This window comes from Helianthus annuus, chromosome 5 (genome assembly GCF_002127325.2).
Source record: "Helianthus annuus cultivar XRQ/B chromosome 5, HanXRQr2.0-SUNRISE, whole genome shotgun sequence".
In the NCBI taxonomy this organism is placed as follows: Eukaryota; Viridiplantae; Streptophyta; class Magnoliopsida; order Asterales; family Asteraceae; genus Helianthus; species Helianthus annuus.
In genome coordinates, this window is record NC_035437.2 from 87,513,282 (window position 1) to 87,585,370 (window position 72,089).

Sequence of the window (72,089 nt, forward strand, 5' to 3'; positions counted from 1 at the left end):
CGATTCGAATTATCAAGGATCTTGAAGCTAAAATGAGAAACTTTTTATGGTCTCAAGAGTTTGCGTTCAGTAAAGGTAAATCTAAAGTCTCTTGGAAATTGGTTTGTACGCCTAAATATGAAGGGGGCTTGGGTATTAGACGCGTGGGGGATATGAATAAAGCGTTGATGACGTCTCACATTTGGAGCATTGTTTCTAAACGGGATTCCTTATGGGTTGATTGGGTGCACTCATATCGGTTGAAGGGTAAGAGCTTTTGGGTATGTAAAACGCCCGCAAATAGCTGTTGGTCGTGGCGAAAGCTTTCTCAGTTACGGCCGCTGGTTAGAAAACATATTTGGTCGGATGTTGGTAATGGTGATTCTACTTCAGCTTGGTATGATACGTGGACCGAGTTGGGGCCTCTGGCCGATTTTCTTTCGTCTAGAGTTATTACCGACGTTGATTTTAGGTTGGAGGATTCGGTGGCTGATGTGTATTCGAATGGTGGTTGGAGATGGCCTATGGCGTGGAGGGACTTATTCCCTGTTCTTATTCAGATTGATCAAGTCCGATTGGACCCGTTGCGTCATGATAGGCTTCTTTGGAAGGATGGTAATGATCTTAATGGGTTTTCTTCGTCTGGGGTTTGGCACTCGTTGCGTCATAGGGAGCCGGATATTGATTGGTGCAATATTGTGTGGTTCGCCCAGTGCATTCCGAGGCACGCTTTCATGATGTGGTTGATTATGAAACGTAAGCTCCTTACGCAAGATAAAATTCTGCAATGGGATATGTCTCGTAGGAAAAACATGAATATGATGTGTTGCTTAATGTGCTTTGAGAATTTTGATTCCCACCCACATTTGTTCTTTGAGTGCAAGTATTCTTCTCGGGTATGGACGCTAATTCGGGATCGAGGGGGGATGAGTTCGGTCAGCCCGATTTGGTCGGAGATTGTTCACTGGCTTAGTGCTCGTGTCCATCATAAGAGGGCTGATACTTATGTTGCTAAGCTTCTCGTTGCGGCTGCTGCATATAACATTTGGCAAGAGAGGAATGCTAGGTTGTTTAAAAATCAACTGAGACCTCCTGAGACGGTTAGTGGATGTTATTATCAAAACAGTGCGATACAAATTGATGGGAGCAAAGTTGAAGGATACCGTCAGGGTGCGAAAGATTCTTGAAGAATGGGAGATCTATGCGGATGTCAAAGGCGACGATGGGGGCTGATTAGTTGTGTTTGGTTGTTCTTTTTCTAGATGTTAGTCTAGTAGTCGTTTCCTATTTTGGTTGTTTTGTTTTGGTTTGGTTTTTGGCTTGACTTTCATGGGGTGTGTCTCATGATTGAACTAGTGTAGACTCACTACACTACTTGTATGTTTTTGGTTGTGCATATATAGAATCACCGGGGTAACCCTTTACCCAAAAAAAAACGGGCTTCGGAGAATTATCGGGCCGCTCAAAACACGTTACCGGGCCCTGGGCCCAACCCATTTGAGAAAACCTAAGTATAAAAGCCCTTTTATGATTTTGAAACCCTAAACAAATTCACGCACACAACTACAGTCTTCATTTCTCCTCTGCATCTCCTTCTTCTTCACTCTATGCAACAAAACCCTAGATGAAACCAGTGCCCTCACCCTCTCTCTCTCTCTCTCGCGACACCTGCTCCGGCGACGGAGCCGGAGGTGCCGGCTGTTGCCGGCTATTCTTGTTCCAACCACACCCGACGAGACACCCGACCCCCACTTCATCTTACACACCACTCACCCCTGTTCTTGTTCCTTCAAAGACACACCCAGCCACACCTTTCTCCTCTCCCTCTCCGATTCGAGCTCCGACGACCTCTCTGGCTTCACCCCCATGTCCCGTTTTTCCGATGATGGTGACGGCGGTTGCTTGAGGCTGCTCTCCGGACGATGATGACGAAGACGGAGGTGATGGTGCGATGGTAAAAAGGCTGCTCCGACTAAAACTCCGGTAAGCTTTGTGATCTAGTTCTTCTACATCTTGGTTTCTTGTAGATCTCCATTTTTTTTTTGGCAGTTTTGTGTTGTATCAGGAGGTTGGGGGTGTTGATGATGATGGTGGTGTCTGGTCATTGACGACGACCGTCGGAAGAGCACACGACACCGCCACGCGGTGGCGGCAATTATGGTGAGGTTCTGGTTCAGGTTTTGGTCACAGGCTCGGGTTCAACTTCGAGTTCTGGTACGGGTTAACTTCGGGTCAGATTTGGGTTTGGGTTGTTTCGGGTGTTTCAAGTGAGTTTCCGGATTGGTTCGGGTTCACGGCACAGCGGGTCTCGATCAAAGCTGGTCAACCGCGGTTCGGGTGCGGTTCGATGGGTCAGATTGTGGTTCGTGACAATTTGGGTCAACAAGTCAAACCCGGTCAACTCGGTTCGATGTCGGGTCAACTCAGTCAACGCTAGTCAAAGACTCCGTCAAACCCGAGTCAACTCGGGTCCACAGCGGTCAACTCGAAGAATCGGTAACAAACTAGAAGTAGCGAGTTAATATACGTTAGTTTAGATTTTTAATAGTAATACGCGACCGAGCTCGACCCGATTCGATTATTTACTAGTTTAGGTTTTGATACTTTGGCGAAAATTACATTTTGATTACACTGCGTTGATTATTGTTGAATTTTGATAAAATACGACGACTTTTATTGTCGGGTTATTCGAAAAAACAGAGGAAACTCTGTCCGTTTTTTCGTAAAATTCGTAATACGAAACGTATTCATAACACAAAAACGATATCTAACGAGATTGAGGTATTTTTATAAAACAAATATAAGAATATATTTATTTTGGCGACGCTTTACGACTTACAAAACGAGTTTATAACATTTCCACAAAAGCGAATACAAGATTACAAAACACCGAAACTTATTTCGTATAAACAAAATTTCTTGTGTTTAATCCAAACGTCTATTATTCGACGATTGTTTATAATAAATACTATATTTATTGACAACGTTTACGACTCGAAATTTTATAAAATAGATATAATTATTTATATTTATTTCAGACGTCGATAATTCGAATACTTTCGATTACTTTTATAAAATAAACGTAAGTGTTTACATTTATCTCAAACGCCGATAATTTTGAATAATTTTATAAAGTAAATATAATTATTTATATTAATTTTTGAACGCCTAAACGGCATACAATATTTTACCGTAAGACTATAACAAACGGTATATATCTACGTCTTACAAAAACTACGAAGAGTCGTACTACTATTTCATCTACGCCTTCTATTCGCGACTACTAGCACGACTTCGTAAATATTTATTTCTACACATACACACACACACACACACACACATATATATATATATATATCCTAAATCCTTCGGAAAACTAAGTCGCTTCCGAGACTTAGTTTTATCCCGATTACAAATGCGATCAAATAACCATAGATTGGTTATTCTAAGCCAAGATAACACTACCTAGGAATCGTATGATTAACGATTCGGTAGAGCTCGGACACGTAGTTTAACTACGTCGTTATACTAGAAACTTATAAGTATTCCTTCGTAGGAATGTCATAGTTGCACGCTAGCCAAATACACGTTCTTGGAACGACACTACGGAATCACGCTAAGCTAGCATTGCCCAGGAATGTCAAGTTGAGTTCATAACCCCCACTTTTTACTGTTTTACATTTTTATAAATGTTTTCAGTGTCACACCCTGACTTTTGCGGAAGCGTATGATGTGTGACTGGTTTAATATCATTGCATTCAATCATAATAAACAACTACATGATCAAAACGATGTTCATCCATTCATAAAATTTAAAGTATTACAAACACCAGTTACTTAAGTTTTAAAACACAACCTTCGACTAAGTCACAAACCAACAAAAGTGGATGACATCTAAACTTGAAATTCACTTCTAGAAACAACACCTGCGCCCAAGATCCAATATGTTACCTGAAATACATGTAATTTTGGAAAACATCAACAAAAGTTGAGCGAGTTCATGCATTTTGTGTGAGTACTGGCAAACTTGTAAACCTTTGAGAGACTCCTTTGAAAACAGGTATGAATAGCATTTATGAACACGTCAGATAAATGTTTTACAAGGACATTAAAGCATGTGAGGACATAGGGAGCACTCGAAATGAGTAGGCTTATACCCTTGTCGATTTCCCTCGACTATGTCGATTTCCCTCGACTATGTCAATTTACCTTGACTATGTCAATTTCCCTTGACTATGTCGATTCACCTCGACTATGTCGATTTCCCTCGACTGGGACACCGAAGCACTCAAGTGGTCACAAGTACCATGAGTGGGGTTCGGCCGTACCCGTTAGATCTAACCTTCGTCCCTAATTATGAATTAATGGAATTTCATTATTTAGTCTACGCTCACATGATCTAATAGTGCATTTCATAGTCAATTCATATCGTTTAAGCATTCGTAACATGTATTCCACCCCCGAGAGTTATAAAACCAAAAACAGTTAAGAGAAAGGGGGACATGAACTCACTGTTTTGCGTCTTCGGTACTCGTAACTCAAATCTCGTCAGCAAACACGACTACCTACAATGTACTGGGTCTATTAGACGAACAGGCCGTGCCTTGCCTTAGTATTTACGTTTTTGAGTTACGTTTCTTTTATGCCTTCAATATTATTCCAAGTTATAATTTCTTGTTAAAACAATATTTATTTTAACTTTAAATTATATTTAATTTTGGAATAATTGTTAAACAATATTTTTGTGACAATACTTCTCAAGTATTTATTTTCGTATTTCCTTCCCAAGGATGGGGGTATCTCATACATGCATATTCGTATTCTTGTATTTGTTACGTATACTCTTACTAAATTTTTAATTGATTATTCTGGAATATTGAATAAATATCCAATATTTATTTCTAAAAATAATGTATTCCAAGAAAACATATATTTTTCTCAAAAATCATATATCTTCTAAATATTCAAGAAAATATATTTTTACTTCCAAAAATAATATATTTTCTACTTGTCGAAAAAATAGTATAACTTTTGTAATATTTACAAAAATCATATTTTCATTTCTTGTATCCAAAATATTATTTACCAAAAATATATTTATGACGGTATTTTTCGGAATATTTTGTAAGTTACGTTCTTGCGTTCGGTTTCATAATATTAAGTGGGTAACTTATATATTTATTCCTTGTGATTTTTGCTAATATTTTTTGATTGTAAATTCTTTGTATTTTGTTAAGTTATATTACTTTAAATCCTAAAATAATATAACTAATACACAAAGTATACAAATAATCACACACAATGTGTTTTTGATGTAAATATATACTCTAAATACATATTTATCCATTTTTATTTATAAAAACCAACCTCCAATACTTGTATTTTTGTAACAAAATCTATGGCAAAGTTTATATTGAAAACCATAGTTAAAACACTCTTGTAAGTATTTGTTTAGAAAATATTTTTCTAAGTGTTTATATTTTTAGAAAATTTTGCCATAGTTTGCCCTAAAAATGGAGGTGTCCATGCTATCAAATTATATCATTTTCTTTTCAAGATCATCACAAACAATCAACAATCAACCCTAAGCAACTTTCACTTACCAAGTGCTAAAACTATGCTATTTACATAATAATTATGAACTTGATCTTTCATAAAAACTTGTAGTAACTTGGAAGTGTGTTTAGTAGGTTTAGTTACCCTTTAAAGTGTGTTTATTTCTTTAAAAATCTCATTCTTGGAAGATTTAGGTGTTTACAACTTACTAGATGATTTTTCCAAAAATCATTCTCTTGGATTTTTCTTGTAAACAATGTATTCTTATACTTGTTTCACCACTAGAAACATGGTTAGTTTCTTTGAAAACAGTATTTATGTATATCTTGTGATTTAACTTAGTTTCTTTGGAATACTATTTTTGAAATCACCCAAGTTTATATCTAGTAACATATTACATACTCCATTGATCACAAAATCATTTTCATTTTTCAAGTTCATGAAAACATAAAGCATGATGATCTTGGTCTTTCACAAGATCACCACCTTAACTTACTAGATCATGTGTTTAATCACAATCTAGAAGGTTCCATATGATGTCTAACATCGCTAACACAAATAATCAATCATCAAGAAGCAAAACAACACAAATCAACAAGTATTCATATGTTTTTTAGCTAATGCTAAAGTTTCATGATTATATTCTTTAGTGTTCATCAAGATCAACAATGTATATCATCTTTTAACCATCCAAATATGAAGTAACAAGAGATCGTGAGAGCCTTACTACTAGCTCTATGGCTAGGGATGAACACAAGATGTTGGAGATGACAAATGTGGAGGATAAAAGCAAGTAAGAGAGGTCCTTCAAGATCCACAAGCTCCACACTTCCTTAAACACCTTCTTACACCTTAGGATGATCTTGGAATGTATGGACAATGGATGAAAGGTGGTGGGGGTGTGGCCCTTGTTCTCGGCCGAGAGGAGAGGAGAAGGTGGGAGAGAGATGGTGGTGATTAAGTGTGGGTGAGAATGAGAGATCATGACATCTGATAACCATCTAACTCTTTTAACCAATGGGTCTTGTGTTCCATAAGTACAAGACACAATCTCTAACAAATCTTAGGAAGATTAAGCAAGATCAAATAAGATCAAAAGAAGATTTGGGGTGGGGGCCACATGGTGACCGTCCCAACCAAGGGGGGGGGTATTAGTTGTGATTAAATGGTAAGTTAGAGATCTAGTTTGAAGTTAAGTATAATGTTTAGTGTTTATGTGTAACATGTGTTATATAGTGTGTTAGGGTGTTCGGGGATCACAACTAGCTCAGAAACATTCAAACAATGTTTCTAGTATAATTTTGGTGTTTCGGGTAGTGTCCGGTTGTTCGGTTAGATACCGGTTCGTTAAAGTGTCAAACTATACCGTTTAGTGTTCTTTAAGTACCCTTTTGTGACACTTTTAATTCCCGACAATTAGGAAAGCATTCAGGATCATTTATTCATATTTTTGCATGATACAAACTTGTTAAAATGCTGAATTTTGCTGAAATATGCTGAATTCAGCACTTTAAGTGGGTTTTAGGCACTTTCCAGCACTTTAACTATCACCTAGTGAAGCAATTTTGTGATCCTTACTTTCCTACACACTATACTAGTGTAGTACGTAGTCTCTGGCTCATACGGGGCCTCAAAACACTGTCTGTCTATGTACTGAACTCCCGTCAGTGCTTTTAGTTTGTCTGATAATGGTGCCAATTATGTTCTGTGCATTATTAGAACTATATCGTGTTGCGTGTAGTAATGATAAAAGTCTTGCCACATGAAATGTCATTGTATGTATATAACAGTAATCAGAAATCCATTTGTCTTGTAAGCTATACCATGCACAGTTCTTAAACACAGATTACTGTCTAATTATTGTACGGAATGTACGGAAAAGTGACAGTTGTCACATTCTCCCCCCGTTAAAAGAAGTTCGTCCCGAAATTCAAGCGATGCCATCGGTCGCAGGGGAGTTGTGAATCAAATGTGGTCACTTAGGTTTAAAATTGGTCTTCATGTTCCCAAGTAACTCTGGGCCATGATATGAATTCCAACGTACTCAAATAAATCAATTACGTCTTCTCTGTATTTGTGGACTTTCAGTCCACAACCTTAACAACCCGCACCTTGTTTGTGGGAATAACGACTGTTCCTTGAGTCAGACTCCTCTAAAGGCTAGACACGTGGAATGTGTCGTGATTACTACTGATCTTTTCTGAAAGTTTCAGCTTGTGAGCAATGGTCCCGATCCCTATGTAACAACCCGCACCTTCGTGCGCTGTTACTACTCGATACACTCGTTACGCCTAGCACTAGAGATTCGGATCATAATGTAACTATATCAGATATATCGCTAAATCGAAGTATAATCGAATAATTACGCATATTCTATCGCTATTACAAACCTATTTTCATAAATTATAACACTCACGATGATGTTGAGTGAGGGCTTAATCTACCCTCCTCGATAACCGTGAGGTGTCAAAACGTAAACAAGCAACGCTAACAAAGACTATCGGGTGAGTACCATGTCTCCAGCCGTCGTGACGATGACGGCAACACGAGCAAGTAATGCCCCGATAATCATTATGGCACATCACATCGAAGAACGCACTCGAAGGCACGCGTAACTCGATCATAGCACCGAATATTGGTTATATAGATACGTATATACGACCCTTTTGTGAGTATTTATGATAAGTAATTAAATGGTAATATTAATATATGAAAATATGGCCCAAACATTCGAAAACGCACCAAAAACGAGGACTAAAGGCTTCCATACGGACGGGCCAGCCAAACGGCTGGGCCAGTCGATCCCAGCCGATCGGCTGGGCCGGCCGATCGAACGGGCCAGCCGATCGGCTGGGCCGGCCGATCGGACAGGACAACCAACCGGCTGGGCCACCCAATCGAACGGACTAGCCGATCGGCTGGGCCGCCCGATCGGACAGGCCAGCCGATCGGTTGGGCCGGCCGACCGAACAGGCCAACCGATCCGGCCCACCCTTCCTCCTTTTCCCTCCTTCCTTGCCTATAAATACCCCCCTTTTCACCCCAAACACTTGTTGTTGCTGTTGCTACTCGACCAAGACGTTCCAGCCCCTTAATCTCTCGATTTCTCGCGATTCTTGTAAGTTTTTAACTCGAATCTTGTACTTCCTTGATCTATATGCATTTCTTCACCTTTCTACCTTTCAAATCTCAACTTTTAACCGTGAAATCAACGGATTTGGAGTGTTCTAGGGTGATGTCACCATGGAGTTCCTCAAAGGTGATGTCATCCCATGAAGAGCAACCCAGATCCGAATTGTTTCCATACGATTTTTACATAAATCTCGTCTAAATCCATGTTTTCTAACCAAGAAGTTACGGGGTTGAGATGTTCTAGAGTGATGTCATCATGAAGTTCTTATGAACTTCAAGTGTTGACCTCATTCCACCAAGAACAACGCAGATCTAAGAAACTCCATAAGGATAATCAAGGTTTTCACATCAGATCTATACATAAAAACGGTAGAACCAGAGCTTAGACCGACCTTCTACTCATTCCTAGTGACGTGTTGGTCAAAGATCTGATTCCTAGCAATGTAACCACCAAGTACGGGTTAAACAAAGGAAAACTGTCAAGAACGACAAGTCCTAATGGAACGGGGTGATTCCCGGCCGTTAGAACAGGTCGGAAATTGATGGGATTCCAGTTGTTCAACACGTCACAACAACGTCCCGACCAAACCACCGAAAACACGCGAAAATCATCGAAAAACAGCTGGACAGGCTGGCCGATCGAGCGGCCCAGTCGATCGAGCGGCCCAGCCAATCGAGCGGCCCAGTCGACCGAGCGGTCCAGCCGATCGGCCAGGCGAGCCGATCGGACGGGCTGGCCGATCGAGCAGCCCACTCGATCGAGCTGACCATCCGATCGAACAGCCTATCCGATCGGACGGCCTATCCGAATGGGCCAACTTTCGATCTAACTTCGTCCAATTTCGTGTATTCCGATACCATTTAACGCGTAATCCAATACTCATGTAATCAGTCTGAAATCAGGGCATTCTCAGGCATCATCCCGTCAATCCAACCAAATACGCACTGGGAGTATACTTAACCCCTTTTTATCGAATTTTGGTGTAACATACGTTCCTTATAAACCGAACTTATCAAACGAATGATTCAAATTGTCAATTTATCACTTGCGAATAACTGTTTGCATAGATATACGTGATGCTAGTTGCATGTATGCTAGGACTTATACTCGTGACGTCCCACCACGACTAGTATAGTACTATTGCGCCCGACGGGGTCTAGTTATGCCATCGAAGAATCGAGCATCGAGGACTTAGCTAGTAGTATCAGTTTTGTGAGTATATATATCGTGTATTACGTTTATGCATGTGGAAATTCGCAGCATTTTAATCTATTATACTATTACATATCAAACCTGTATACTCGCCAATACTTTTGTATTGACAATATTTTAATGTATGTTGCAGGTTTAGTCGAAGTCTACATCAAATCAAGCTAGGAAGTCTAGAAACTCACCTAAAATCTAGGTTGTCGGATTTGAATTGTTCGAGAGGACAAGAAATCTGTGATAACTTATGTGATTGTATTGTTTGTTAGTATGGGATAACAAATGTAATGAATATTATGGCAATATAGTCGTTATGGATTCTCTTGAGCAATCTGATTCGCCTAGTGCCGCGCCCCGATGATTCCGCCACCGGTTGGGGTGTGACAGATTGGTATCAGAGCCATAATTATAGGGAATTAGGCAAGACTCGACCTAGTCCGGGTCGACGTCTTAGAGAACGACCTAGTCTATAGTCTAAGCACCCACAGGCTGCCTCGTACGAACCCAGTAAGGTTTGTATTGCGCCTACCTGATGCTTCTGATCGAAATTGCAAAAACTATGACTTTGTATGAACCCCGCATACTACAATTTCACACGAAGAAGCCTTTCCTAAGGCTGGAATACTACTTAGCCTTTCCTAAGGCGGACATAATACACATGTTTTCGAAAATACTCGCATCTCACAACCGAGTGATCCAGTCGAGACCAGGTGTGAAAACCAGTAACTCTCGATAGGATTGCTCACTCAGCGCATTTTTCTAGCATGAGAATCTTTCGTTGAGTCAGGAGTGACATCCATACATCGACGAAAGCCTCCCTTTCGAAATTCTAGTGGAGCTCTCAGATTCATTCGATGAGCGTAACCACAAATTGGGAACGAAACTGTTAAGTCAGGGGTGAAACCCATACCTTAATGAACCGTTCCACTCCCTAAAATATTTTTCAAAAAGCTCTCACCAGGGACTCGACCATCACAATAACTCGAGCCACGCGATGACTTGGAGGATGAATGCCATGAGCTGCATCCCAGTGGAAGCATAAACCTCTAGAGTCAACGCGTGTGCACGAACTTGTTGGGTGTGATTGAGTTACCTTGGGTAGTCGATGCCTAAACACCCGAGGCACTCCGAGTATTTTACTAAGCCTACAACTCGCCGGATTTACGATTTGATGAACCCAGTTACGTTTATGTGTTTAATTGCGATTATCAATCTTCGCTCACAGTTTTACCAAGCACACAACTCGCACAGCCATCGTAATCCAAAACAAAGACCGAATGATCGCAACAAAACTAATGTCCAAATTGTCCGATTTCTCTCGCAATCACTCTCTCAACGCGTCCTCGCGCATTCTAAACCATAATATATGTGTGTAAGTACGAACTACAACTATCTATGTCTAAGTAGTAAGTACAATCAAAACATTGTGTGAGAATCTAGGAAGTTTTGTGTCTCCTATGTGGTTCCTATGTGAAGTCTATATATATATATATATATTGCACATTACAAGCTTCGATCGCACTCAATCGCATCGTAAACCCAAAATCATTATGATCGAATCTTATTCCAAATCTCTCTCTCTGTCTAGATGCCTTCCAACAACTCTATCTCGAAACGAATAGCTAGGAGAAGAGCCAAACGAAGCGCCGATAAGAGGATTGCCTCGCTTGTGACCAAGGAAGTGGTCAAGCTCATTCCTCAAATTGTCGCTCAAGTGCACTCTCTCAGCAACGCTCGAGCCGCGAAGGACTCTACGACGGAAGCGCCGCAATCTACTTTTCTCTACAAACACTTCAAAGCCTGTGACCCGATGGAATTCACAGGTGAAGGAGGTGTTCCCCAACTACTCCAGTGGTTCGATTCTATCGAAGTCACCCTTCGACAAAGTGGGTGTCCCGATAGTTTCCGTACTACTTGTGCTACCGGGGTATTTCAATCACGAGCACTCAACTGGTGGACCGCCGAACGCAACAAACGTGGGATCTCCGCAGCTTACGCCCTCTCATGGGACGAGCTGAAGGAACTCATGAAAGAAGAATATTGTCCTCCTCACGAAGTCCAAAAGCTAGAAAATGAATTTTGGGAAACCAAGCAAACCGAAGGTGACAATGCTGGCTATACCGCAAGGTTCAAGCAACTTAGTGCAATCTGCCCAAGTCAAGTTGACACTCCAAGGAAAGCCATCGCAAAATACATTCGCGGCTTGCCCGAGTGTGTGGGTGATTTTGTCGAAGCTGCAAGACCTGCTACCATCGAAGAAGCCTACCGTTTAGCCGCAGAGATTAACAGCAAACGAGTCTTGGATGGGTTCTTCTCCAAGAAGCCTGTCAAACAAGCTCATCAAGCAATCATCATCAACTCATCCGACGATTCCTCTAGAGAATCGGTCCATGGTTCATCTAACAGCTCCTCTGAAGGTTCTTTTAAGGATTGCTCCGACAATGTCTCCGCCAAATCATCAGGCGAATCCGACAACGACACTGCATCATGTCAGGAAGTACAACCTAGCCGCAAATGAAAGACCGTGAGCCCAGACTCTTCAACAACTTGACTGCCGCAACCCGAACCTCTCCGATCAGTCCTAGTTCAACCGAAACGTGCTTACAATGGGCCTCATCCCCTGTGTTTCACGTGCACGTATCATCACCCGCCAGAAGCAAATTGTCACTATTGCACAAATTGCAACTGGTATGGTCATCATACACAGCGCTGCCGTGCAGGACCGCAACCTTGAAGGGAGTCAGCAACAACCGCAGTCTCCGCAGGTGCCCTCCGCAGCAACGTTAGTTTGCTTCTAATATTGTTGTAATAATACGACTTATCGCTATCGATTTCTTTATGTGTGGAGCTTATTTCATCTATCGTCGCATGTGGACTCTATTTCTCTTATATTCGAGCACCGTCTAAACGCTAGCACTATGCACTATATAACGTATTTTACCCTTACAACACTCTTAGAATGAGGTACGATAGACGTTCAAGGAACAACTAATCGCGGGTGCACACGGGATTACCTTGGTCAGTGCACGGAGAATGTAGTGAAATTCTAATGGTGCCATAACGTTAAAAGCCTGATCAAGCGTGGTGGTCGCGTCTTGATCATGTCAACAAAGCATGACACCGAATCACGGGACATAAGTAGTAGGGGTAACGCAAGGTGTGCTTTACCATACTACCAAAGTTTCGTGAAGAAAGTGTCATATGGAGTTGAACGTTATTAGACCTATTTACATTATTATGGTTATTTTCAACACACTACAATCGATCGCAAGGCGTAACAAAACAAAATCGCATCACTGCGAGACTTCTCGTAAGTCTGCGTACGCAACACAATTGCCACATCGATGGACTTAGGTAAGTTCACCCCGAAGAGCAATTGGAGCAACGCAAGACTGGTCGTAAGTCTACATCGTAACTCAATCGCAGTTTTGTCAGATCTATCTCGCAATCAATATCACTCGATGTGTGGCTCGAAATCGCAATCGCATCATGTGTTTATCTCACAATCTCTAACGCTGGTTATCGACTATTGTGGGGACTTCTACTGCCTGGTGTGGATCGCTTATTGTGGATCGCTAGACGAGTATCGCAAATCACTCGTCGCTTTTTCGCTTTTTCGCTTTGACGCATCTCACGCCTCCCCCATCACCGCGATACCCTTATCGCGCTTCGTTATTACTTATCGATGTACGTAATTTAGGTGTTATGTTAGCGCGCACGACCTCGCTTCACGAGACAAAACTAATAGGGCTGAAACATGGTGATGTTTTAACCATATTAGCAGACTTTCGTGGAAAAAGGCCATACGGGCTAATGATTAGTTAATAGTTGTGGTGTATTCAACTCAATCGAATCGCATATCGCTCGCAACGCAATAATCGCTACTTATTATCTATCAGGGTCTATTGCCTATCGATATTCGGTTATCGCTTGGAAGTCATCGCAGTTTGCGTGGTATTAGAGTACATGACATCGCTTCACGAGATGGAACTAATATGGGAAACGTGGCGTTTGCCATATTAGCACCTCTTGTGGAAACATGCCATGTGGGTTTTATGTGGAAACAAATCGAAATCGTATCTAGTCGAACCAAATCGCGTCATTCGCTATCGCTTATCAATCGCCATCTAACCTGGTGTGCCATATCAATGTTTCGTATGATCGAACTACTCGCACTCGCTATCAACGCTTTGTCTGCACCCAATTCGCTTCAATTCAAGACTCGGTCTGGCATCCTATCGCCTGGACCGAGGGATCGAAATTCTATCTGTCTTATCAGCGCGCGTTACACCGCCTCGCGAAACAGAAGTAATATGGGCAAAACATGGTGGATACGCCGCTGGTACTTCCTATATATAAGTGTCTTAATCATATTAACAAACTTTCGCGGGAAAGTACCACGTGGGGCTCGATGTAAATTAATTATCTGTGCTGTTAAAGAAAAGCAATTTTTATAAAATTTTATCAAACCTGTTGGACAAGTGAAATCTCCTTACAACATGGAGAAAACACCAAATCAGGTTAGCTCCATGCCCAATGGAAGTTTCATAAGTCCCAGATTTCCTTAAAACTTTTGCAATAACTAAAAGAAACCTTCCCGAAAACGATGGTTCGACAATCGAGTTTCCGCTCGAACCTACGTTGAAGGAGAGTTTTTCTTAAAACTAAATTTTTACCATCGAATTCTTTTAAGATGTGTAACTCAAAATCTTTTATTAAACTAACAAAAAAATAAAAAACCCTTCCCCTAGTGCTGGTATGGACCTCGATGCAGTCAACGCCGCGCCATGAGAAGATTTTTCTTAACTTCGAAGATTAATCGGTTATCGGTAAATTTAAAACGTTGTGGAATCGTTTTTGTGTTGGATATTCAAGTCGTATCTTCTCATCCCTCTCGCTCGTCGAATCTTAATCGATCGCTCACCTATCTAGACGTTTTTAATCGCTACTCTCATTCGCATCAACTTGTACGACCCTACTAATGGATTAATTTCGGGACGAAATTTCCTAAAGCAGGGGAGACTGTAACAACCCGCACCTTCGTGCGTTGTTACTACTCGATACACTCGTTACGCCTAGCACTAGAGATTCGGATCATAATGTAACTATATCAGATATATCGCTAAATCGAAGTATAATCGAATAATTACGCATATTCTATCGCTATTACAAAACTATTTTCATAAATTATAACACTCACGATGATATTGAGTGAGGGCTTAATCTACCCTCCTCGATAACCGTGAGGTGTCAAAACGTAAACAAGCAACGCTAACAAAGACTATCGGGTGAGTACCATGTCTCCAGCCATCGTGACGATGACGGCAACACGAGCAAGTAGTGCCCCGATAATCATTGTGGCACATCACATCGAAGAACGCGCTCGAAGGCACGCGTAACTCGATCATAGCACCGAATATTGGTTATATAGATACGTATATACGACCCTTTTGTGAGTATTTATGATAAGTAATTAAATGGTAATATGAATATATGAAAATATGGCCCAAACAGTCAAAAACGCACCAAAAACGAGGACTAAAGGCTTCCGTACGGACGGGCCAGCCAAACGGCTGGGCCAGCCGATCGGCTGGGCCGGCCGATCGAACGGGCCAGCCGATCGGCTGGGCCGGCCGATCGGACAGGACAACCGGATTCCCTTCTTTGTTTGTCTGATTTGAGGGAGAAGGTCCCGTTGAGTTCTTAATAACTAGAATATTTTTTTATAAGTTCATTGAATCTATTTACTCAACAAATTTTCCCCTCCTCTTTTGTTTGTCCACCACTTTTGGGACCTGATAGTCGGCTGACAAGTCATCGGTTCTCGGTAAGGGGTACCTATTCTTGTTGGTTAGTTGTCTATCTCCCTGTAATCCATGCGTAATACTTTTCTCCCTCATTATTCCCTCTGAGTTACTCTCAGATTAGGCTATGTATGCGTGTAAAAACTATTGTCCTGTTTCCTAACGAATAACACTAGGGCTTCCCAAGGTGAGAAACTCGGCCTGGTATATTTCCTCTGTCTAGCAGCTCTCACAGCTGCAGCAGAGGCTCTTGTATCTCGGACGAAACTAGTTGGTAAGGCGTTATCTTGTCGCTGGTGCCGCTCCTGGCACGAGGTTCATCCTAACCTTCTCTCGTCGTTGAGGGAGGTATTCCTGGCAAGTCTTCAGGAAAGGCTTCTGGAAATTCCTCCACCACAGGGTTGTCTTCTAGCTCCAGCTCCTTGGTCTCCTTATCGACAATATGAGCAGGGAAAGCCATGCAGTCTATTCGGAGGTGCTTCCGTGTCTCTACGACCACTGTGAAATGTCGCAACTTTACTGCCTTATGGGGCCTAGTACCCTTGCACCTATTGTAAGAAGGTTGTATACTATAAGTGTTTCATCATTCGCAAGAGGGATGCGACTGATTTTTCTGAACAACTTCAGCTCTATACTTGGATATCCAATCCATGCTGATTACCACAACATGGTAATAGAAGGCTCCGGCCTTCTAGGCTCCAAAATACAATCCTTAATCATCTCTTTCGCTTACTAACCTTCCATCCGCCAATACTAAAGAATACGGAACGTCTATTCTACTCGAAACTAGGCCAAGCAGTTTCTTATGTTCTAAGCATACAAGGTTATAGTTGGTGTCAGTATTTAATCAGAAATAGATGCATAAGGTTGGTTAATGGGGAACGTACCCGTAACCGCATCTGGATCCTGGCGTGCTTCACGAGCTCCGATCGTGAAGACCCTTCCTTGCTTGGTTCTTCCTAGGGCAATCTTTCTTAAAGTGCCCTGCTTCACCACACCTGTAACAACCTGGAATTTTCCCATTATCTTTTCCATCTGGGTCCTTCGCCCAATAAGCATCCTTGTTGTGCCCTTCCTTTCCACACTTTCCACACTTAGGCCTTAGACATCGACTTTCATGGTAAAAATTGCATTCCTCGCATCTCGGCTTATTTCCCAAATAAACCTTACCACCGGCCTATTTAGCGGCTCCATAAGCTTTCTTGCCATGGGGCGGGTTCACTTCCCTTCTTTTGTTTGCTTTAGAGCTTCCACAGCTGACTTGGGTGCCTATCTTTAGGTTTGAAGACTTCCTTTTCTTGTTGCCTGATGACTCTACATGGGTCTCTTTCTTGTTATCCTCAGATTCCGAAAATTTTCCCATGCGTAGAGCTTCTTCAGTAAGAGTGACACTCAAATCGATAGCCTCTGCGATGGTTGGGGGCTTTGAGGTAGTAATCATGCTCCTAATTTGAGGTGCAAGTCCCCAAATGAATCGCTCAATCCTCTTGAATTCCGGCTTGACTAAGTAGGGAACGACCCTAGACAAGTCGTGAAATCGCTGGACATATTCAAAAAAACTTCGGCCCGTCCATTTTCAAATTCCAGAACTCTACCTCAAGCTTCTGGATTTCAGCCCTAGAACAATATTTCTTCTCCATCATTTCCTTGAGCTCGTCCCAGCTTAGTGCATAAGCAGCTTCGTCACCGAGGGTCTGAACCTGAAGGTTCCACCAGGAGAGTGCGCCATCTAAAAACAACCCTGAGATAAAGGTAACACTCCGCTGGGGCGAACAGTTACTCATTCTTAGAACGGAGTCAGTCTTTTCTGCCCAACGGACAAATGCAACGGCACCCCCTGTGCCATCAAAATTCAATAAACAAGTATGTTACTTAGCATAGGCAGGAGAATAAATGCATCATATCACATATAACTCTCGTTTATCCCTTGGGGGGGGGTCATTTTGTCTATGGCAAGTCTATCCCACATAGACTATGCCTTAATTGGCACCTTTGTTTGGGGTATTCTCCTCCCTACTAATGTCCTTGCCTTGTCCTTTCTTTGAAAAATGTTTGACTCATGGATCTTGACGCTTACGTGAATGCAATGAAAAACCTTTTTGTAAAAATGTTTTTGTGAGAGAACTCTAGTGATTGTAGTCTAGACTCGAGAAGGAATCCTAGGTCACTACAATCGAAGCTCTGATACCAAACTATCACACCCTGACTTTTGCGGAATTGTATGATGTGTGACTGGTTTAATATCATTGCATTCAATCATAATAAACAACTACATGATCAAATCGATGTTCATCCATTCATAAAATTTAAAGTATTACAAACACCAGTTACTTAAGTTTTAAAACACAACCTTCGACTAAGTCACAAACCAACAAAAGTGGATGACATCTAAACTTGAATTCACTTCTAGAAACAACACCCGCGCCCAAGATCCAATCTGTTACCTGAAATACATATAATTTTGGAAAACATCAACAAAAGTTGAGCGAGTTCATGCGTTTTGTGTGAGTACTGGCAAACTTGTAAACCTTTGAGAGACTCCTTTGAAAACAGGTATGAATAGCATTTATGAACACATCAGATAAATGTTTTACAAGGACATTAAAGCATGTGAGGACATAGGGAGCACTCAAAATGAGTAGGCTTATACCCTTGTCGATTTCCCTCGACTATGTCGATTTCCCTCGACTATGTCGATTTCCCTCGACTATGTCAATTTCCCTTGACTATGTCAATTTCCCTTGACTATGTCGATTCACCTCGACTATGTCGATTTCCCTCGACTGGGACACCGAAGCACTCAAGTGGTCACAAGTACCATGAGTGGGGTTCGGTCGTACCCGTTAGATCTAACCTTCGTCCCTAATTATGAATTAATGGCATTTCATTATTTAGTCTATGCTCACATGATCTAATAGTGCATTTCATAGTCAATTCATAACGTTTAAGCATTCGTAACATGTATTCCGCCCCCGAGAGTTATAAAACCAAAAACAGTTAAGAGAAAAGGGGGACATGAACTCACTGTTTTGCGTTTTCGGTACTCGTAACTCAAATCTCGTCAGCAAACACGACTATCTACAATGTACTGGGGTCTATTAGACGAATAGGCCATGCCTTGCCTTAGTATTTACGTTTTTGAGTTACGTTTCTTTTATGCCTTCAATATTATTCCAAGTTATAATTTCTTGTTAAAATAATAATTATTTTAACTTTAAATTATATTTAATTTTGGAATAATTGTTAAATAATATTTTTGTAACAATACTTCTCAAGTATTTATTTTCGTATTTCCTTCCCAAGGATGGGGGTATCTCATACATCATATTCGTATTCTTGTATTAGTTACGTATACTCTTACTAAATTTTTAATTGATTATTCCGGAATATTGAATAAATATCCAATATTTATTTCCAAAAATAATGTATTCCAAGAAAACATATATTTTTCTCAAAAATCATATATCTTCTAAATATTCAAGAAAATATATTTTTACTTCCAAAAATAATATATTTTCTCCTTGTCGACAATATAATATAACTTTTGTAATATTTACAAAAATCATATTTTCATTTCTTGTATCCAAAATATTATTTACCAAAAATATATTTATGACGGTATTTTCCGGAATATTTTGTAAGTTACGTTCTTGCGTTCGGTTTCATAATATTAAGTGGGTAACTTATATATTTATTCCTTATGATTTTTGGTAATATTTTTGGATTGTAAATTCTTGGTATTTTATTAAGTTATATTACTTTAAATCCTAAAATAATATAACTAATACACAAAGTATACAAATAATCACACACAATGTGTCTTTAATGTAAATATATACTCTAAATACATATTTATCCATTTTTATTTATAAAAACCAACCTCCAATACTTGTATTTTTGTAACAAAATCTATGGCAAAGTTTATATTGAAAACCATAGTTAAAACACTCTTGTAAGTATTTGTTTAGAAAATATTTTTCTAAGTGTTTATATTTTTAGAAAATTTTGCTATAGTTTCCCCTAAAAATGGAGGTGTCCATGCTATCAAAGCATATCATTTTCTTTTCAAAATCATCACAAACAATCAATAATCAACCCTAAGCAACTTTCACTTACCAAGTGCCAAAACTATGTTATTTATATAATAATCATGAACTTGATCTTTCATAAAAACTTGTAGTAACTTGGTAGTGTGTTTAGTAAGTTTAGTTACCCTTTAAAGTGTATTTATTTCTTTAAAAATCTCATTCTTGGAAGATTTAGGTGTTTACAACTTACTAGATGATTTTTCCAAAAATCATTGTCTTGGATTTTTCTTGTAAACAATGTATTCTTATACTTGTTTCACCACTAGAAACATGGTTAGTTTCTTTAAAAACAATGTTTATGTAAATTTTGTGATTTAACCTAGTTTCTTTGGAATACTATTTTTGAAATCACCCAAGTTTATATCTAGTAACATATTACATACTCCATTGATCACAAAATCACTTTCATTTTTCAAGTTCATGAAAACATAAAGCATGATGATCTTGGTCTTTCACAAGATCACCATCTTAACTTACTAGATCATGTGTTTAATCACAATCTAGTTGGTTCCATATGATGTCTAACATCACTAACACAAATAATCAATCATCAAGAAGCAAAACAACACAAATCAACAAGTATTCATATGTTTATAAGCTTATGTTAAAGTTTCATGATTATATTCTTTAGTGTTCATCAAGATCAACAATGTATATCATTTTTTAACCATCCAAATATGAAGTAACAAGAGATCATGAGAGCCTTACTACTAGCTCTATGGATAGGGATGGACACAAGATGTTGGAGATGACAAATGTGGAAGATAAAAGCAAGTAAGAGAGGTCCTTCAACATCCACAAGCTCCACACTTCCTTAAACACCTTCTTACACCTTAGGATGATCTTGGAATGGATGGACAATGGATGAAAGGTGGTGGTGGTGTGGCCCTTGTTCTCGGCCGAGAGGAGAGGAGAAGGTGGGAGAGAGAAGGTGGTGATTAAGTGTGGGTAAGAATGAGAGATCATGACATCTTATAACCATCTAACTCTTTTAACCAATGGGTCTTGTGTTCCATAAGTACAAGACACAATCTCTAACAAATCTTAGGTAGATTAAGCAAGATCAAATAAGATCAAGAGAAGATTTGGGGTGGGGGCCACATGGTGACCGTCCCAACCAAGGGGGGGGGGTATTAGTTGTGATTAAATGGTAAGTTAGAGATCTAGTTTGAAGTTAAGTATAATGTTGAGTGTTTATGTGTAACATGTGTTATATAGTGTGTTAGGGTGTTCGGGGATCATAAATAGCTCAGAAACATTAAAACAATGTTTCTAGTATAATTTTAGTGTTTCGGGTAGTGTCCGGTAAGATACCGGTTCGTTAAAGTGTCAAACTATACCGTTTAGTGTTCTTTAAGTACCCTTTTGTGACACTTTTAATTCCCGACAATTAGGAAAGCATTCAGGATCATTTAGTCATATTTTTGCATGATACAAACTTGTTAAAATGCTGAATTTTGCTGAAATATGCTGAATTCAGCACTTTAAGTGGGTTTTAGGCACTTTCCGGCACTTTAACTATCACCTAGTGAAGCAATTTTGTGATCCTTACTTTCCTACACACTATACTAGTGTAGTACGTAGTCTCTGGCTCATATTGGGCCTCAAAACACTGTCTGTCTATGTACTGAACTTCCGTCAGTGCTTTTAGTTTGTCTGATAATGGTGTCAATTCTGTTCTGTGCATTATTAGAACTATATCGTGTTGCATGTAGTAATGATAAAAGTCTTGCAACATGAAATGCCATTGTATGTATATAACAGTAATCAAAAATTCATTTGTCTTGTAAGCTATACCATGCACAGTTCTTAAACACAGATTACTGTCTAATTATTGTACGGAATGTACAGAAAAGTGTCAGTTGTCACATTCGGGGGTGGAAAGACATGCAAGTTTTGCAAAACCACAATGTTTTGATAAACAAAAATCATATGTTTCTAAACCATTTCGCAACAGGATTTCAACGAACTCAAATGGTTTACGAAAAGGTTTAAGCTAAACTTATCGGTTCTTACAACAATACAAGGTTTTTGAAACATGCATGAGTTTCAATTAAGTGGGCAAAGGCCCAATGACATAGGCAAGGGCCCAATGACATGGACAAGGGCCCAATGACATGGGCAAAGGCCCAATGACACGGGCAAGGCTCAATAACACACATATTTTAATACTAGGTATGTAGCTATGGAATTAGATGATAACAGATCACTGTGCGTAAGTTGGAGGATGACATTAGTAACCATTAATCATGTAGTGACCAAGGTGCAAAAGGTATAGATCTATCGAGTTTGAGGCGCACTCCACTCCAGGTTTGGTAACCCTTTATGAGTGCTTTTGCGATCCCAATTGATAACAAAGTTGTCTCGGTTTGGTTACTTACTTATGGCATAGGTCAGTGTATTAGCTACACACTGATTGATCCTTAGATTCCATAAGTATCCTACATACTATCATTTCAATACCAGTTTACAGATACGACAGAAAACATTTCATTATTGGTTTACAAACTCAACAGTTACATATATCGGTTTATAGACATAACAGAAAACATTTCGTTACCGATATACAAAGACGACATTTCAAATGCTTTGAGATATTAAGATCTCACAAACCGGTTTTTCAAATGCAAGATTACAAGTGTTTTAAAACGCATTTGATACAAAACAAACAAACTATGAACTCGCTCAACTTTATGTTGTTTTTTCGCATGTTTCTTTCCAGGTTGCATTTTACAAACTATGGAACGGTTGGAATAGGAGAACCCATGGGGATTCGAGTACTTAGCGGGCGTTCAACTGTTTAGAAGTCTTAGCTCAAATACTTCCGCTGTGCACTGAAGATACCAGTCCAGTCACGCCAGCTCTGATATTTCGGGGTGTGACAAAAATAAGCAGTGAGTGGTGGTGGTCGGTGGTAGTGATTATGGGTGGTTATAGGTGGCGATGGTGGGTGGTGGCGGAGGCGGCGAGTTGCGGTGGAGGCGGCGAACGAGGGGGGAGGGTCGGTGGTGGTTAGTGGCGGCGGAGGTGGCGGTGGGCGGCAGCTGTTGGTGGTGGTGGGTGGCAACGGTGGCGGCGGTGGGTGGCAATGGTGGCGGGTGATGGCGGCGACTATGGTGGCTGTCGGGGTGGCGGAGGAGGCGATGACGGGTTGCGGGTGGAGGCGGCGATGGCGTCGGTGGCGTCGGTGTGGGTGGTGGTGGTGACGAAGGTGGTGGGTTTTTGGTGTTTTTGATGAATGATGCAAGAGAGAATGGAATGAAAAAAAAAAACATGAGGTGAATGTAATGATTTTGAGGGAATGAAATGCCTTAAGGAATAAGTAATTTCATTCCATTGACTAACCAAACACCCTTTTCTTCATTCCCTTATAATGATCCATTCAATTCCGCTTTTTATTCGTGCGTACCAAACACTAGATAAAGAAGAATTTGTTAGTTAAAATGTGCAAACCTCCACTAAAACACTTAGCGGCTGTTTGACAATATCTGAATGGTTAAGTGCTGAACCATTAAGAGCATGTATAATGCTTAACCGTTCAGAGGCAAATGTCTGACCAATTCAGGTTAGAGGTCTTAACCATTCAGAGACAAATGTCTGAACCATTCAGATACCTGCTCATAAAACAAAAAGTCTAAATCATTAAGTGCTGAACCAATAAAAGCTGAACCATTAAAATACTCATTAAGAGTTAAACAAACGCCCCTTGATTTGGGTCAATTTAATACCAACAACCCACTTTGAATTTGGGTGTGAAGAAATTGCCGGCCTTGGACATAAGACACTTGCTATGAACATTGATGATACAGCCACCAATTTAATTTGGTACAGTCGATATAGTTGTACCAACCACCTCCTCCTCTATCATCAAATCATCATATCCACGATTGAAGATTGAAGTAAAATGGAGGTAACAGCGGATAACAAGCAAATCCTACTTAAATCCTACATCAATGGATCTCCATCGGAGTCAGACATGGAACTGAAGCTCGGAAATCACATAAAACTGGAAGCCCCGACAGGATCGAATGGAGTTTTAGTGAAAAACTTGTATCTGTCGTGTGATCCTTACATGCGTGGTCGTATGCAGAACTTCCAAGCCTCGTATGTCCCTCCTTTTTCCCCTAATTCTGTAAGTATTTTTATTAATCAAACCAAAGAACCTGTTTGTTTGTGATGGTGCGTCTTGTACTGTACCACTTTGTACTGTACCACTTTATACTGCATGGTTGGACAGGGCCTCTCTACACTTTAACTTGTTCCAGGCTCATAGGTTTATCCATCTACTTAAGATATAAAATGTGAGATACTTGTCCAATAGACTATAACCCTCACATATTTCGTGAAATTTGTTATTTATAGCTTTTGTAAAAGATTTGACCAAAACTATTGTTGATTTGTTGGCTGTATGAGTATTAAAATTTACCTAGCTTGACTCCTTTCGACCTCTAAATAATTTATTTTTCGACTGTTCAATGACATATTTTCCTATGAGTGTGAATTTCCGACACTACCTTACGAACCTTACCAATTCATGGCTCTGGGTCAAGCTGAAGGGTTTTCTGGTTGACCTGTTTTACAATTTTATAGTTCAAGTACATTTTTTTAGTTTAAGCGAAACTTTATTATACACATTTGTAAACTAGTGTTTTAACCCTGCGTTGCGGGGTCCTAAAATTGTGCTAAGTAGTTAGTAAACGACAACCAAAAACAGGAAAAACCGTAAAACAAAAAAACAAACTTATACTGCACCTGATGTAAAACGTAGGCAACGCAAACTTATACCAAGAAAAATTTAACTTAAAGACAAAACTTGAAGGGTCAAAAGTGAAACATACGAACCTAAACACAAAAATGTTTCACCACAAGACATAAACAAAACCAAAAAAAAAAAAAACCTTCAAGGGCCAAAACTGACCACCGGTGAAAGCAAAAAGTGACTGTAACAAATGAGGCAATTGTTATATAGTAATAATTTGTACTTAGAGTTAAATGTCATTTTAGTCCCTGTGGTTTGGGTCATTTTGCCAGTTTAGTCCAAAGGTTTCATTTTTCACCTGTGGGTCCAAAACGGTTTCACCGTTGCCATTTTAGTCCACTTAGTTAACTTCATCCATTTTTTCTGTTAACGAGAAGGCCAATTCGGTCATTTTATATGTAATTCTGTTAACTAGAAGGGCAATTCGGCCCATATAACATGACCGAATTGGCCTTCTCGTTAACAGAAAAATGGATGAAATTAACCCAGTGGACTGAAATGGCAACGGTGAAACCTTTTTGGACCCATAGGTAAAAAATGAAACCTTTGGACTAAACTAGCAAAAATACCCAAACCACAAGGACTAAAATGACATTCAACTGTTTGTAATTATTTATGACTGTTAACGTGAGCAAGAAATAAAACAAGTGTTCGTGTTAACTTTCGAATACACACTTTGGTGTTGATGTTGGACCCAACCAACCCACAATGTATGTATGATAAGATTGTTTTTGTAGGTAATAGAGGGATTTGGGGTGTCAAAGGTTGTGGATTCTGATGACCCTAATTTCAAAAAAGGGGAGATTGTAACAGGGCTTACAAATTGGGAAGAATACAGTTTAATCCTCAACACTAATCAATTGAGGAAAATTCAACAAGATGATGACATCCCTCTCTCTTACCATGTTGGCCTACTGGGTGTGTGCCATGCCATCTCTCTTTTCACACTATTTAAATTTTAACATAGTTTAGAATCAAATTTTTTTTCCAAATCTTTCAACACTGTTTACAAATATTTTATTAGTTATAATAAAATTCTGAGTGCAGGCATGCCAGGATTTACAGCATATGCTGGTTTTTTTGAGGTCTGTGCTCCTAAGAAAGGAGACTATGTTTATGTATCTGCAGCCTCTGGAGCGGTTGGTCAACTTGTTGGTCAACTAGCCAAGTTACATGGATGCTATGTTGTTGGAAGTGCTGGCACCAGCCACAAAGTATTTTGTTTCATTAGTCATATAACAGTTGCTTGTTTTGAACCCATGCGTAAAGGTGGCAAAATGGGGGAATCTTACAATTATTTAATATATAAAATAAAATTTATAAAAAGCTTACTTATGTAGTAATATCCGAGTTCAAGCATTTGATAATCCTTTTTATGACCAATTTCTTTCTAGCTATGTTCAAAAATTTTACATTGGTGATCAAAACAAAAAACCACCCTAACTTGACCCAGTTGAATTGCCACCTCGTTCTGACATACGAGTTATGACCTGGCTAATTTTTACTTTTTTTTTTTAAATGGTCCCTTAACTAGGTACAACTTTTAAAGAATAAGCTTGGATTTGATGAAGCCTTCAACTACAAAGAAGAATCAGATCTTGAAGCAGCCTTGGCCAGGTACTATTAGCCTATGTAAGGAAGGGTGTGAATTTATCACACAACATCAACAATTTGCGGGTTTGGGTTTAGTCTAAACCAGTAGTGGATCGAAATACCAAAGATTAAAATTAGAGGAGAAACTGACATCAACTTTTATAGTTTAAACGTGAAACATTTGTATTTCTTGTTTTCAATTTGTAATTATAGCGTTCATTAACACACAAAGAAAGCCATTAAAAGAGTCATGTTCTTGTCAATCTGTGAATGTCTGCGGGTTTATGTGTCTCGCACGATTTTTGGGTTCAATTTTATAATTTTCATAATTCAGAAAATAATTTTCATATTATAGACATGTAAACCCTTTGATCATAGCTTCGTGACATTTAACCTATTTATCTAAATGATTTAGATAGATATTGTTTTTGTTTTAATTTCTGGTATCCGTATCACATCGCCACATTGTAGTTAAAACTGGCTGTTATGTTATGCGAGTTACAAAGGGTTTTGTGGTAATTTCACCATAACAGGTACTTTCCTCATGGAATTGATATCTATTTTGATAACGTGGGTGGATCGATGCTTGATGCAGCACTTGCAAACATGAGGGTCCAAGGTCGTGTAGCCATTTGTGGGATGGTTTCTCAAAACAGTCGAACTGATAAACAAAGTTTTAGGAACATGTTTAGTGTTATATCAAAGCGTATAACAATTAAGGGTTTCCTTCAAAGTGATTTTATGCAGCTATACCCTCGTTTTTTGGAAGATATTACGCATTACTACAAGCAGGGAAAGATTGTGTATATTGAAAACATGAATGATGGTCTTGAAAGTGCGCCCGCTGCCTTTGTCGGATTATTTTCCGGCAAGAATGTTGGTAAGCAAGTGATCCGTGTGGCCAGCGAGTAAGTCAGGTACATTTGTCTTTGTTTCTAGTAATTTGATATATATTTTCTTTCCAAATAATGTAGGAGATTCATATCCTGTTTTAACTCTGTACACAAAGAAATATATATATAACATTTAAACTCAAACCCTTTGAATTATAAATACATTCGGTTTACTAATATATTTGGATTATAACTAAATCGTTTAGAGATTATCATTTTTCATGAGTTAGTTAGCTTCATCATTATTTGTTCATTCTAATATCTCGAGATCTAGCTATCATTCTTTGATATGCAAAAACTACGAGCATATAAACCGAGTTACATGACACCGACACCATTATTGTATTCAGAAGCTCTATCATCTATCCGATCCAAACCATGTCTCCCACACACGTCATCATTGGATACATTAGCTTTGATGATGTTTGGAGTAAATCCCATACTCGATCTAACAACACCGCCAGTGGCGAAGCTTGACATTTCCGACGGGGGTCGAAAACTTATATACCCAAAAGTTTCTATAGAATCAGGGGGTCGAAAACGTATATACCCAAAAATTTCTATACGAAAACCACATATATTACACTACTGAGCGAAAAGTTCGGGGGGTCGGGCGCCCCCTGCCCCTTAATAGTTGCGCCCCTGTTACACCGCCACCCCTGATTCCGAGTTGAACGCGACCTCCTCACTGAGTCAAGCTGCTATTTTTGTGTTTTTGCCAGTTTTGATCTATTACATTACAAAGAGCATATTGTATCTTCACCGCTATATGTTTTTGAGATATTATGACAAGTGCTCTGTTTTGATCTGAGTTTTAGTGAGTCAACAAGTCTTAGGTGCTTTTTGTTTTTTAAGAGATAAAATGTTTGTAGTCAGCGGACCTCATTTGCAGACATCTATAGATAAAGAGATGGACCAAACCTCTGCAGTCTGCAAGAAGAAGACTGTTTGTTTTTTAACGTATGTAGACTTCTAAAAAAAATTGGTGGTGGTGGTGCTGGAAGGTGGTGGACGTGGACGGTGGTGTTGGGTGGCGGTGGACAGTACCCCCTCTGATAACAATCCCAAGGATCCTTGGTCCTTGAAAATCTCGTTAGATAGAGCCATTGCTAACATCCCAAAGGTCTTTTCATCAATATCCAGTCTCTTCGGAATACGAAGGCCATTCTCCAATATCCTCCTCCATTCCATTCTACCTTCGCTGAAATAATATCTATCTATCCTTTGATAGTTCCTTGCTTCTGTAAAAACTCGAGATGAAGAGTAAGTTGCATTTTAGTAGCAACTTCCATTGGTAGTGACTTCACATTTTCCCTTTATCAACCAAGATCAACATGCTTCAGTAATAGCATATTATAACATTTTCCCTTTAAATACCCAATACTGATTTTTCTTATAAATACGAGTATGCATACCATTCAAAGTCCATATTCCAACACAATTCAAGGATAATCTTTGAATTTTCTTTATTTCCCAACACAACGCTAGCATGTGCTTTTGGAGTTCAAGTTGGAATTACATTTGATCGCAAGCCGATAACCAAGACGGCTCCATTTGTAGTCTTTGTAATTTTAATTTTCTATCTTTTTAATTTATGCTAGTGTATTTTTTTTACATTTAGCAATGCATATTTAGTAATATTAAAAAAAAACCCCGAAAATAAGGAATTAAAAAACCCAAAAACAGGGTATATTAATACCAGCATTTTAAAGAACTGGTTTTAGTGTGAGGTTCATTGGGGAACACTAAAAAAGTGGGGAACAGCGGGGAACCGACTCAAACGAACTCCGATTTGACTCATTCCAGCGGCGTTGGAACCGGCTCGTCGAACCCTAACTAGGATCTTTTAACCCCGAACCCTAAATCATAACCCCTAAACCCTAAATATATTAGGGTTTGGCTCTTAGGGTTTTTCTTTACGGTTTAGCTTTAGGGTTTAGATTTAGGGTTTAGGGTTTAGTTTTAGGGTTTAGCTTGCACGACCAAACGAGTCGTTCAGAAGAGTTTTTGATCAATACGAAAGGCGAAAACAAACGTATTGTTGTTGAATCAGCTTGATATACACTGTAAATGTCTTGTTTATTGATATAACAACGTTTTACAGGCTGAAGACACTTCGGCAGCACCTCGGCACCGGAATCAGAAAAGTTCTACAAATGAAATGACAAGTCCTCTATTTATAGAAGGACCATTTCGCATGGAATGGGCATGCTCACTTCGTGCGAAATGGAGAATGTCCATTTCGTACGAAATGGCCTTTCCATTTCGTGCGAAATGGCCACATATCTCATGATTCTCATTTTTCTCATACTTCGTGACTTGATCTATCATTCTAGTTACAAGACTCGATACAAGACGAAGTCGACAGACATATGCACCAACAGATTCCCCCTTGGATGTTGACGAAGTCTTCAGTGTCGAGTCTTCTGTATGTCACATCTTCAGTCTTGATCAGTCTTCATGTTCTCCCCAAAGTATCTGACAGTGTAAGCATCCTATCTCTTTCTTCTTCTCTCTCTTTTTTCAGCATCAGCAGCTAAATTCCCCTTGGATGTTAATCTAATAATCTTCAATCTCCTCTTTCTCTCACTTATGAGCAATATCAGCTTCTGTCTTGATCACAGTTCCAGGATCAGAAACTGGCTCTTACATCTTTAGACTCTCTCTTGTTGTTTTCAGACTCCCCCTTTCAATAAGCTGGGATCGCAGTCTGGAATTCACTATCTGCACAAATCTCTACCTCAAAATAAATTTCACAAATTTAACAATTTGACAAATTTAGAAATCACAGATAGATATTTATTTAATCATTTCAACAGACCACCCCCCCCCCCAACCAGTTGTTCATCATGATTAGCATTCGGAATTTTGAAAATCAGCTCTCCAACATCAGTTGTCGAAAATCTTTTTGAAATTTCAAATATTTATGCTAAAAACACAATATTTTTGGATTTTTGTTTTTTAATGAACTGCAGTAAAGAAATATTTACAGACAATATTTTTGTGAGTTTGTGTAAGAGGATTATATCAGTTTTTGAGACATATCATCAACACCGTTAAGCTTTAAACATCTTAAGTTTTAAACGATTCACTTAGATTGTCAGTATACTGATCCACTTAAATTTTCACACAAAGTTCAATTGTTTCGAGATACGAGATTAGTGTTTTAAGAACTTGACTTATTCGCGTGTCCCACCTCAGAATATACTCCTGTATCTAGACTTCTATGTCCAGTCTTACAGATGAATGTACTCTAATGATATCTGTAAACGGGTAATGCGAGACCATGAGAGCTCAGGTTAAAACTTTCGTTCAGACAAAGAGATGATGGCTCGTCTTTCGGTGTGTCCCGTTTGGGGATCTTTTCTTCAACAGCACATGATTAGCATTTTTCAATGTTTCATCATTTTTTATGCTGAGGGTGGGCTTAAAAATTTAAGCAGTGCAAAGTATTATACGAGGACTAGGCTATTGCTCCCGCAAAATCAGAAGTCCTGGTATAATACCCCAGATATCATCACGCACAAAGACCTAGTATGTCAGAAATAGAAAGCCCTTCAAACAAGATTTCGGGGGTTACCCATATATCTGAGAGATGTTCCCCACGAGATAAGTAAGTATTTGAGATTTAGATTTATATCTCGAAAACAATCTACTGAATGTGTAAAAACCTACTGGCATATCCTCAGCATGGTTGCAAAAGTCGCTAGGCGCTCCCTAGTCGGATTCGGGAGTACTCGGGAGGTACTCGGGAGTATTCGGGAGTACTCGGGGAGTAATTGGCCTGGGAGAAGAGTACTCGTGCCTCGGCAACCTAACTTGTAGCGAGTACTCGGGGAGTACTCGGAGCCTAGTCGGGACTTTTACAACCATGATCCTCAGTGAGATCGTTTATCACATTTGACTTTCCAATTCTTTAGCATGTTGTGATAGTCCACTGATGTACTATCATTTCCTCTTTTTCACAACAAAACTCGTTTTTGATTTTTTCAATGTTTTTGACTTTTTAGATTTTATCATGTTTTTGGATTTTTCAAATTTTCGAAATTTCTAAATTTTTACTCCCCCTAAAATCAAAAATATGTTTCAATTTTTGATTTTCAAGGAAAATTTGAAAACAAACTGTACAAATAAAGTGACACACTGATTTTCAAGCTTCAATTCTCCATCCACTTGGCATAAACAATCAGAACTCCCCCTGACAACAAACTATTTTCCCATTATGATTTCAAAACACTTAAGTTTGTTTTAATCAAAATGGTTTTTTCGTAAAATAAGTTTTGTTGATTTCACTTGCAAGATCGGGGATCGATTCATCACTTTGTTCTTTTAACCACTTTGCATGAAAGTTAAATCAAGTTCAACTTAATGATCTTGATTAACCACTTGTAAGTGAAAATCCATTTTTCAACCAATTGTTGGTTCACTTAACAACACAACCATTTGTAAATTGAAATATGACAATTTCAAGAATACTATCACTTGTAGGTTTTTCAAACAAACATTTTAAAGAATGAGGCCGATTCCTGCTCCACGATTACCAACTTGGGAGCTCCGGCAAGTCAGGATTTTTACATATGGAATACAGACACCCAAGCCTGACCAGCTTTGGGTGTGACCTTTTCAGATTCACTTGGGGTTTGAACATTTGTTTTTGTTTAATAAAATTCTTTTACCCCTTTTACCTTTCCCTCAACCATCTTTCCAAAGATATTTTTAACTTTCCCATTAAACGCCTTTTCGACATCAAATTCTTTCTTTTCAGAATAGAATTGATTCGAAATTTCCACTTTACCAACTTTTAATTTTAAATTTTCAGCCCGCAATGGTGGAAAGTTGACATCATCCATTGGTGGAACTGAGTTTTCTCCTTTTATCTCAACTTGTGGCTCCTCTGACTTTGACGAGTCAGATTCATCGCCAAATTTCACATCTGTTTTCTTAGCAACCCATGTTTGGTTGTTAAGATTCACCCTTCTTTTGTAAAATCTTTTCGAACATTCACCAAATTCATATGTTGAATTTTTAAACACTTTGAATTTTTCAGTTGGTGGTTCGGTTTTATCAACAATCTTTTCTTTGAGTTTAGAAACAACTTCCTGTTTGATGTTGATTGCCTTTGGACAATTCCAGGCGATGTGACCAACTTCTTGACATCTATAACAGGTTCTTGTCTCCTTTCTCTGATGAACTCCATTCTTCTCATGCTTCTGTTTTTCTGCAAAGAACGCTTTGTTCGATTGCTTCCAGAATGAGCTCTTTTCTTCTTCTTCTTCAGAACTTGACCCTAAAAAAAATATTGTTTTTGTTTTAGAAATTTTCTCATTTTTATGATTTTCTGGTGGAATAAAACCTAAACCTTTCTTTTTGAAATTATTGTTATGGTTTGGTTTCTTTTGAAAACCAGAACCAGAACTGTAACCCTTTTTCTTGTTCAATCTTTGTTGAACTCTTGAAGTGTGTTTTTTAGGTTTTTCAGTAAGATTTACACCTTTTATTTCAGAAATATTAATTTCTGTTAATTTGAAAACCTTTTTAATCTTTTCAATTTGAACACTTCTTATTGGAAATTCTTCATCAGAATATAATTTGTCTGAATTATTCAAAGTATATGCCACTTTGATTGGTTCGTCATTCAAATTAGATTTTGATAACGGAAATTCTTTATTGTAAACCCGTTTGACCGACGACTTTGGACTGTCAACTGATGAACTCGAACTCTCAGATTCGGATTTTGACTCTGACTCCTCATCTCTATCCAACACCTGATCGACCACTTTCTTTATTAACTCAGACTCATGATCAGTGTCAGACGATGTGAACGCGACGTCAATGTTTTCTGGTAACTCATCAGTTGTTTCAGAATTTAATTTTATATTAACTGCCTTTTTGACTTGCCCCTCATTTGGTTTTCTGGGAGAATAACCTTCCCAGATCGGAGGCGGACACTTGTTATAATTTGCACTTTGTTTCTTACCAGTATCCTTCTCTTCAGTCTTCTTATCTTGAAATGCTTCAAAACCTGCAACAGTTGGAAAAATTCTATCAATAAAATAATCAGAACTTGAATAACTTTGCAGCAATCGTCTAATTCTTTCATTTTCTATCTTTTCTGTCTCCAACTCCTGCTTCAACTTTGCACATTCTTCAATATAGTGGTATAGCCTTCTGCTTAGACATCATCACTGCATTCATCATGGTTAAGGCATCTTCTATTTCTGAGTTTGTCTTTTGCAAACTATTCACCGTTCTGTTCAACACATCATACGATTCTTTCACATATTTTACATCGAAGAATAATTTTCTTTCATCTCATCGAGTTCACTATACTTCTTGTCTTTTTCTTCACAATGTTTGCAAGGTTTTAAACATTTTATACAAGGTTTTGTGACTTCAACAATCTTTTCAATTTCAACCACCTTCTCAATTTCAACCACCTTCTCAGCAACTTTAACTTCTTCATTCTGTTCATGCTTCTCTTCCTGAGCAACATTCTCACATTTTAACTTTTTTTGTTCTTTTCCTGCTGGCTTCTCCTTTAGTTTCTCTCTATCTGCAAAATAAAATTTAAAACTTTCAGGAGATAATTGAGTTTTTCCAATGTTTATTTGTATTTCTTCTTCATCATCATCACTGCTATCAGTTGATGATTGATCAAACACTTGTGTCTGTTCTGAACTGTCACCTGAAGAAACAGACTCTTCATCTTGTCTTTTTTCATCATCTGCAAACACATCCATCCATTCTTTTATCAACTCTGGCTCTTGAAAAATTTGTGCAATAAATGCTCTAAACTTTGAATCAGCCGGAATATATTTGTCCCAGCTAAAACCTTCTGCCACTCTTTCATCATCTTGATTAACTAGATAAGCTTTCTTCTTTCCATTTTCAATAGCATGGGATGATGACGGTTGTTGAGCAACTTGTTGATATATAGCTTTCTGATAATAATTATTATTCCCGAACGGATTCTGAGCTCCACCTGCTTCTCGATTGGTACATTCCCTCTTGAAATGTCCTTTTTCCCTGCATCGAAAACAAGTAACTTTAGATTTATCAAAACCTAAAGTAGAAACATTAGCATCACGGAAGTCATCTCTTCCTGTAATCAGCTTAAATTTCTCAGCTATCCTCAACACACTCGCTAAACACCACTTAATATCCATAAGCTCCATTTCCTCAGCATCGATCTGATCGTAATCCTCTTTTGTCAACATAGGATTTCCGATCCTTCCTGCAACCAAACCCCCATATGATTCTAATACTGTAGCTAGTAAATCCATATGACCTTTAGCAACTTCTTCAGAGAAATTTTGACCGTTCTGAAGATGCAACGCGATGTTGCAGTGTAACACATGACCATTACCATTGTTTGAGCTTTGAGACTGATAACTTGAGGTTGAAACATTCGGAATAACATTCGAGTATGAAGAAACTCCACTGTTGCTGATTGGACTTTGATTAACTGATCCGGATGAGTTTTCTGCGCTGAAAGCGGTTTGGACCTTCGGACTTGCTTCAACATTCTGAACATTCCCTTTGTAATACATCTCGATGTCTTGTTGACCACTTGGATTGTTCATTCTAGCAATCTTTTGTTGTTCAAGATCTTGTCCTTCAAGTTTTTCAATGAACTGAGAAATTGTCAATTTATCATATTCTCTAGTGTTCTTTAAGATCATCAGATATGTACCCCATTCTTTTTTAGGTAAAGCATCAGCTAATCTGTCAACCCATTCTCCTCGATCTTTGTTTATATCTAACAGTGACATTGAACGCACTAAACGACAATATCTTTCAATCAGTTTCTTTGTAGTTTCACCCTGCAAACTTGTAAACAAATCAAATTCTTTCTTTAATAATGATTTCTTACTCCTGATCATCTCCGTACTTCCTTCAAACTTAATTCGAAGTGCTTCCCAAATCGAACGTGAAGTACCATCGTGTTGAAGTAATACAAAAAATATCTTCTTTCACAGCTTGGTGAAGTAGACTGATCATCATTTTTTCTGCCTTGTACATGTCTCTCTCTTTATCCGATAATTCAGAAATAGTTTTGATAACTCCCACATCTGTACGAGGTTTAACATATTTTTTTCAATACACTCCCATGACCTTAAATGATTTGCTTGAACTCAATTTTCGAACCGGTCTTTCCAACAATAGTATTCTTCAATGCCCATCAACTTTGGAGGTTTTTGTAACGTTCCTGTTTCATTTTCCATATTCACACTCTGAGCAATGGTAACAGGAGTACCCGGGGCAGTAGCAAACGCGTTGTAAAACTCTTCTTCCATGTTTCAGTAAAATGTTTCACAAAATCACAAGATTCAATTGAGCTGGAGGTTCAAACGAACTGGAGTCTTTCACACAACCTAAAAACAAATCTCAAACGAACTGGATAAGTTCAAACGACCTGGACAAGGTTCAATTCATGCGAACTGGATCACAAATGTTCAATACGTGCGAACTGAGCCACTAATGCCCAATCCGTACGAAATGGATGTATTTTTCACACGAATTGGAGTTTTCAAGCGAATTGGATCAACCAATGCTCAATTCGTACGAAATGGATGTATTTTTCACACGAATTGGATTACTTGGTGCGAAATGGTGCAATTTCAAGCGAGATGGAAGATCTGGTGCGAAATGGAGTCCCACTTCGTGCGAATTGGGCTGAAAACTTATCAAACCGTGCGAATTGGAATTTACTATATCCAATTCGTGCGAATTGGATCTCAAATTCAAACGAAATGATGCTGATGTCACCCAATCGGCCAGATTTTTGACAAATTGATCAGGTTTTAGGTTGATTTTAAGTCTGATTCTTTCAAGGGTTTGTTAAAACAGTGTTACGCGTGTTATGTGAGAAAATCAAGCCATTTTACCCGTGAAATCTTGTTTAATTTTGAAAAATCTTGTTAAAGAAGGTGTAGAAATCAGAATTTTGATGAAATCAAGCTGAATCGGTAAGAACTCTTCCTCCTGAGCTCTGATACCATTTGTAGGATCGTTTGCACGACCAAACGAGTCGTTCAGAAGAGTTTTTAATCAATACGAAAGGTGGAAACAAACATATTGATGTTGAATCAGCTTGATATACACTTTAAATGTCTTGTTTATTGATATAACCACGTTTTACAAGCTGAAGACACTTCGACAGCACCTCGGCACCGGAATCAGAAAAATTCTACAAATGAAATGACAAGTCCTCTATTTATAGAAGGACCTTTCGCATGGAATGGGCATGCTCACTTCGTGCGAAATGGACAATGTCCATTTCGTACGAAATGGCCTTTCCATTTCGTGCGAAATGGCCACATCTCTCATGATTCTCATTTTTCTCATACTTCGTGACTTGATCTATCATTCTAGTTACAAGACTCGATACAAGACGAAGTCGACAGACATATGCACCAACAATATATATATATATATATATATATATATATATATAGGGGAAGGTTCATTTGAGAAGAAAATTAAATTAAGAAGAAAAAGAACAAAGGGTACAAATGTAGAACATTAAATAGTTTTTTCTCTCAACTCATTTATTATTATCTTTGACTAATTAATTAGTCATAAACACTATCATCCTTCACACTTAAATTTTTGGTTACACACATCAAAATTTATCATACACGTTTTGAAATTTATCCTACACATATTGAAATTTTTCCTACACAGCTCGTAATTCATCCTACACACCTCGTAATTTATGTTACACTTTAAATTATATATTTTTTCTTTTTTTGAAAAAATATGTCTTATTGAAAATAAGTTACAAATTTAATGTAGTTAGCTATTAAAAAGAAAGACTACCAATTAATGATCCATCTAATTTTACCAATATACCTTTACACTAATATTAAATACAAAAATTAAATGAAGTAAAATGAAGTATTCTTATTGGTTGAAATTTCTTCTTTTTTATTCTTACATAAAATTCTTCTCATTTGAACTCTCCACTATATATATATATATATATATATATATATATATATATATATATATAGGAGGGTTTAAATGAGAACGCTAAATATTGTGAGAACCGTGAGAACAAATGAAAAAATCGCGAGAACTTGGTCAAAAACAATTCAAATTCAAAATTTTTTTCTACGCTCATCATTATTATTCGAATACAATATTAGAAATTTAATTTACACGTTTAAATTTATGTGAATTCGTAAAAAAAGAAAATTTACACATGTGTAAGTTTGTCATTTACACATGTGTAAATCTGTTATATTTACACATGTGTAAAAAATCTAAAAAGAGTGATTTTGAAAAAAGAAATGAATTATTTGATGTTGTAAATTATTTTTTTTATGTTGTATCTTAATTACAATCAAGTTTGTATCAAAAAAATTGGTTTTGATTGGTTTTTTCGTTCGTTCTCACGGTTCTCGCAATATTTAGCGTTCTCAAGATAACCCTCCCCTATATATATATATATATATATATATATATATATATATATATATATATATATAAACCATACAAAGTTTTCTTTTAAATCGATTACTTACATGGTTTTACAAAAGAAACACTTTTGTCAAGATTCATGGCTACAAGGTTTTCTTATTTATACAAACTTTTATAGTTGGTTAAACATGTTGCAATACCAAACACATTTAATACAAGTTTGGTTACAAGGTTTTCACTCATCGACTTTCGTAATCGGATGAGGTTTTGCAATACAAATTCAAAGACATGAACTTGACCACAAAACATATGTTACTCACCAGCATTCATTGTTGACTTTATTTTCACATATGTTTCAGGTACGAATGTATGATCATAATGAAAGCATGTTACACATAGGAAGGACTTGGGCCTTAGTTTTACCTTAAAAATCTAAAGACAATTGTTTATGTTTTGTTTATGTTCCAAGGCAATGTAATTTAACTAATCAATGAAATAAAACTTTAAGTACCATGTGTTTGAAACAATTTGTAACGTAACTCTCCGACGTTTCCGTTGTGGGTTGTTATACGCGGTCAGAGTGTTATAAACATGTCTGCAATCAATTTATCTATATAAAATTATGAGTTAATTACATAGTTAGTCCTTGTGGTTTGCACAAAATAATATACTTAGGTACTAATAGTTTAAAATCACCTTCTAGGGTATTAACTTTTCATTTTGTAACGTTTGAAGGTATTAACTTCTAGGGTATTAACATAGTTAGTCCCTGTGGTTTGCACAAAATAACATACTTAGGTACTAATAGATAGGGATGGCAATCAAACCCGAACCCGATGGGTAAACCCGAAACCCGACACATTTGGGACGGGTTTGGGGTCAGTTAATCGGGTTTGGGACGGGTTTGGGAATGGTTATTATTTTTTTCACGGGTTTGGGATTTAGTGATATACCCGTTTACCCGATTGTATACCCAATATAATTTCTTTTATATTATTAATATGTATATATATGATACATCCATTTTTTACACATATAGGTATTCTATTCCATATACATTATAGTTATCTGATATATATTTTTATAATAACAATACAAAATGTAATCGGTTAGTAGTTACCCGATAGATACCCAATGGGTTTTGAGATGAGTATACCCAACGAGTAATCTTTTTAAATTAACGGGTTTACCCGAAACCCGCGGGTATACCCGATGGGTATTTACCCGCTAGAAACCCGACGGGTTTTGGAACGGGTTTGGGACAAGCTTATCTAATCGGGTTTGGGTTTGGGATTACCTAAACCCGTCCCAAACCCAACCCGTTGCCATCCCTACTAATAGAATGTGATTTTAAACCTAAAAAAACGTTAATACCTCCAAACGTTACAAAATGAAAAGTTAATACCCTAAAATGTGATTTTAAACTATTAGTACCTAAGTATGTTACTTTATGCAAATCGCAGGAACTAACTATGTAATTAACTCTAAAATTATTATACGATGAATAGTAATTTTATTTTATAATAATATATAGCATCTTAATATTTTATTATTTAATATTATAATAGTTTATTATTATATTTACTTTTAAGTTTTAATATATGTATATTTTTATTTTACTTTTTCTAAATCATATTTCTTTTTCATTTATTATTTGTTATTATTATTATTTTTATTTTTTTCTTAAATCATATTTTCTATACTAGTTAGTTTGATATTTCTTTAATAACTTATGTTATTATTAATTTCTAAGGATTATTCATGATTTTTATTTTATAACAACATATAGCTTTTAAATATTTTATTATTATAATAGGTTATTATTATATTTACCTATAAGTTTTAATGTATTTATATTATTATATTACTTTTTTAAAACCATATTTCTTTTATCATTTACTTTTTGCTTTTAATAATTTCTAAAAACAAAGTTTTATTTAAAATAGATTATTTATTTGGAGTCATATAGCAGTATAATGACAAACTAAACCAATTCTGACTGTTTGGCTTCCTAAACAACATGCTTCATTTTCAAATAACATTTGTTTTTACATTATTATTTTCCCCGTTTCGTCGCAACATACAACGTTAACAAACCTACTATATATTATTGGTGACCATTCATGAATAGTGGCTTGGTGTTAACATGAGCCGCCACCCCTCTCTGATTAGTTCAGAGGAGCGGTCAGCCTTTTTTTTTTGTTTCCTTTTAGTAGTTTTTTAAGTTGAATAAATTTAGATGCTACATTAAACATAAAAGCAACGAGTTAGCGGTTAGACGCGTGTCCCATTAAAGGGTAGCCGCATGTTCTGGACTTGGTTAGGGGCGAGTTTTAGTCAATTATTTTTGGAACCCAATTAGACCCGATATTTAGCTTGGTTGTTAATTTGTTAAAAAAAATGGTAATTGCACGGTACCCTTGACCGCGGAAGGGATCCCCCTTCCCAAGCTAGCGTCCCGGCAACGCTGCCTTGCGATGACTAACCAACCGGAACGTGTGGTGCGAAGAGCCTGCAAGCAGGGTTCGAACCCGCGTCTGTCAGACCACGGACCGGTTTTAGGTGGGTGCCGGTGGCCACTGGGTTTGGTTGTTAATTTGTTAGTATTATATGTACATATATGCTATTGTTTCATACACCAAATTAAATGGTTAAACCTTAAACAAAGAATTGAGGCTTTGGACAGATGGTTTTTTTATAAGCTGAAATTGTCATAACATGTATAATGTTTATTTTTTGTTTATTACACCAGTTATAAAATTAAATAATAATAATGCTTAGGATAATATAATTTATTTATTTATTTTTTACAATCAGTTTATGTACATTTTTACCTTTGTATTAATAAATCATATATTTATTTAATTACAGAAAACATGGAGTATGACGGTGTTGCGGTAAAGTGTGTTTTTATTTTTGTTTTGATGAGCAAAATCGAGTGGTCATACAAACCGAAAACATGTGGATATCGTTTTTTTATCATACGAAGACTTTATATTTTGGGTTTCTCTTTAGGTTACTACTAGTGGGAAACCTGCGCGTTGCTGCGGAGTCGATAATACGGGACGAGAATATAATTCAAACCTTAAAACAATAAAAATTATAAAATATTAGGTGCAGTTCTCATTATCCGCCTATGCAAACAAATAACTTTGGCATCTCTACCATATTACAACTTTTGTAATGTGTTGTCTTAGTCAATTTATCTTTTATACAAGTTTCTTATTGATTGTTCGTCTACCATTTTTTCCTTTAAACGTAAAACTCCGTTATCGATTTCGGTTTTCAGCCTTTCTGTTTCTTCTTGTGCACATACAAGTCGAAGTTCCAGACTCGCAATGGGCTCCATGCATTTCTGGTATAAAACCGTTTGCGCGTCTTTCTCTTCGGTTAAATCGCAATCGCTAGCTTTAACGTTTCGATTTCCGTCTCTGCTTCTTGTAACTTATTTTCCAAATCCGATATCGAATTCAACGATTGTTTATACTGATCATACGCCGCATCCCGTTCCGTTTTCTGTATATCGATTTCTTCCTTCAAATTTTGCTCGTTAATTTCCTCGATTTTCTTTTGCGCCTGACGATAATGCTCAGGACTTTCCTCTTTTGCTGCTTCTAACTTTTGCAACACGTCTTTCAATTCCCGCGATTCAACCTCGGCTTTACTCGCACGATCGGCGAGTTTGCTAGATTCTTCTTGCGATTTTAAAATCTCGTTCTCGGGTTTCGCTAATTTATCCAAACTCTCGATGTACTGCTTTAATCCTGCTTCTTTTTCGTCTTCTAATTTAGCCAAGGCCTCTTTTAATAACAAGATCTCTTTATCATCCACACCGCACTCTCTAGGTTTCGATCGTGGGTCCCGTTTTTATTGTTGCTAGCTTATTCCGAATCTCTGAAGTTAAGCGCTTTTCTTGCAGTTCCTGTTGACCCGTCTTTCTGTAACTCATCCGGGTCAACAGGAACTGCAAGAAGCTTGTACAAACCTACGACCATCACGCGGCCTCATTCCAAGAACCTGCGACTACGGCTATAGCTACGGCTACGATTGCGGTTCCTAGAGCGACTTGAATCATACTCCTTCACCTGTAGGTAGTTTTTAAGTGAAGAGTAAAACACACCCGGAAAAACAGTGTTCAAAACACAAATAACCATCATCATATTAATTTATGACATACGCGTATAAATCCACGAGAGAATGCATTCCGGAACTCGGAGTCATCTAATTTCCGTATCTGTGAGCAAAAATGGTGAGCATTACATAACCATAGATGGCCACATCTTTTCGTTATAACTTAAAAGAAATGACAACACAACGCGGACAATTTAAAAAAAAAATTACAGCATATTTCATGTTGTCATAGTTTGTATAGTCCACAATCCCTGTGGTACCTGAAATATAATCAACATCACCACATCAAATATCTACATAAAGTTCAATAATCAGGGTTATTCAAGAGCTCTTAAGCTGATTAAAGCTTACCGCCGCCTACCTTGAAAACTTGCGAAAAACAAACATCTCCAGCTCGACGCATGTGATCCTGAAAAACATAAAGTGAGACAAAATTAGATTATAAATACATATATACACATACTTGAACAGTGCAAGTGTACAATATAAAGTCCATACTGACCTTTAAGGTCTTGCTATGAAGCAGAAGAGGGTAACCCAGTGACCAAAACTGCATTACAAATATACACACTTGAGAACAACGTATTTCAAAATACGCATGACAAAACAGAAACTTTCAAGCTGAAACTCGCACCTCGGTAATCGGATCTTTTTAGAAACTCCATAAGCACCCCGACCACCACCACCTCCACCACCATAAGTACCATGACGGTCAGTAGAAGATGAGTTACCACGGCCACCATGAGCAAGTTCCACCTATTGATACAATAAAAGCATTGTTTTGTGAACCGTCGGTAACATTACCAACCTAACAACTTATAAATTATATGGCCCTTGTATGTATGACCTACCCTTAATTTATCCCCATCAAAATCATAGCCATCACGGCCCCGGATAGCATCCTCAGCATCACGAGCCTCTTCAAACTATAGAAAAAGACAAAATGTGAAATCAGAAAGAAGAAACACAAGGGGATTAGCAGTGTTAACTGTCAACACTAAAAAAGACGAAGATCACCTCAACAAAAGCATAACCAGGGGGTCTTGGTGGGACTTTCAGATCAATGCGAGCGATTGGACCATACTACAAAATTCGAAAAAGCTATATACATAAAACAAAACTTCCACATCTTCGATGTCAAACATGAATACTTTGGCATTCCTTGGTGACTTTGTGTTACCCTTTGATCCATCCACAAATCTCTTACTTAAGTAAAAAAGAATAAGGGGTCCCCACAATTTTTAATGTACTGGTGAACAAAGATTCTTTCCTACTAAAAAACAAGAGTCTAATATAGTTTTTCATCACCAAGAATGATATCCCAAGAACTATAATATAAATACACTAAATTTTTTCTAGTGGGAATGTCCGCGCGTTGTGGCGGGTGGTCCGAGTAAAATAAAAAATCAACGGCGATGGTTTTCTTCCAAGCTACTTATCCAATCGATGCCTGGCCTCATTCACCTTAGATGCACATCCAACATATAATACTGTACAATCAAAGAAAAAAGCAAACTTTTTGGCTTAGCCCAACAACATAGGGTAAAAACCATAAAAAAGGTCAAAGTTTTATGACAGACAAAAATGCCCATCACATGTGATCATTGGTTTTTCTTACTGGTACATGAATTAGCCAGCTCTGTTAAGCACGGTTTTGGCTACGATGAGCAATGAGTAATTGAAGCATCAAATTTCTCTCCACTTTTCAACAGGCCCCGAATTTCTTCTTAAAACAGGTCATATCAAAACATTTAGCTACAAAATGAAACGGGTCAAAAGGGCCAAACAAATCAAATGGTTTTATTCGACGATCCTGATTATTATTGATTTATTGTAATAATTTTGCTTTTGCAAGTATAATATAGTTTATATACAAAAAATGGGCAAAAAGCGTTTCTGGGTGAATTCAACCCGGCACAGCAATATGGCAATGCCACTTCTAAGCAAAAGTGAATCGGTGATGCATACCTGAACAATATCCTGAAGACCTTTGTTCCATAATAACCTGAACAGAGTTGTGTTCTATATTCATATTTCCAAATAAAGTGTCAAGCTTTTTTGGATTTTTCATAATAGTAATGGTTTATTTGCAAAAAAAAATGTGGTGTGATCAGTCTATCAATAACTTAAATAAACAATCAGAAGCTTCAAAATCAGCAAAAAGAAAAGAAGGCCATACCAGCTTCATAGCAACTTCTTCACCACTTAGAATATTAACACCTGCACATCAGCAAACAAAATCCAATCAACTAACTATTAAAAATAAATAAATAAATAAAAAGATATGACAACAATAATTCAAAAGACGAAGAAGGCGAACTACACTTCATTTCTATGTACAGATCCAATTGAGTTACCCTGAAACGAAGAAGACGAAGTCGTAACCCTAACCCTAGATGAGTGATCAGTCGCTCACACCGATTCTTTCCATCAACACGAATCGAAATCAAACAAGAAACGACCTCACTAAATGGATTTGATGCATTTATACCAATCAGATAGGAGTATAGTGAAGGAGAAGACCATCCAAATTCTCCATTTATGATGAGGGAGGCGACCGGTTGTATACTCGAACAGACAATGACAATGAAAGATGCAATTATATTTCATGGGTAAAATTACTATATTGCCCTTTGAGCGTCTTAAAAAATTGTTTCATTTCCTATTCTACCTGCTTGGATTTATTTGTACATACTGGTTCAAAACTTGTACATATGGCAAAATTACATTTTTGTACATCACTTCTCCTTTTTATAGTATTATAGATAATCTGATGGAATACGCGTTGTGTCTCCACCGCAACGTGCGAGTTGATTTCCACTAGTATAAAAAGAATGTCACATTTAGTTTATACTCTTTTCTGCAATTTCATAGATAAATTTTTTTCTATAGCTGGTTGGGTTCCAATTCTGGGTATTGGAAAAAAAAAAAAACCGTAATCTATGTACTTGGGTTGAGATAGGGTATAAAACCAGTGGGGAAGGTTCATTGGGGAACACTAAAAAAGTAAGGAACAGCGGGGAACCGATTTAAACGAACTCCGATTGGACTCATTCCAGCGGCGTTGGAACTGGCTCGTCAAAACCTAACTATGGTCTCTTAACCCTAAACCCTAAATCCTAACTCCTAAACTCTAAACCCTAAAGCTAAAAAATAAGGCTCAAACCTAAGCTAAACCGTAAAATCTAAACTATAACCCCTAAAAGCTAAACCCTAAAGGCTAAACCATAAGCTAAACCATAAGCTAAACCTTAAAGCTAAACCCTAAAGCTAAACCCTAAACCCTAAAGCTAAACCCTAAACCCTAAATCTAAACCCTAAAACTAAACCCTAAAGAAAAACCCTAAAAGCCAAACCCTAATATATTTAGGGTTTAGGGGTTATGATTTAGGGTTTAGGGTTAAAAGATCCTAGTTAGGGTTCGACGAGCCGGTTCCAACGCCGCTGGAATGAGTCAAATCGGAGTTCGTTTGAGTCGGTTCCCCGCTGTTCCCCACTTTTTTAGTGTTCCCCAATGAACCTCACACTATATATATATATATATAGGGAGGGGCTTATGCGAGAACCACCCTTATTGTTAGAACCTTGAGAACCAATGTGAACACAACCTAAAATAGCTAAAAAAACCTAACCCCCCCCCCCAAAAAAAAGAACCTAACCCCCCCAAGCTAAATGCTAAAAAAAACCTAACCCCCCCCCCAAAACCTAAACCCCCCTCCCCCCCCCCCCCCAAGCTAAAATGCTAAAAACTAAACCCCCAAAAAACCTAAAAAAATCTAAAAAAAATCTAAAAAAATCAAAAAAAAAATCTAAATTTTTTTTTTGAATTTTTTAATATTTTTTATGTTAAAATCGCTACTTTTAGAAGCAAAAAAATTTTTTTTTTTTTTAAAAAAAAATTAAATTTTTTTTTTGCTTCGAAAAGTAGCGATTTTTTTTATAAAAAATATTAAGAAATTAAAAAAAAAAATTTGTGTGATTTTTAGCTATTTTTAGGCATTTTTTGTGTGTTCACATTGGTTCTCGCGGTTCTCACAATAAGAGGTGGTTCTCGCATGATCTTCTCCATATATATATATATATATATATATATATATATATATATATATAGTGTAAGTATCTATGGAAAACTCATTTAATCTAGAAAACTTAGGAAACCTGAATTGTGTGGTCAAGATTGATCCACATCATATCTTTAAACACATGTTTAAAGGGCAAATTAGTCATTTGTTCAAGCCATCATTTCACTCTCTCCCCCATCCCATCAAGTCATTTATTACCCATCATTTCATTCTCCCTCTTTCTTCTTTCTTCTTCTTTTAGAATTCAAAATATATCATTCTATCTCTTTCTTCTTCTTCTGTAAATTCACCATCATCATCATCATCATTCATTCTCTCTCTCTCCATGTTTCAAAATAAACACCAAGAACACACACAAGTGTGTGTGAGAGAGTTCAGGAGGTAGAGAGAGAGATTTAAGAGAGAGAAAAAGACGACGATGGACGACGGACAAGCCGTCGTCTACAGCGGTGGAGGTTCTCCGACGAACCGTCGGTGCCGACGACGGTGTTACAGGCAACCGGAGTGGGGATTCTGATTACAAGCCTTCGTCTACAGCGATGGAGGTTCTCCGACGAACCGTCGGTGCCGACGACGGTCTTACAGGCAACCGGAGTGGGGATTCTGATTTTAGCTCAGTTCAGATTCGAGTCAGCCGCAGATCGGGACTCGGTTCAGGTTTTCGGTTAGTGATCCAGTCCAAGTATGGTTCAGTCTTTTTGGATTCTCTTGTTTTATTTTGGTTTGGATTCTCTGGTTTTATACTCGGTTAGGTGTCATTTGGTTTGGATTCTTTGGTTTTTTTTTCAGTCTTTTTTAATTTGTGATTATTGTTTGTTTAGGACTGTTCAAATGTTATTTTTTCTCTGTTTAAGCGGTTTGGTTTAGTAATGTTGTTAGATTTAGTATTGAGATTGTGTTTTTAGTGTCGGATTAGCTGAATGTGGGCATTTTTTGTTAAAATGTGAAGGCGTAGGGTGGAAAGGTGTGTGCAGAAAAAATGCAACGTCCCGAGTGCATCAGAGAGTGTGATTGTGTAGTTTCGGTGCAGAATACAGTTTCAGGTAACACTTTGTAGTGAGGGCGTTGCTTGACGAAAAGAAGATAGTTGTTGATGATTGTGTAGTTTCGGTGCAAAATACAGTTTCAGGTAACATGTGTTACCTATCTCGTACCTGTTTGTTGTGTTAAATAACTCCGGAAATATTACTTGTGTTATTATGTATTTACTATGGCTGTTGTATTTGCAAGAGTGAGGAGAATGACCAGGTCCGTGACGGGTAGGCTGGCTAATAAGCGAAAACAGAACGATAAAGAAACAGAACGATAACGAAAGAAGGTAGATGGAGAAACCGATGAAGAATGGGAACAAGAAGTCGATGAAGGGCAAGTGGTGGGTACCTTTGATGTTGTACAGAAGTTACCCTCCAGTGTAACACATGTTACAAACATGTGTTACATATGTTCAACCTCTTTGTTACAAAAAATCGGGGCTGCACATATGTAACACGTGTTACAACAGGTTTTTACCTACTTGCACGTCTCTATTACAAATGGATGAAAACAGTTTTTTTAAAACATCCACGGTGTAACACTTGTTTATTTGAAAGTTCTTAAAACAACCGTTGTAACACGTGTTACATCTTTTTACTCAGCTGTGCATTTTCCTTTTTATAATCCCATCCTCAACGTAAAGATACATCCAATGTAACACGTGTTACAAAAGAAAATTACCTACTTACACATCTCTATTATGTTGATTTAAACAGTTATTTAAAAACATCCACTTTGCAACACTTGTTTATTTGAAAATTCTTAAAACAACCGTTGTAACACGTGTTACAACTTTTTTAGTGTTGTGCATTTTCCTTTTATATTCCCATCTTCAGCTTGAAGATACATCCAATGCAACACGTGTTAGGTTTTTTACGTGTTACAAAAGGTTTTTACTTAATGTAATAGTAAGTTTAAATGTTAAAACGTTTTTTTAAGATTGGTTGTTAAATGTTAAAATGTATAAACTTCATAATTTATTCGGAATACCTCGTTTATTTTACAAATAAAAAGTCGTGTTTTTTTGGTGGGATAATTAGCTACATATGTAGTAAACGTTACCCAAGTTACTTGTAGTTACCCCAACCCTTTTTTAGACACAAAGGGGGGTTGCACATATGTAACACATGTTTGTAACATGTGTTACACTAGAGAGGTAACACATGTATAGCCACGTTACACATGTTACATAGGAGATTAATAAGTTTTAACTATAGAAACTAATATTGATGTACTTATTTTGTTCACATGTGAAAAAATGTTTTGTGTTCAAGATGAAGATGGTTATCAAGAAGCGAAGCCCGCCGAAGGATTACAACGCATCATCAGGTTTTCGTGGTGACGATGGTGTGTTTTTTGGTTGGCTGCTATGTGTTGTGAAGATGGATGTTGTTGTGAAGACCATTTTTTAGAAGCATTACAACTATTGATATAAAATTCATTTTTTAGACCATTTTTTTAGTATGCCCATTTTTGGATGAATACGGATGTTGATGTGACGGCAATTTTTTTTGGGATGCAACAACTATATGTAACATGTGTAACCTTGACGTTGTAACACATGTAACACCTATATGTAACATGTGTAAGATGGCTATACATGTGTTACATTTGTTGCCCCATAGTGTAACATATGTTACATATGTCAGTCCCTTTGGTGTCAATTAAACTTAGTAAAATTACATATGTAACAACATTACGTCATCCAAAATGTCATATCAATGAACAAACAAGTAATATATGTAACTATAAGTATATGAGACTAGCGTAACGAATTAAAGGGACAAACGATACACTTCATGTTACATATGTACCTAGAGTTGTTATTAACAATGTTATTAGTAGATAAAAAAAACTGCATTAACGTATATTTTTTACATTGAACCCAGCTTATTGGTCATAAGTCTTATACATGGCAAGAAGTTCTTTCAGTGTGACATATGATTTAACATTAATAGGATGATATTGCTCGTTGACATTCGGTGTCCACAATTTAGTGCCATTAGAAGACTCGTAAAGATGGTAATGTGGAGTATGTTCTAGATCATCTGTGGACATAGGGATGGATGTTAGTATAAGTTTACGTGCGTTATGAACGTTGTAATACGTTTAGCACCCTAGGGTAACAAAAAAAGATCACACATGACACTTGTCGCCATGTTACACATGTTAATTGTGTGTGCACATGTAACATCTTATCTACAACGTTTGTAACATCCTTAAAAGTTGTGTTCCTACTATGCTTTATATTTTTTAAGTACTTATAGGTAAACATGTTTTTTAAGATACAACATGTAACATGTGTTACACCGAAATGTTACACAAGTGTTTCCAGTTTACACATGTTACATCTTGTGTAACTCTGCTTTATATTTTGTAAGTGTTTCCAGTTTCCAGTTTAAACATGTTTTAAAGATACAACCTGTAACATGTAAGTATTTATAGGTAAACATGTTTTAAAGATACAATCGTATCACCTTACAAGTTATATGTTTTGCTGACAAACGCCATGTCACACATGTTACACACTATAGAGTGAAACAACAGTATTAAACGCTGCTACACATTTCCCATTCTGTCATAACATGTGTAACCTTTTTGGGGGTTTCGATGTTGTACGTTTATACAGACTTAAATATATACAAATGATCCAAAAGTGATCAATCATGTGTTACCCTCTAGTGTAACATAAGTTACAAACATGTCTTACATATGTGCAGCCCCGATTTTTGGTAACAAAGGGGTTGAACATGCGTAACACATGTTTGTAACATATGTTACACCAGAGGGTAACTTCTGTGCAACGTCAAAGGTACCCACCACCTGCCCTTCATCGACTTCTTGTTCCCATTCTTCACTGGTTTCTCCATCTAACATATGTAACACATGTATAGCCATTTTACATGTGTTACAACGTCAAGGTTACACATGTTACATATAGTTGTTGCATCCCAAAAAATACATGTTTTTGATAAAACAATATGTTGACCACCCATAGTAAATACATGTTTTTGATAAAATAATATGTTGACCACCCAATGCTCGTCTACTACTTTTCTTACAATTGGTAATGAATAAAACATGTTAACTAATAACACATGTAACTGATAACTGGTAACCAAATACATTTCCCACCATAATTATTTAACATCCAGACACCAACATATTACAGAGAAGACCAGAATGGTCATATTGTATTTTGGGTTATGGCCATAATTTATCCCATTCATCGTCCGTTTCTTCTCTTTCTTCATCCCATTCATCGTCCGTTTCTTCGTCTACTTTCTTTCGCTTTTTCGGTATCTTACCAGTTTGCGATCTTGTTACTCTCTTTGTTGCTGCAAATAAAACAGGTTTAACACATGTTACTTAATTTCATTAAAATAAAACAGGTTACATAATATGTTTTTGATAAAATAAAGTCAGGTTTAACATATGTTACCTATTTTTATAAAAATAAGACAAGTTTAACACTTGTTACATAACTTGGAAAAAATATGAGAGCTTAACACATGTTAACTAATCTGATAAAAATAATACAAGTTTAACACATGTTACATAATTTGATAAAAATAAGACAGGTGTAACACATGTTACACTAACATGTTTACCTAATAGGAGAGGTTTAACACATGGTAATAAGACAGGTTTAACACACGTTTACATCATATGATAAAAATGAGACAGGTTTAACACATGTTACACTAATATGTTTACCTAATCAGGGAGGTTTAACACATGGTAACATAAGAAGGTTTAACACATGTTACGCTAATATGTTTATATGCTTTTGATTCCGTTGACTTGTACCCTAATATCAGACAGGTTTAACACATGTTACGCTAATATATTTTATATGCTTTTGAGACCGATCGGATCAACATTAACACTTTAAAAAAAACCCATCCCGATCGGACCAACATTAACACTTTCAAAACAAAAACCCCATCCCGATCGGGCCAACATTAACACATTCAAAACAAAAACCCCACCCCGATCGGACCAAAACACCGATCGATCGGAGAAAGCAGAAAACCCAACATTTCGGGCATTCAAAAAGAAAGCATGTCTTAAACCTACATTTCGGGCGTTCAAAAAACATAAGAATATAAAACACCGAATCAAACTTACTTGCGAATCAAACTTATAGTTCTTTCTCCGGCTTCTTTCTTCTCCGGCGAATCAAACTTATAGTTCTTTCTCCGGCTTCTTTCTTCTCCGGCTATAGTTCTTCTCCGAATCAAACATGTCTTATAGTTCTTGTCCGGCTTCTTTCTTCTCCGGCGAATCAAACTTATAGTTCTTTCTCCGGCTTCTTTCTTCTCCGGCTATAGTTCTTCTCCGGCGAATCAACCTTATAGTTCTTTCTTCTCCGGCTTCTTTCTTCTCCAGCTTTTTTCTCTCTCCTGGTTCTTTCTTATCCGACAGTGGGTTTTGGGGTAGAAGGAAGGTCTGAGAGAGAAAAAGAGAAAGGGAAGGTCTGAGAGAGAAAGGAAGGTCTGAGAGAGAAAGAGAGAAAGGGGAGTATTGGTTATAGGTAATTGTGCTTCTCTCTCCTTTTCATATCATGCATGTCTAATCAATATGAATATAATATATAAAATGTAATAATATCATAGGTAATTTTACCCATATGCCCTTGAAGTACCTTTTTGACTTTACCACTCTATTTAATTTAATTAAAAAATGCTTCAAATTTTATGAGCCATTGAATGATAATGATCAATGGTCTAGATTGGGTTTCCTAGGTTTTCTTAGTAGAAATAAGTTTTCTGTAGATCCATGCCCTATATATATATATATATATATATATATATATATATATATATATATATATATATATATATATATATATATATATATATATATATATATAGGGGATCGCTAAAATGAAAACCAGCTCTAGTTGTAAAAACCATGGGAACCACCTTCTAGCCTTTGGATCAACAAGATGAATGGATGAGATTAAAAGTAACAAAAATTAATATTAAATAGATTTTGTCTTATTATGTCTTTATTATTTTAATCTAAAAGGGTATTTAAGTAAAATAACTTTTTCTTTGTCTTTTTGCGTTTATTATTTTTTTATTACTTTTATGTTTTATTATATTACTTTTTAGTTTTATTATATTACTTTTTATTATTTTAAAAGATTTTTTTTGTAAAAACATTTTTAAATTCAATTTTTTTTAACAAAAGACAATTTTTTTTGCGGGCCGGTTTTTGCACGCCGGGTTTTTTCAACCGTCGTTTTTACGCGCCGTTTTTTTTACGCCGTTTTTTTAACAGGCCGTTTTTTTAACGCGCCGTTTTTTAACGCGCCGGTTTTTTAACGCCATTTTTTACGCGCCGTTTTTTTAACGCCGTTTTTTGCGCGCCATTTTTTTAACACGCCGTTTAGCGTCCCGTTTTTACGCGCCGTTCATACGGCCCGTTTTACGCGCCGTTTTTTACGTTAACGTTTTTTTTTACATTTGCCAATTTTTACGTTAACGTTATTTTACGTTTTACACGTCGGTTTTTTACGTTTTAAGCCCCGGTTTTTTACGTTTTACGCGTCGGTTTTTTACGTTTTACGTGTCGGTTTTTTACGTTTTACGTGTCGGTTTTTTACGTTTTACGCGTCGGTTTTTTACGTTTTACGTGTCGGTTTTTTACGTTTTACGCCCCGGTTTTTTACGTTTTACGCGTCGGTTTTTTACGTTTTACGCGTCGGTTTTTTACGTTTTACGTGTCGGTTTTTTACGTTTTACGCCCCGGGTTTTTTACGTTAACGTTTTTTTTTACATTTTACGCGCCATTTTTTACGTTAACGTTATTTTACGTTTTACACGTCGGTTTTTACGTTTTACGCCCTGGTTTTTTACGTTTTACGTGTCGGTTTTTTATGTTTTACGTGTCGTTTTTTACGTTTTACGCCCCGGTTTTTTACGTTTTACGCGTCGGTTTTTTACGTTTTACGCGTCGGTTTTTTACGTTTTACGTGTCGGTTTTTTACGTTTTACGCCCCGGGTTTTTTACGTTAACGTTTTTTTCGGTTTTACGTTTTACGTTTTGCGTTTTACGTAAAACATTTTACGTTTTACGTTAAACTTTTTATGTTTTTAAATTTTACGTTTTTTTAACCGCGCCGTTTTTTACGCGCCGTTTTTTGAACGCGCCGTTTTTTAACGCCGTTTTTTTACGCGCCGTTTTTTACCGGCGTTTTGTTAACGCCGTTTTTTAACGCACCGTTTTTTTTGCCCATTTTTTAACGCCGTTTTTTTCCACGCGCTGTTTTTTACCACGCGCCGTTTTTAACGCCCATTTTTCGTTGCCCGTTTTTTTAACGCCGTTTTTTTAACGACGCTTAAACATTTGATTACAACTTTATAAGGTTTTTTTTTATACTTTTTACAATTCAAGTTTTACGTTAAACTTTTTAAGTTTTACGTTTTTTTGACGCGCCGTTTTTACGCCGGGGTTTTTCAAGCGTCGTTATTTTTTACGTTTTACGTTTTACGTTTTTTTAAACTTTTTTACGTTTTACGTAAAATTTTTTACGTTTTACGTTTTACGTCAAAAATTTTACGGTTTATTTTTTTTTTTTACAAAAAACTTTTTTACGCAAAAACGAACGCACCCAGAAAATCGCAAACTCGGTGAAGCGTCTCAGATAAAACCCACATATCAAAAATCAATCTTCAAATCAAAGTTCATCAAACCCACATATCACTAGAGATCTGTTTTTGTAAAAAAATCACTAGATTCAAAAATCACCACAAAAGTTAAACCACAAAATTCAAAGCAAAAATCACCACAAAAGTTCATCAAACCCCATATCAAAAATCACAGTTCATCCAAAAAATCACTAGATTCAAAGCAAAAATCACCACAAAAGTTCATCAAACCCCCATATCAAAAATCACAGTTCATCCAAAAAAGCACCAGATTCAAACCACAAAATTCAAACCCAACAAAAACCCAGATTCAAACCAACAACATATTCAAACAGATTCAAACCCAACAAAAACACTTACCAACAACCAATCAAGAAAGTCAAAACCACAAAGATTCAAACCCAAGATTCAAACTCGGTGACACATCAACCGCCACCGCCCCCTTCACCGCCACCACCTCCGTCGACACACCCCACCACCGCCGTCGACACACCGCCACCACCGCCGTCGACACATCAACCGCTGCCACCACCGCCGTCGACACACCGTTCTCAGGGTTAACCGGCGCCGTACGTATAAAGAGGGGAGGTGAGGGGGTGGCTGCTGCTGGTGGTTATCGACGGAACGGAGAAGAAAGGAGGTGTGGGTGTCTCTTGTCTGTACCGAAAACAACAATCTGAGGGATGGTGATGAATGAGTTTGAGAGAGATGGTGGTCAAGATGAGGGATGATGGTGATTAATGAGTTTAAGAGATGAGTTTGAGTTTTTATTTGGGATTTTTGCAGAATCTTTCGAATCGTTTCAAGAGAGAGAGAGAGAGAGAAATGAGAGATAAATGAAAAGGGGAGAAGATGAAACTGATAAATAATGAGGAGAGAGAAAGAACTTTAAATGAAGAGAGATAAGGGAGATTTGACATTTGGGGTAAAAGACCAAAATAACCTTTTGGGTGGCATAATCTTATTGGTGGAAAGTGGTTCTCGCGGTTCTTACAACTGGGGGTGGTTCTCATTAGCGGCTCCCTATATATATATATATATATATATATATATATATATAGGCAAAGTGTAAAATACAATATCCCATAACGTACATTACGTACGATATAGTGAAATCGCATGTTATAAAATAGCATGTGATAATTTTGATGAAATCGTATGTTGATTTTTTGTAACAATTTCGCATGTGATAATTTTGATGAAATCGCATGTTAAAAAACCAACATGCGAAATTGTTACAAAAAACCGACATGCGATTTCAATGTGGGATGAAGATCTAACGGCTGAGATGATAGCGTACGTAATGTATATATATGTATATATATATATATATATAGGGTTAGGTTAACGTACAATATCCCATATCGTACAATATGCACCTGTGTCACGACCCCCGACCACAACCTGGACGGGAGCCGCGAGCAGTCAAGGGGTACCGGTGGTTATTTTGAAAATATTGCAGCGGAAAATTTCATCAGGACCGTGAGTTAGGAAAATACCAGAGTTTAGAAACACCGGATTTTATTTATTAAACAGATGGGAATAAACCCACCCATGTTTTACAAAGGTAGCTTTAATATGGGATAAACCCGAATATATGAAACAATGTTTTCTTAATTTAATTTAATTGATAAGCCACTTCTTTAAGCCTTTCGGTGCCGTATCATCACTCTTATTCCAATTTACTGTAATCAACTGAAACGCGTTTTAAAAACATTTGGTTAGCAGGAAATACTGGTGAGTTCATTCATTTTGTATAAAAACACATTTGTTATAATTCACAGTATTAAGAGCGATTACAATTGCCCCTATCTTATAATTATTTGGTCCAGTTGTCACTCGACCGGATCTGTGACTGTGGTCATATCACTATTGGGTCCGTTAATCCAAAAGTGACGTGTATCACTATTTAGGTTCGTTCACCTAAAAGTGATAAAACAGCAGTAATGTGCACAATACCCCACTTACTGCCAGTAATTAAAGATACGCAAAGACTTAATCCCTGTAATTATAACTGGAAAACAAGTAGGGTTTTACAAAGCAATTTTAATAAAAACAAAATGACCCACCTTGTTAGCATATAGTCTTGATTAAACAAGCATCTTGATTCTAAGTCTTCTGATGATTGTACATCTTGTTTGATAGTAGGTTTATGGACAGGAGTTTAGTTTAACAGAGTGGAATACGTATTAGTGTAAAACCACATCAAACCTAACGACGGCCACGAGATCAGAACCTTAGCGAAATTCACAAAGTATAGTCTTATTTAGACAACACTTTGGCATTCGTTAGTTGGTTCCCGAATCGATCGGATAGAATATCGCATCGGTGATTATTGGTTAGAACACCAACGTATAGAGAGAAGAAGAAAAGAAATGAGCAAGAAAGAATGAAATCCTAGGCTCCTATTTATAGGTAAGGCAGATTCCTTTCTTAGCTAGGAAGTTTTCTTAATTATTAAGTTTCCTTTTATTTATTTAGTTTTTCTTACTGCTTAAGTTTACTTACCTATTAAGTTTACTTATATATTAAGTTTACTTAATTGTTTTAGCTGTCAAGTTTACTTGGCTTTTAAACTGATTATGTTACGTAGCTGTTTATCTGATTAATCTACCTTAACTGTTTTAGTTAAGTAATTTACTTAGCCGATTAATTAATTAACTTGATTAATTCACTTACTCAGCTTGCTTAACTGCTAAGTTTCCTTTCCTGTTAAGATTTCTTAGCTATTAAGTTTTCCTTAACCGCTAAGTTTTCGTAACTGCTAAGTTTTCTTAACTGCTAAGTTTTACATAACCATTAAGTTTTCTTAATTACTAAGTTTACATAGCCATTAAGTTTTTCTTAATTACTAAGTTAACTTAACTGTTAAGTTTACTAGTTTAACAGCTTCCTGATTATGAGTTCTAATTCTAGATACAATGGAACTCGTATTAGCATATTAACCCAATTCAAGTTTAACGATAATCACGAGATCGAAACCCACAACGAATGACAAAGTATAGCCGAGTACCGGCAGCACTTAAACATCCGTCGGATTGGTTTTAATCGATTGGATAGGGTATCGTATCAGTGATTCGAGTTAGTATTCTGATTACGAGCAGATTTTCGAGAATTTAGGGCATTGATTGAAAGAAACGGAGATACGAGAGAGTAAGTTCGTCAAAATTTGATCGAACTGGTGCACAGATTTCAGTCCCACGCTGCTGGGTTTATAGTCCAATTTGGACTCTCCCGCGTGTCGCGCCCGCGTCCCTGTTCCTGGCGCGTGTCGCGGGGATAGTCGACCTGGCTTTGGTCGCCACGTGTCACACGTAGGTCTGACACGTGTCACAGTGTCGTGACGCGTGTCCTTGGCCGCCCTTCTCGTCCAATCGCGCGTTTTTCTCGATTTTCGTGCTGCTGCTTATCGCGTATTTTTGGGTCTTGATCCTAAATTGCTCGGTTTATAATTGTGAGTTTAATAAAGGTACTTTTGTGCGGGTTGGTTCATCAACTATCAGGTTTTCAAGTTTTATCGTGCATACTTCAGATTTTGTTTATGGATCTTTCCGAGGGTCGTTACATCCTCCCCACCTTGTTTTAAATCTCGTCCTCGAGATTTACAGAAATTTAGAGGAATACTCTTACTTCGACACTGTTCCTAGCTTCCAAGTATACTCTGGTCCTTGCTTTGAATTCCACTTTACTTTGACTAGAACCATTTTCCATTCTTTGAGATTCTTATCTTTGACTTGTAACATCTTTTAATGGACTTAAGTTTTTATTTACCTCTATTTCCTGAAGAGGTATAACTTATCATGTATTCCTGTCATTTCTTCTGGTAATTCTAGCTGATAGGCTACTGATCCGATTCTTTTAATGATCCAGCAAATATCGGGCTTAGTTTTTCTTTCTTACTGAATCTGACTATTCCTTTTCACAGAGAGATTTTTAGTAGTATTCTTTCTCTGATTTGAATTTCTAATGGTTTGCCGATCTCATGGCCCGATAGTTGCTTTTCTCATACTTCTGCTCGACATAATGGATGGTACCTTCATCCATAAAGTGCTTCAAACGGGCAACATTAATACTTGTAGGTTAATTATTGAAAAATCTTATGGGTGATAGGTGATAGTCCCACTTTCACCAATATTTATTGCTCATGTACTTAGCACATCTTTCTATGTTTTGTAGTGTTCCTTCACGCTACTCAAAATAAGTCGGGTTAAAATTTTCCCAGAAATGAGAAGTAGAGTGACTATCTTGATTTAATACAACAGATAACAGTGTTCTATGTAATGAGACTATTTCGTCCACATACAACTTAACTAAGCGTTTTATACTAAAGGGTTTCCTTCATTGGTAGGGATTAAGCAGACTTGGTTAGTTGATCCACAATCACCCAGATTGTGTCGTTACAACTTATTGTTTTGGGGATTTTGGTAATAACATTCATTTGTTATCAATCCCAATTCCATACTAGCATTTCTAATTGTTAAGGTAAACCTAAAGGGTTCTAATGTTTAGTTTTTTTTTATCTTGCAATTAAATTAAATACTTGTAACTTGCTACATTCTTCTTCATTCCTATCTATCCGCAATTCTTATTCAAACATTGATACCCATAACCATATACTTAGTTTTATGAGCTTTCCTAAGAATTATGTATGTTTCCTTAGATAGATATCCAAATTCTTTTCTTATGGAATTTCCAAATTCCATCAGTTCCTTTTTCTGATTTCTTCATTTTTCCTTTATAATCCTTCAGCATCATCCTTGATTGCTGTTTCTTGGGTACTCTTTAATTGTTCTATTAAATCTATCTGCAAATTTAATTTAAGAGCACGTACTACGTTAGTCTTAACTTTGTGATATAACAATTGATGTTGTTCCTAGTCTCAGATGAATTATGGGTTTCTCCACACGATCGAGTGATAGTCCAAGTAGATCCTCTGGGAAAACGTCGGTCGGAATTTCTTTCAGTTCCATGCCTCTAGTGTTAATGAACTCCGAGACCATATACGCTATGTCTTACTTTCGTGCACAACTCGCAGCTTTCATTACAGGGACGAAATTTGTCAGCTAGTCTATCATGTCACACCCCGACCACGTAGAACATACAAAACGTAGCGGAAATGTCGGGGAGTGTTGTAACAGAATCAATTGTTTCAAATCCATGGTAAACGAAGTTTCGTTTTATTAATCAAACATGAAAGTTTACATTGTCTTAAACAAGAACCAAAGAATACATAACATAATTTAACTAGTTCTTGTCTCGTTTTAAGTTACTAAGGCACAGGTCCGCCTAAGTATGTCTTGAGAAGTCCTATGCATCATCTCCTGAAAACACATGTGAAAATAGGTACGTCAGCATAAAAATGCCTGTGAGATACATTGGTTTTGTGAAAACGGAATTCATGACTTATGTTTGGGAAAATGTTTAGTCATGAACCTTGTAATTTGCTTTGTCTTATAAATCGTTTGAAAACCGGTAAGATCAAATGATATGTATAAATAAGAGAACACTGTATGGTTAAACGGATAACCATGTAAAATGAGTTTGTATCGTAAAACAATGTCTCGTGAAAAGTGTGTTATTTGTATAAAATGTCATATGTCTCAAATTGAAATGATTCAAATAACGCTACGATATGTAATATCATACAAACACTTATATATAGGAAGTACCAGCGGCGTATCCACCATGCTTGTATCATATTACACACGCCTCGTTACATAATCACTTACTCAAACCAAACCATCAAGATGAAATGTTTAACACCGGTAGAAATGTTTATGTATAGTCAAATGTTTATTGTCAAATGTAAATCATGTCAACAGATACAACTGGTTCACACGGTTCAATGGTTACAAACGGTTCATATAATCGAAGGGTTAAGACGGTTTCACATAGTCAAATGGTTACAACGGTTCAAAATGTAGTATAACGTGTTCATATGCTGGATGAGCATATGCAACAGAAATGCAAGGTAACACAATGTACTACGTATGCACACAATGGGCGTACGTAGCATGAAATGTATTGTAGAGTACAACGGTCCAAAACGTAGTATAATGTGTTCATATGCTGGATGAGCATATGCAACAGAAATGCAATGTGAAACAATGTACTACGTACGCACACAATGGGCATACATAGCATGTAATGTATTGTAAAGTGATGTACTAAGTATGCTAAGTAAACATACGCAGTAGAAATGTAATGTAAATCAATGTGTCCATATGCTGAGTAAACATATGCAACAAAAGTGTTTATGAAATCAATGTGCTAGCATGCTCAGTCAACATACATAGCAAAGCATAATGGAAATCATGTACTATATATGTACTATCGAACATAGCAAGTATATGATGTGAAAGCATGAAAAGCATGAAAATAACAAGTAGGCACATGTGTTTCACCCCAAAACAGTTTGGAAAACAGTAAAAGAGGGGTTCAATGTACTCACCTGAGATTTCTTTGGAGTTCTTGTATAATAACCAAATAATGCTAGAGATCACGGAATATCAAACGGCACCTAATAGGTAGCTATATCAATATACCGGACCAAAATCAGAAGGATCGGATAGTACGCGGGTTCATAAACCAAACGAGTATGGAGACTCATGTAATATGGTTTAACAAAGCCTACATACTAAAATGAAACCTAACCTAAGTGCTTGCGACCCATCACGACCCGTTTAGGTAGCTTATGCTACCTTAACGCGTCGTTCGCGTAGAACGCGTTTGGAACGCCTAACATCGTGACCACAAGGCATAACCTCGGAAGGTTATAGCTATGGTCACCTAATGTGTTTGGTCGGATCCTAACGATCGACCAAATGGGTCGGGTTCGAAAGTATAAGCGATGGTTTAGATCGCTTACCTTACGACCCTATATAAGCACTACACTAAAAGTGACGAGCTAAGCATGTTAGAACATGCTTAACTAAGTTTAGAAAACAGGTTTGGCATCAAAACAAACGGCTTTGATGCTCACGAGTAGTTTGGTTACAAAATATGCAAGAATGCACATTTTGGCCGAAACTACGACTCGTCACTGAGCCTAGATAACGTGGTGATCAGTAGGTATAGTCACTACGGACTATAACCATCGTGATCACGCTCACGTTATGAAGTTCCATGAACTTCGTGTTGACCATAGGCTGGTCAATGCAGAAAGTCAACAAAACGTTGACTTTCGGACTCGAAAAGCGAATAAAAGAGCGAAAGAATACTTACGGAGGGTCCCCGAATGCTAATCTAGATCAAAATGGCTCAGGTATGAAACAAAGGTTCCAACTTAGAGCTCTTGATCAGATTGTGTGGGTTTTTGGCAACAAGGGGGGGTATTTATAGGAAAAGCATAACCGTTAGGATCATTTATCGAATATCGTGCCACGATCTTGTGCGTACACTTGTCAAAATATTGTGGTAAGTCAGAACTTGGCCCTTGGCTCTTGATTGGGTGAAAGGGCATTGCCCCTTGATCGAACGAAAGGCCAACTGCATTGAATGCAAGCATTGAATCTGGTCTGATAGTCCCACGCGCCCCGCGTAAGGATTTGGGCAATCCTTACGCGCCCCGCCTGAGGGTCACAGTTCAGAATTTTCAGTTTTAGTCCCTGCACTTCAGAAACATGCAATTTGGCCCATTTTTGGCACGTTTAAGCCCCGTTAACCTCATTTCAAGGCTCTAGGATGAAGTTAAAGTGTAGGGGACTTGAAATATGCTCAAAAATATTCCGGATGTCGGTTCGTTTGGCCGTACGAATGCGATGTTCGGTTAATTACGACGGAATGCGCATAAGTGCGAAAAACGATCCAAAATGCGTGACGAATGGATTTTTCTCATGCCAAACACTAAGGCATAATATAAGGATGCTTACATAAATTTTTGGATGTCCGGATGTATTCAGAACGTAAGTTATGCGCGAAAGTGCAAACTTGTGCACTTTTTGACACTTTTAGTCCCTGAATGATCCAAAAGTTTGTTTTAGCATACCAAACCCCTCAAAGCCTATTTCTAAGCTATGTAAAGGATATTTATGGTATGTTTAACTTATGGACATGTTCCGGAATGTTCGTTACAGTTCAAATTGGCATATTTTCGCAGTTTGTCAAGTTTAGTCCCTGTAAGCGAATTAACTTGTTTTTGCCATACCAAAGCCTTCAAAACTTATTTCTAAGTCATGTAAAGGTTATTTAAGGTATGTTGAGTATATGTTGATGTTCCGGAGTATTTGTCGCATTAAACTGAGTACGTTTACGCACTAGGTTGCGTATAATTCTCCAGAAAGCGATGTAAAGTTTGAAATTGAACAAAAACTGATATGTGCAAAAGATACACATATTTATACAAGATCCCAAGTATGAAATACAATATTTCTTCGGCTTGGTATTTGTTTGATGGTCGCGGTGACACAGGTGTCACAGTCTCCCCTACTTTAGGAAATTTCGCCCCGAAATTTATTCGTAGGAGTCTATTTGTGATTCTGCCAAATAACCATCAGCGATATGCAAGGTAATATCCCGTCATTTCCTTAACGGTCATTTTTCAGAAACGAAAATGAACGGACGGAGTCATTTTCAATGGTTGCTTCATCAGAAATGGAAATGAAGGATTACACAACGGATATTCATTTCCCCAACGGATAAATCGTCAGAAACGAAAATGAACTAACGGAGTCATTTTCAACGGTTGCTTCATCAGAAATGGAAATGAAGGATTACACAACGGATATTCATTTCCTCAACGGATAAATCTTTAGAAACGAAAATGAACTAACAGAGCCATCTTCAACGGTTGCTTCCTCAGAGTTGGAAATGAATAGGGTTAACTCTAGACACATGACAGAACTTGTTGTGATTTCTGTGCACTAAATTCCATAATTATGTATGCATCCATAATTACGTAATCCCTTGCACAGTCCGCACAGTTTGTTTTGTAATGTTTTGGGGAAGGATATCAAACTTGTGATGAGGGTGACTAGACTTCCATCGGTTCCTTTTAATTAGATCGACAGGGGATCTTCTTAGTTAGGCCACCAAAGAGTCCTTTCAGCTATATCATCACATGATATCCTTATCCAGATTTTTGGATGAATCTGTTTAACTAGACCACTCAAGGGTCTAATTATGAAGTAGTACTTTATAATCCGAGGGACTTAACTATAACATAGAAGTCCAATGAGGATTTTAAGTAATACCCCTGGGTATCCTACGATGAATCTCTTGTACAAGGATATGTAAGATTCTACGAGGATTTGGATAGCATAATTTGGATCACACAACAACACATAAGGGAACACATAAGCACAAAGTCACATACTTGTTTAACTTGACCATAATTTGTTTTTTTTTAACTTGTTATTGATTGAATACGGATATGGAAACCAATCGACGGGTCTCAATGTTCACTGGAATCTATCTGAGAAGATAGGAAGATCTCCCAAAATTTGATTTTTGATTACAAGGAATCACCACATTCGAATTAAGGTATACAACAATTAAGGACTTACGGGAAATCCTTAGGTACCCTATTAAGGATTTATAGTGGTACTATGGGTATTCGTCATGTGTTGTAACCTGCGCCTTGTACTTCGTTTCCTTAGAATAAACGGGTACTTAGGAATTTCGTGGAAGACGCAAGAGATCATAAGATGGGAGAATTTTGGGGGTAGTTTGTTCTTTAAGGAATACGGTTCCTTGATTGTCGGTATTGTAAGGGGGTATGTCGTTTATACATGCAACCATAGCAATACATTGTAATGTAAATAAAAGATTTATTTATAAACAACGATAACAACCGTTCCTTGGATCTTGACAACAAAAGAAACTAATACATAAGACATGATTGTTTCTAAACGATGTTGTCTTCTAGTTAGTCAGATGCTCATCCCTGTGCTGGATTTGCATTAGCAAGCCTTGGGCAATTTCTTCGGAAATGACCCATCTCGCCACAGTTGAAACAAGAGCCTGGTAGAAAACATCCTTGAGCAGGATTGTTGCCAGCTTGGTTTGGCATAACTGCAGCTGGGCAGACTCTTGCTGTGTGGCCTATAAGTCCACAAGCTTGGCATTTGCGGCACTGTACATTGGCGTGATGATGGAGGCTACATTGGTTGCACAAAGGTGCAGTTCCATTGTATGGTCTTCTAGCAGGGGGTTGAGCTGGTTGGTTGGGGGCGGCTTGACCATTGTGAGCGACCACGGCGAAGTTCTGAGAAGCCTTTTGCTTCTTTGACTTCTTAGGAGATTTAGTCTGTTCATCCATGGTCTTTGATTCCTCGATTGGGTTTGATTCCCCAACCGGTTTCTTGTCACCTTTTCGGAAAAGTTTACCTTTCCTGATCTTTGATTCAGTCAAGGTTGCAGATAGCTCAATGGCCTGTCTCACTGTAGTAGGGTTGCTACCAGTCACAATGTCTTGTATTGAGTCAGGGAGGCCATCAATGTACTTTTCGATTGTCTTATCCAAAGGTGTAACCATATCCGGGCATAACAAACTTAACTCCTCATAACGGTCCGTGTAGGCTCGATGCTCACCGCTAACTTGTTTAAGATCATCGAACTCCTTTTCCAAAGCCCTAATCTCGTGACGAGGACAGAATTCCTTCATCATCAGAGCTCGAAGCTCTTGCCATGTTTGAGCCAGTGCCACATCGGCACCCCTATCTCTCATCACACCATTCCACCATGTTAAAGCTCGTTTCTCAAAGACGCTAGATGCGAATTCTACCTTTCGCTCGTTTGGACATTGAACATGTCTGAAGGTGTTCTCTAAACTCTCGAACCATTGCAGAAGTGCAGTCGCTCCTTGAGACCCAGAAAACTTTGATGGCTTAGCCGAGTTGAACGTCTTGAAGTTGCAGGGGGCGTTATGGTTGTTGTTGGCTTGGTTCCATTGAGCAAAGAGGTTTGGGAATTGAGCAGCCATCTGCTGCGCAATGATCTCTGCTAGTTCTGCAGTCGCTATCTGGTTTTCGCGTCGAGGAGGCATTCTGAATGAGAGACAAGAAAGAAAACAAATGAAATGGCATTGGGTAAGAATAGGATGTTACAATTACCGGCCATAATCATGGTTGATGGTCATTTGTTTGAATACACGAAGCAAACAAACAACACCAAGGCTGAATCAAAGCAAATAGATCCTCATAGAGTATCGCGAAGACATGCTCGCCTATAAGTGGACACTCACCCCAAGAGTTCCCAGGTAAGAGTGACTGGTCCGATTATGTGGATTTGTACGAACACTCTAACCTTAGACAGAAAACCCAGGGTACAGGCATTCACTCTTCCAGTTCGCACGTGTTCACACAAGTTAGGACCCAAAACTTTGACGAGAGTTTTGAAAATTCAAAGGGTTCAAAACCTTATAACAGAGGGTTCAAAACCTAGTAATCAATCATCCTAGAACAGATGATTAGTTTTCAAAGCGGTTTTGAAATTTATGTTCTTGTTGTGGTCGTCACCTAAGGATAGGCGACGGTATTGTTTTATGACTAAACGCAAGTAAACTCGCATTAGGGTCCTAGGAAGGTTATAGACTAGGTCAAAGCATTACTAATAACCTAATTCCCTATAACCATTGGCTCTGATACCAACTTTTCTGTCACACCCCGACCACGTAGAACATACAAAACGTGGCGGAAATGTCGGGGAGTGTTGTAACAGAATCAATTGTTTCAAATCCATGGTAAACGAAGTTTCGTTTTATTAATCAAACATGAAAGTTTACATTGTCTTAAACAAGAACCAAAGAATACATAACATACTTTAACTAGTTCTTGTCTCGTTTTAAGTTACTAAGGCACAGGTCCGCCTAAGTATGTCTTGATAAGTCCTATGCATCATCTCCTGAAAACACATGTGAAAATAGGTACGTCAGCATAAAAATGCCTGTGAGATACATTGGTTTTGTGAAAACGGAATTCATGACTTATGTTTGGGAAAATGTTTAGTCATGAACCTTGTAATTTGCTTTGTCTTGTAAATCGTTTGAAAAACGGTAAGATCAAATGATATGTATAAATAAGAGAACACTGTATGGTTAAACGGATAACCATGTAAAATGAGTTTGTATCGTAAAACAATGTCTCGTGAAAAGTGTGTTATTTGTATAAATGTCATATGTCTCAAATTGAAATGATTCAAATAACGCTACGATATGTAATATCATACAAACACTTATATATAGGAAGTACCAGCGGCGTATCCACCATGCTTGTATCATATTACACACGCCTCGTTACTTAATCACTTACTCAAACCAAACCATCAAGATGAAATGTTTAACAACGGTAGAAATGTTTATGTATAGTCAAATGTTTATTGTCAAATGTAAATCATGTCAACAGATACAACTGGTTCACACGGTTCAATGGTTACAAACGGTTCATATAATCGAAGGGTTAAGACGGTTTCACATAGTCAAATGGTTACAACGGTTCAAAATGTAGTATAACGTGTTCATATGCTGGATGAGCATATGCAACAGAAATGCAAGGTAACACAATGTACTACGTATGCACACAATGGGCGTACGTAGCATGAAATGTATTGTAGAGTACAACGGTCCAAAACATAGTATAATGTGTTCATATGCTGGATGAGCATATGCAACAGAAATGCAATGTGAAACAATGTACTACGTACGCACACAATGGGCATACATAGCATGTAATGTATTGTAAAGTGATGTACTAATTATGCTAAGTAAACATACGCAGTAGAAATGTAATGTAAATCAATGTGTCCATATGCTGAGTAAACATATGCAACAAAAGTGTTTATGAAATCAATGTGCTAGCATGCCCAGTCAACATACATAGCAAAGCATAATGGAAATCATGTACTATATATGTACTATCGAACATAGCAAGTATATGATGTGAAAGCATGAAAAGCATGAAAGTAACAAGTAGGCACATGTGTTTCACCCCAAAACAGTTTGGAAGACAGTAAAAGAGGGGTTCAATGTACTCACCTGATATTTCTTTGGAGTTCTTGTATAATAACCAAATAATGCTAGAGATCACGGAATATCAAACGGCACCTAATAGGTAGCTATATCAATATACCGGACCAAAATCGGAAGGATCGGATAGTACGCGGGTTCATAAACCAAACGAATATGGAGACTCGTGTAATATGGTTTAACAAAGCCTACATACTAAAATGAAACCTAACCTAAGTGCTTGCGACCCATCACGACCCGTTTAGGTAGCTTATGCTACCTTAACGCGTCGTTCGCGTAGAACGCGTTTGGAACGCCTAACATCGTGACCACAAGGCATAACCTCGGAAGGTTATAGCTATGGTCACCTAATGTGTTTGGTCGGATCCTAACGATCGACCAAATGGGTCGGGTTCGAAAGTATAAGCGATGGTTTAGATCGCTTACCTTACGACCCTATATAAGCACTACACTAAAAGTGACGAGCTAAGCATGTTAGAACATGCTTAACTAAGTTTAGAAAACAGGTTTGGCATCAAAACAAACGGCTTTGATGCTCACGAGTAGTTTGGTTACAAAATATGCAAGAATGCACATTTTGGCTGAAACTACGACTCGTCACTGAGCCTAGATAACGTGGTGATCAGTAGGTATAGTCACTACGGACTATAACCATCGTGATCACACTCACGTTATGAAGTTCCATGAACTTCGTGTTGACCATAGGCTGGTCAATGCAGAAAGTCAACAAAACGTTGACTTTCGGACTCGAAAAGCGAATAAAAGAGCGAAAGAATACTTACGGAGGGTCCCCGAATGCTAATCTAGATCAAAATGGCTCAGGTATGAAACAAAGGTTCCAACTTAGAGCTCTTGATCAGATTGTGTGGGTTTTTGGCAACAAGGGGGGGTATTTATAGGAAAAGCATAACCGTTAGGATCGTTTATCGAATATCGTGCCACGATCTTGTGCGTACACTTGTCAAAATATTGTGGTAAGTCAGAACTTGGCCCTTGGCTCTTGATTGGGTGAAAGGGCATTGCCCCTTGATCGAACGAAAGGCCAACTGCATTGAATGCAAGCATTGAATCTGGTCTGATAGTCCCACGCGCCCCGCGTAAGGATTTGGGCAATCCTTACGCGCCCCGCCTGAGGGTCACAGTTCAGAATTTTCAGTTTTAGTCCCTGCACTTCAGAAACATGCAATTTGGCCCATTTTTGGCACGTTTAAGCCCCGTTAACCTCATTTCAAGGCTCTAGGATGAAGTTAAAGTGTAGGGGACTTGAAATATGCTCAAAAATATTCCGGATGTCGGTTCGTTTGGCCGTACGAATGCGATGTTCGGTTAATTACGACGGAATGCGCATAAGTGCGAAAAACGATCCAAAATGCGTGACGAATGGATTTTTCTCATGCCAAACACTAAGGCATAATATAAGGATGTTTACATAAATTTTTGGATGTCCGGATGTATTCAGAACGTAAGTTATGCGCGAAAGTGCAAACTTGTGCACTTTTTGACACTTTTAGTCCCTGAATGATCCAAAAGTTTGTTTTAGCATACCAAACCCCTCAAAGCCTATTTCTAAGCTATGTAAAGGATATTTATGGTATGTTTAACTTATGGACATGTTCCGGAATGTTCGTTACAGTTCAAATTGGCATATTTTCGCAGTTTATCAAGTTTAGTCCCTGTAAGCGAATTAACTTGTTTTTGCCATACCAAAGCCTTCAAAACTTATTTCTAAGTCATGTAAAGGTTATTTAAGGTATGTTGAGTATATGTTGATGTTCCGGAGTATTTGTCGCGTTAAACTGAGTACGTTTACGCACTAGGTTGCGTATAATTCTCTAGAAAGCGATGTAAAGTTTGAAATTGAACAAAAACTGATATGTGCAAAAGATACACATATTTATACAAGATCCCAAGTATGAAATACAATATTTCTTCGGCTTGGTATTTGTTTGATGGTCGCGGTGACACAGGTGTCACATATCTTGTTTCCTTGTGGTCACTTCTCCGGTTGGCTTGCAATTCTAAACCTAAGTCAGCAATCACCTCAGGAATCATTGTTGCCATTTTATTCCTTTTTATGAAGCAGACAAGATTTCCTTTCTGTCCGTTCTTGTAGGATCGTTTTTAGACCCAAACGAGTCGATCAGCAGAGTTTGCTCAGTTTGAACGGCGGAAACAGACAAACTAAGATCAATTCAGCAAGATTTACACTTTAAACTGTCGTTTGATTGATTAGAATGACTTTTACAGTGTGATGACACTTCGGCAGCACTTTGTTGCAAACCGGAACAACTAACTATGAGATTTCACTTGGGACTGTCTATTTATAGGCATCCTGATTCCGCTTGAACACGTTTCAAGCGGAATTAACATGTTAAACTTCAAGCGAAATCAGCAATTTACTCTCAAGCGGAATCAGAACAAATTGATTTCGCTTGAAATGTCTAGAAGTCATTTCAAGCGGAATCTTCACTAATCTACTTTCTCGTTTTTCGAGCCCTGATCTAACTAGTACAATACAAGACTCGATATAAGATGAAGACGACAGACGGATGCACCAACAAACTCCCCCTCGGATGTTGACGGAGTCTTCAGTGTCGAGTCTTCGAATCTTCAATCTTTATCAGTCTTTGGGCTTCTCTTTGAAGTATTTGACGCTGTAAATATCCTCAATCTTTATCTTCTCTTCTCCTTCATCACCAACAAACTCCTTCCCTCGGATGTTGACTTGTTCTCTATTCATTTGCATCAACATACACTCCCCCTCGAGTGTTGAATCTTTAAATTCATCAGCAGCAACAGACTCAGGATCAGAACCTGGCTCTTTGTCATTCAGACTCCCCCTCTCAATCAGCTGGGATCGCAGTCTGGCTTTCACAGGTTCAAGATCGTTGTGTAACATTTGCGCTTGTAATCGTTATGAACAGTTCAATTATCAATAAAATAATGTTATTTGATCCCAATGTTTGTTTGGTTGTGTTTTTCATTTTTCATGTTTTGACTTTTGTTCAAATTCAAACTCTACATCGCTTTCTAGAGAATTATACGCAAACTGGTGCGTAAACGTACTTAGTTTAATGCGACAAATACTCCGGAACATCAACATATACTCAACATACCTTAAATAACCTTTACATAACTTAGAAATAAGTTTTAAAGGCTTTGGTATGGCAAAAACAAGATAATTCGCTTACAGGGACTAAACTTGACAAACTGTAAAAGTATGCCAATTTGAACTGTAACGAACATTCCGGAACATGTCCATAAGTTAAACATACCATAAATATCCTTTACATAGCTTAGAAATAGGCTTTGAGGGGTTTGGTATGCTAAAATAAACTTTTGGGTCATTCAGGGACTAAAAGTGTCAAAAAGTGCATAAGTTTGCACTTTTGCGCATAACTTACGTTCTGAATACATCCGGACATCCAAAAATTTATGTAAGCATCCTTATATTATGCCTTAGTGTTTGGCATGAGAAAAATCCATTCATCGCGTCATTTGGATCGTCTTTCGCGCTTATGCACATTCCGTCGTAATTAAGCGAACATCGCGATCGTACGGCCAAACGAGCCAACATCCGGAACATTTTTGGGCATGTTTCATGTCCACAATGTTTAGGCATCATGTTAGGGCCTTAAAGATGGCTTTACAGGTCTTAAAAGGGCTGGAAATAGCTTAAAAACGCAACAGGGGCCAAATATGTAAATTCTGCAAGTGGTGCAGATCAGACGGGGCCAGGCGACCCGCGTAAGATCTGCACACACTTTCACGCGGGCCGCGTGAGGATGTCTGACAGAAAGATTTTGCATTTAATGCAAAATCTGGCCTTTCGTTCGATCAAGGGGCGATGCCTTTTCACCCAATGAAGGGCCAAGAGCCAAGTTCAGTGAATTTAACCATTGGACACATGTACGCACGAGATCAAGGCACGATATTCGATAAAACGATCCTAACGGTTCCACTTTTCCTATAAATACCCCCCCCTTTTGTGTAAAAATCACAACAATCTGATCTTGAAGCTCTAAGTTGAAACCATTGTTTCATACCTGAGCTATTTGATCTAGATTAGCACTCGGGGACCCTCCGTAAGTCTTCTTTCGCTCTTTTATTCGCTTTTCGAGTCCGAAAGTCAACGTTTTGTTGACATTCTGCATTGACCAGCTTATGGTCGATGCGAAGTTCATGGAACTTCATAACGTGAGCGTGATCACGTTGGTTATGGTCCGTAGTGACCATACCTACTGATTACCCCGTTATCTAGGCTCAGTGACGAGTCGTAGTTTCGGCCAAAATGCGCATTCTTGCGTATTTTGTAACCAAACTACTCGTGAGCATCAAAGCCGTTTGTTTTTATGCCAAACCTGTTTTCTAAACTTAGTTAAGCATGTTCTAACATGCTTAGCTCGTCACGTTTAGTATAGTGCTTATATAGGGTCGTAAGGTAAGCGATCTAAACCATCGCTTATACTTTCGAACCCGACCCATTTGGTCGATCTTTAGGATCCGACCAAACGTATTAGGTGACCATAGCTATAACCTTCCGAGGTTATACCTTGTGGTCGCAATGTTAGGCGTTCCATACGCGTTCTACGCGAATGACGCGTTAGGGTGGCATAAGCTACCTCAACGGGTCGTGATGGACCGTAAGCACTTAGGTTAAGTTTCATTTTAGTATGTAGGCTTTGTTAAACCATATTACACGAGTCTCCATACTCGTTTGGTTTTCGAACCCGCGTACTGTCCGATCCTTCCGATTTGGTCCGGTATATTAACATAAGCTACCTATTAGGTGCCGTTGATATTCCGTGATCTTTAGCATTATCTGGTTATTATACAAGGAACTCAAAGCAATCTCAGGTGAGTACATAGAACCCCTCTTTTACTGTTTTCCAAACTGTTTTGGGGTGAAACACATGTGCCTACTAGTTACTTTCATGCTTTCCATGTTTTCACATCATATGCCTGCTATATTGTTAGTACATTATAGTACACGATTTCATTACATTTTATGCTATGTATGCCCATTGTGTGCGTACTTAGTGCATTGATTTACATAACATTTCTGTTGCATATGTTTACTCAGCATATGGACACATTGATTTACATGAACATTTCTGTTGCATATGTTTACTCAGCATATGGACACATTGATTTACATGAACATTTCTGTTGCATATGTTTACTCAGCATATGGACACATTGATTTACATGAACATTTCTGTTGCATATGTTTACTCAGCATATGGGCACATTGATTTACATGAACATTTCTGCTTCGTATGTTTACTTAGCATACTTAGTACAATTGTTTACATCACATGCCTTCATTTTGTTATGACATTTGGTTTGTTTAACATGGGACAATACATTCATTAACATTAGCTACGCCGTTCGTTAGTAGGTAGTGGTACCATAGGAATTGACAACTCCCATTCCTGAAGTCCTGGGTTTGATAGGACTGGAAGGAATGACCGAATTCGATATACATAACTTAGATAAACCTTTAATTTGTTTAAGGGTTTGTCGCCGCAGTCTCAAGGCTTGGATGTATGCATAGTTTACAATACCGCATAAATGTTAATATCAATAGAGCATGCATTTTCCGCATAACATAACATTGATTTAAACCACGTTTTACTTCAACGACTTGTTTTGTGCATATGGTTTAAGTTGATACATTTCGCTTACCATACATGATACATTTTGGGATGCACATTACATGATTTACATTGAACATAAACACGTCGACATTGACATACACATTTGGTGGTCTACATTTGAACATAAA

The 72,089-nt window shown here is 37.7% G+C and overlaps 1 protein-coding gene, 1 long non-coding RNA gene and 1 pseudogene across 4 annotated transcripts; 2 read left to right on the top strand and 1 right to left on the bottom strand.

Moving 5' to 3' along the window:
* The first annotated feature begins 1,508 nt into the window (after positions 1-1,508).
* LOC110940724 lies at positions 1,509-22,726 on the top strand. 2 transcript variants are annotated; one of them, XR_004893031.1, is made up of 3 exons: positions 1,509-2,475; positions 3,536-3,623; positions 22,489-22,726. It is a non-coding gene; the product is annotated as an uncharacterized LOC110940724 (long non-coding RNA). The 2 variants fall into 2 exon arrangements; XR_004893030.1 differs by lacking the exon at positions 22,489-22,726 and having other exon boundaries at positions 3,536-3,829.
* A 778-nt stretch (positions 22,727-23,504) lies between these two features.
* Positions 23,505-38,028, top strand: LOC110940725 (2-alkenal reductase (NADP(+)-dependent)). Of its 2 annotated transcripts, XM_022182284.2 has the most exons (6): positions 23,505-23,898; positions 25,263-25,443; positions 25,573-25,739; positions 26,060-26,142; positions 26,652-27,035; positions 37,796-38,028. In XM_022182284.2, exons 1-5 carry the CDS (start codon positions 23,671-23,673, stop codon positions 27,028-27,030), a joined length of 1,038 nt encoding a protein of 345 aa, XP_022037976.1. In that variant the 5' UTR covers positions 23,505-23,670; the 3' UTR covers positions 27,031-27,035; positions 37,796-38,028. The 2 variants fall into 2 exon arrangements, with proteins under 2 accessions (XP_022037976.1, XP_022037975.1); XM_022182283.2 differs by lacking the exon at positions 37,796-38,028 and having other exon boundaries at positions 26,652-27,198.
* A 2,482-nt stretch (positions 38,029-40,510) lies between these two features.
* LOC110940726 lies at positions 40,511-44,145 on the bottom strand (annotated as a pseudogene).
* Between the last annotated feature and the right edge of the window lie 27,944 nt (positions 44,146-72,089).

Coding starts and splice junctions, on each gene's coding strand:
- LOC110940725 (XM_022182284.2), top strand. CDS start 23,671: ATGGAGGTAACAGCGGATAACAAGCAAATCCTACTTAAATCCTACATC. Junction 23,899..25,262: donor CTCCTTTTTCCCCTAATTCT/GTAAGTATTTTT, acceptor TTGTTTTTGTAG/GTAATAGAGGGATTTGGGGT. Junction 25,740..26,059: donor GTGCTGGCACCAGCCACAAA/GTATTTTGTTTC, acceptor TCCCTTAACTAG/GTACAACTTTTAAAGAATAA.